Source organism: Pteropus medius, unplaced genomic scaffold (assembly GCF_902729225.1).
Source record: "Pteropus medius unplaced genomic scaffold, Ma_sr-lr_union100, whole genome shotgun sequence".
In the NCBI taxonomy this organism is placed as follows: domain Eukaryota; kingdom Metazoa; phylum Chordata; class Mammalia; order Chiroptera; family Pteropodidae; genus Pteropus; species Pteropus medius.
The window spans coordinates 10735850-10807938 of NW_024354500.1; the positions used below are offsets into that span (position 1 = coordinate 10735850).

The following is a 72089-nucleotide window of genomic DNA, read 5'->3' on the forward strand; positions in this document are numbered from 1 at the left end:
TCTGCTCCCTTTGCTCTCTTGCTTCGCAAAGTGCAAGACCATAGCTGGGCCGCTGCACGCATGTGCCACGCTTTTGAAAAAACTTCTTGCTAGGGCGATGGCTGTGCCATCATCCAAAGGCAGAGGCTCCGCCCGCCTGCCAACTCCAGCCTTCCTTCCCTCTAGAGCCCAGGAGAGGTTGGGCGCCCCCTCTTCGCAAGGGAAGGTCGGAGCGCGGTGAAGTCTGAGACCCACTGCTTCGTGGGTCGAGGGTAACTGGTCCTGCTGCGTCCTGGAGCCTGAGCCCGATTCAACACCAGCATGAGGGGGCGAGCGGTGGTGCGGCTCCTTTGCTCGGGTTCTTAAAGCCCAGCGTGGACACTGACTAAGGGGAACAGTGTTTTCGTCCTGCCCCAAGTGCCCAGTGTACACCTGGACTATTTCTAAGGGACATATTCTGTCTGACGTCGTGGATGTCTGTGTGGGCCAGCTTTCCAGCTTTTCGTCTATGCGGACACAAATCTTGGGCGTATGCGCGTTTCCGGGTCTGCGCCCCTCGCTGCCCCAAGTAAAGGCGAAAGAAGTGGCGCAGGCATAGAGGAGGCCTTGGGATTGTGATCCTGAGGCCCGTGTATTCCACTCTAAATCAGTTGAGCTGCGGGGATCCCAAATGGATAAGAACCAGTCCACAAAGCATGCCTCGTCTCTGGAAACGGCGTTAGTCCCTGGCTGACTCCGGTTTCTGCGGATGAGCAGCTCTTCCTTTCTCTGCCTCATGGCCCAAGTAGGCCCAAGGCCCGGGCGACTCCACCCCTGGGCCTCAGCGCCTCTAAAGTCTCTGAGGCCGCAAGGGCGGCTCCGAGGAGCCACAAGAAGCTCCAGTTTCTGTCGCCGAGAGCAGGGCCCTGCGTCCTCGTAGGCTGCTGATGCGGGCTTCAGACGTCCTTGCCGCGCAGTGCTCCGGGCGCAGCCTTCTGCATGGTCTGTGTCTCCCCCCATCCGCCCCATGCCATTCCGGCTCCCAGCCCAAGACGTCTAGTCGGCCTCTTTGCTCGCTCAGGCCCCTGCCCGCTCTCGGCCAGGCTTCAGAACCCCGTTTATGCTTACTTTTTAAGGCTATACTACTCGCCTGGGGCGCCGCCGAGCTTGGAGAAACTTCGGGGACCAAACAGCTCCACACAGTTTGCGAAGCCTTTAAAACAAAACAAAACAAAACAAAAATGCAAAACATCTCCTCCCTGTTGAGTCCGTTTTTCAAGCATTTAAAAGGCCTCTTCTGCAAGGGTGTACCGAAGTTGTTTATGACCCTGAGGCTGTCGTACCTCCCCTGGCGGCGAGTACGTGGCGCCTCTGGGCACTGCTTGCTCAAGTTCCCTGCTCTTCAGGTTGCCTTGAAGGGACCACGCGTTCCCGAGTTTCGGTAAAAAAAATCGCGGTGGCGAAGCTACTCTCTGAATCGTTTTATTGGAAGCTTAGAAAGAAGTCAGAGATAATAGGGCAGCCAACAGTTGTGGAGGAGTAATATGCATCATGAATTTTATTCCACAAGAGAGTTGTTCTATTTATACTAAACCCATTTTATTGTTAATCCTGACCAAAAGTCGAGTTGAAATTACAAAACAATTGTAAAGATATATGTTCAGCATTATTTGTTTCTTTTTAAATGTTATTCTTACTTAAAATTTTATTTTAAAGAAACAAGTTGGCTCTTTAAAAGCCTGAGGGGAAAAAAGTGGCAAGTTGTCCAAAGCAAGACAAATATGAAGTTAGGTTAACTCACAGAAATATTTTAAAACACTGCAATGAGAAATTTTATTGCATCTTAAAATTTATTTCACTTTGAGAAGTGTTTCGGAGTTTTAAAAACTGTCCTTATATTAAAGACATGCAGAACTAAAATCTCATGAGCTACGTTTTTAGTGAACTTAATACTTCTAAAGAAAAGGGAGGCTGCAAGAAAGGGCGTACTTTTACTGAATTGTTCATATGAGGGACTGAGCTAATTCTGTTCTCCTAAATATAAAGGATTTAAATATATCTTGAATTCCCACTCCCTCCCCAAGAAAAACCAACCGAGTAAAACAAACAGATAAATAAGCAAGCCTAACGCCGTTCCAGAAGCAGAGCGGACGCAGGAATGTTTAAATGAGAAAAGATCGGCCTAGTGGATGTGAATTCTTCCCATCCTCGAAATGTTCCGAGTTGTAGCAATATTAAGTGATAAGAGAGTGGGATGGAAATTTAAAGTTTTTTAAAAGATACTTGATATTCTACTGGTGATCTTCTCGTTTTAAAGCCAAGAGCCTCAGTGGTTCCAGGTCCTCGAGAGAAAAGCTGGAGAATGGTCTGGACTGGGCTGTAGGAGGCAAGAAGACACGACTGAGTTCAGCGCCGGGGGTTGGCACGTCCAAGCCAGACGGCGGCGCTTTTCACTCTAGGTTTTTTGCGACCTTGTAAGGAAGTGGGCGCGGGCTGCGCGGAGTCGCCGCCTCCTGATTGGCCGGCCTTTTCGGTGATTGACAGGACCCCGGACTCCACCCTCGCCGCTTTATTGACACTAATGAGCAAGTTCTTCCCACCGCTCTCCTGACTGGAAGTGCTGACAGATCAAGGCAACAAATTTCAATTACAATCCCTAATTTGTGTCCGCAGAGTGTGTTTTTACCCATGTTAGTCCTCTCTGGCGCATCAGTCGAGGCAGATCTTGGAACAGCAGGAAGAGGTGGAAGGGGTGGGAGCGAAGGAGTGCATCAGTGAGAGAGCGCGCGCGAGAGACCGAGGAAAGGAAACTTGGCGGGCGCGTAGCTGGTTCCTCGGATCTCAACACAAGCAAGAAAGAGGAAACGCCAAATTTGTTTTTGCCCGCGGCGGGGAAAAGGGCAGATCTCGGCCTGCGGGAGGCCTCAAGAGTTGTTCAAATTTTGGTGGCGGAAGGAGAGCGAGTGTGCGTGTGTGCCTGAGTGAGTGTATATGAGCGAGGGGCGGGCGGGAGCTGGGCGGCGGGGATGGCCGAGAAGCGGAGGGGCTCGCCGTGCAGCATGCTAAGCCTTAAGGCGCACGCCTTCTCGGTGGAGGCGCTGATCGGAGCCGAGAAGCAGCAACAGCTTCAAAAGAAGCGGCGGAAGCTGGGCGCGGAAGAGGCGGCGGGGGCTGTAGATGACGGAGGCTGCAGCCGCGGCGGCGAAAAGGGTCCCCCTGAGGGAGACGAAGGCGCTGCGCTCCAGCTGCCAGCTGGGGCGGCATCCGGGCCCGCCCGGAGCTGCGCAGACCTGGAGCTGAGTTGCGGCTCCCGCGGAGCTGCGGGTGAGTCGGCCCCTTCCCGCCCAACCTCCTCGCAGCGCGTCCCCTCCCAGGTCCCCCTGGCCCGCACAGCGGCGGAGAACCTAAACTTCTGCAAGTTGTGGGCGTGCACGAGCGGGATGTCCCTATGCGCTCAAAGCGACCCAGCCACTAGCGCATTGGCAGTGGGTGTCAGGGCGCAAAACTCGCCGCCTCCCGGGTCGCTTTTGCCGCGCACTCATGTCACCCTCCGACGGTTAAAACGCCGCTTCCAGCCTCACTCCTCAGGCTTCCGCCGCCCAGTTGCCTCAGTTGCTGCTATTTGCAGCGTTCGGCCGTTCAGATCTGTGCTTTCCGCATCTTCCTCCCTTGGGGTTCCAGCCGATGGGTGCTCTTTCATTTCTCTCTTAAAAGCATGGAGGAGGAGGGAGCAACGGCATTCCCCCACTCTCCTCCCCGCCCGAAACCGGAATGAATGCCCTAAACCATTTGGGCAAGCCAGGAAGAGGGCGGCGTATTTACAAACGTGGTTTCCCGAGGGGTAGCTGAACCATTCCCTTCCCTTCCCTTCTTGATTACCGCTACCAAAGCCGACAGCGACCGTGGGCTTTCTTTTCGCGCTCCTCTCGGCCCTTCGCTACTTGGCGAAGAAGCTCTGGGCAGCCAGGGAGTTTAGCGGGAGCGGAGTCTGTAAACTTTCTAGAGGATGCCTTCGGCCCAGCCCGAAGCCAGGCGCTTCCAACGCCTGCTATGGGAGGCCCTGGCGCTTGTGGCCAGGGGCCCGGCGCTAAGCGCTTTGGCTGAGTGTGCTCAGGGGCGCGGGCTGTGTCGGGCTCTGCACTGGGGATCTAGACTCGGGAACCCATCTCAGGGAACTCATTTCTGGCATCCCAGACCCCTAGGGCCGCGCGAAACTTCTTTTGGGGCCTCGACCGGGTGGACGCGGGAAGGGTGGGGTGGACGCTGCCAGCGCGCCTCTCCGGGACTCCAGACTTGAGGGTCGAGCTTCCTTTCTGCCCGCCGTGCGGACCTATTAGAAGGACCCGATGACTGGAAAGCTTCCCCTTTTCTCCTGGTCCTTTTCCTCTCCCTAGCCACCCTCCCGGAGTCCAGCAAGATTCCCCTCTTGAGCCCTTACCGGTTACCCCTCTGTACCCTTTGCTGCCCAGGAGGCTGTGAAGACGGTTTCCTGCAGGGCGCTTCCCCATTGGCGTCTCCGGGAGACTCCCCGAAGGGCTCCCCGGCGCCCGCCCTGGCCAGGCCTGGGACCCCGCTACCCTCGCCGCAGGCCCCGCGGGTGGATCTGCAGGGAGCTGAACTCTGGAAGCGCTTTCACGAGATCGGCACCGAGATGATCATCACCAAGGCGGGCAGGTAAAGGGCGAGCTGGCGCGAATAGTCCACAGAAAGAGAACGGCCTGCAGCGCAGTGGGGTCCCTGGATAGCATTTTCTTACAGACGGAACAAGGCCCCGGGTAAAGTGGTACACTTTTGAAACTGGCTTTGCCTTCCAATCCCGGAATGCAATCGGCGAGGGGCACAGACTGGCCGCCCTCTTGTTGGATGCTTGGAAGAAAATCATTGTCACCGCCAGTGCGGTAGCCTTTGTGATTGCGTGCATGGTGGTTACCGATTCGTGGTCATATTTACGTCTGTTCAGGCTTTTATTTAGGCTCTAGTTATTGTTTCTGGTACTATGAAACAGATCACTTCCCCCTTTAAAGAAAAAACGCAGCTTACTCTTTAGCAAGTTATGATTTGCTTTTTCAGATTTGAAACTTCGAGGCTGGTTCTTTATCAAAAGATTTCCTTGCAATGTGAGAAGGTGGTGTGTTGTGCTATTTTGATATTAGACTAAGATGGAAATTTATTGGAATTTCTGATAATACATGTTTAATCCTTGCAAAAATGGTTACCCTGATTTTTAAAAACCACTGTTTGTAGAGCATCAGTTAACGGTAGCTAACTTTTTTTCCTACATGAAATCCAACACATTAGCTTAAAATTAAAAAATTAACACTTTTTTTTTAGAATACTAAAGAAAATAATTGGTAAGAACTTATATCCGTTTTTTGAAAGTGTGAAATTTGCACATCCATCAGTTAGTTAGTGGATTTTTTGGCTAAATCATATTAATTTGAGGGAGGAACAAATATTTGCATTTTAAAGTTTTCAGTTCATTTAGTGCAGTGAAATCTATGAATATCTTCCCTAAAAGGAACTTAAAAAGCACACACAACTCTTTCAGGGAGTACACATGGCAAAAACCTGGATAGCATAAAAGTATCCAAACTTATTAGAAATTACAAAAACATATTTTATTAAATCCATATGCTGCCTTCTACATTTTCACAGAGCTATTATTAATGATCCAAATTCAGTCTTCAACAACACAAAGCAACAGTTGTCTTATAAAGGATGTAGTTAAAGACCTTTACTCTTTATCTTACAGGTGCACTGAAATAACACTAAAACAGCCAGCGTATTAAACTGTTCTCATGCCTAGTTAGAAATAATGGACTTTCTTTTTTTTGTGCAAGTGGTCTTTAATGGCATTATTGTTATAGAAAAGGATGGTAAATAACAGCACTAAAATTTGTGTTATAATGTTAAATTAGCAAAAATTAGATTAACTGGAAGGGTCTTAGACATAAATCATTAGATGAAAGTTTTTTTAAAAAGAAAAAGAACTGTTCTATTTGTTTTTTATAAACAATAATTTGCTGTTGTGTTCCTTGCTACTGTGCCCTTTTTAAAAGATAGGTGCATTTAGTTTAACATGTCCTTTTATATGCATCTGTGGGAAGCCAAGAGAAATGCGGATTTTCGTTTGTCTTAATTAGCAATGTTTTGAGTAAATGTGGTTAAATAAGAAAGTATTTTCAGGTTATCATGAGAGAAGGAATGATTTGGTAAATATACATTGTGTTTAGTTTCTGCTTTCAATAAAGAAGTTTTACTATACCTTTCAAATTTAGAGCAACTTTTGCACTTCACCTTTACCATGCTGCAGACAGGAAGTCCTGTCTCAATAAAGAACATATTGTTTGGTTATAGCATGGCACATTGGCTCCTTGTGGTTTTTTATAACCCTTTTAAAATTTCACATTATATTTTATCACTTTTAGAAATTCAAATTTTCTATTTCTACCATTTGGAACATTTTGTTATTTGTATTATTAAAGTAATTATACTTATTCAATTTTTGTTTGAAAAATAAAGTACTTTCTTTAGCGCTTTTATTACTTCAGTGTATAAAATTCTTTTGCTCTTAGCTACATTGACATTTCAGTAAACATAGAACACAAGTACAGGGTACAGCAAATTACCTTTAAAAGCCTCAGTTTTGATATATCCTGTGTTCTGATACTTTGAATTAAATTACCAAGGTAAATGCTATAAATTTGTCCAAGTGAAAAATACAAATTCCAGAGGTTCCTTTGCTTATTTATTTTCCATGTGTAATCACATACAAAAACAAAACCCAAACCTTCTTTCCTGCCCTCCCTTATACATAGGCGCATGTTTCCAGCAATGAGAGTGAAGATCTCAGGATTAGATCCTCACCAGCAATATTACATTGCCATGGATATTGTGCCAGTGGACAACAAAAGATACAGGTACAGCGATCAGATGGCTACGAGAGGATAAGAATGCACTAGGATTTTACAGGCTGTCAGTTTGATCTGTGACAACTATATGGTTTGTTTCCAAAAGCCTGTCGTATCCCCAGATCCATAATCTAGCACCAGTCAGATCCAGTGGCCCTGAGGATGCCTTCTCTTACAATAAATGTGGAAACTTAATTTTTGTTTTGCTTAGAGGTACAGAAATGTTTTTAAGTACTGAGAACTTTTAATAGAGGCCAGGTTAGTGTTGCTAAACTAAATGTCTTTTATTGATTCACATTTCGATTAGAATTTTGAGAGGAAATGTTAAGTAAAGTTTGTACATATGCATAATATTTAATAAAATGTTTTATTTTCTTTGTGAGTGTTTTATCTTTAAATAAATTTCCTTATTCTGGTTACATCCAAAATTGTAACTGTTTGCAGGCTTTTACCCTTTACTTTGAGAAAATTATTGAAGATTTTTTTACAATTTAAAAATAAAATCTCATAATTCATTATGATATTAAGATATCTTTAAAGTGGTAATGAATTTGTTATCTCACTGTTGTTTTTTGCTTGATAGTTAACAGCAATTTTTTTAAAAAAACTTTGTAATATTTAGATTTGGAAAGAGAATATATTTGTGTAGACATCAAGTAATGTTGGAAAAGATATACATTTTTCAGTATCAAACCAACTTGCTCTTTTTCTTCTGCAAGTAAACAAATCAACAATTTTTAATGACAAAGCTTTTTAGTTTCCGGAGGTAAAAATGCTATAACATTTAAAAAAAGAGTTTTTGAGTGGAGGGCCAGAAAATGCTGCTCTACATTTTGATCTTCTTTGTTTCTGTTTTTTTTTTTTAAATAAAAAAAGAGCATTTAGTAAGTTTTTAAATACAATCAGATTTGGTTTTTATAATTTTAAAATTTAGGGAGTTGCTTTTTTTGGAAACAGGCTTATGGTGTCAACGTATTCAGATTTAATTAGTACAGGCACATATGGAATACTAAAAAAAGACAGTTTTATTATTTATGTTTTGCGTATAGTTGTATTATTTTAATTCAATAATTTATTCGAGAGTTTTGCTAAAATTATCCACTGCATGACAGAAGCTAGAAGGCATTGAAGTTTATTCTTTAAATACACTTTCTTTAAAATCTATGTTCTAATGTGGGTTTTGTGCTGAGGAAGATAATGCAATTCTTAATGAGCTTAGAAATTATATCTTTATCTTCTAATTTGTCTCCTATGTCTTCTCTTAATCCCTTCAATATATTTTGAATGGTTTGTTTTATTTAACTGATTCCTATTATTTTCACATAAAGCAAGAACAATTTCAAGTATTAGTATTAAGAAGCCAAATTTTAAATGATCAAATTGTAAAATAAATTTGCTTTCACTTATATTGCTTTCCAAGAAATTCACTTTTAGCATTTATATTGTTTCACAAAGAAAAATGACATGTAGCATTTATTCCCTTACTGGCAGTGGATTGTTGAACTATTCGATATGCATGCTTTTTCAAGGTTTTGATAGAGCATATTAGTATTTATTTTGGTGATAACTATATTCATAGTGCAGTTTTTTCTTGCATTTCTAAGATTTACATTTGATTTTCCAACTTTTTTAGCAGTAGTAGAAAAATTTTTTTGGCTTATTCTCTATTATCAAAGAGTGGTATTTAGTCAAGTTAAAAATGATTCTGATTTATTAAAATTTAAAATTAATATTCACAAAAGCCTATGTACATAGGAACTTATTGAAATTACACTATACCAAATAAAGAAAGTTTTAAAAAATTATTTTTAATTTTGCGATTATGTATTTTTTCCTAAGAAAAGGAATTAAAGAATAGAAGTCATGTTAAGCTCAAAATAGTGAAATATGTGACCATAGTTGAAACCAAGGATCTCACTAGAGATGTTATAAAAATGTTTCATGCCATTTTAAAAAGAAATTTGCATACTACCTAGAATTCTGAGACTATTTGTAAATTGTTGCTTTATATTATATGCCATTTTAAAACACAAATGAAAGAAAATATATACAGTAATTTTATATACACCTAAATATATACAGTAATTTTATTTTCTACCTTTTTTAAGTCAGTCATTGACATACTAATTTCTAGTTTTTGAATTAGTGTATTTTAAGTTAATTAATGAATAATAATCTGAATGTAGGATTAAATACTATGATTTTATTACTTAAAACATTGTTATTTAAATGGATTATTTGTATAGAGTGAACATATTTGACACATATAAACAAACAGAATAAGATGGTTTGTCTCTTAATTAGAAGAGTAATATTAATTAGCTATACCATAATTTTCAAAGTTTGATGTATATTTTAATTAGTAGTATTTAAAAACTATTTATGGAATTGCCTTACAACGGTCAAGAAAGAGAAATATAGAAGATAAAAGTCTACATTTTACGATTTTACAAACTTTTAAAATTAAACCAAATCCTCTATTTTCAATTTATAGTGTAACTGAATTAGAAAAAATAATTCTGAATGATAATAGATAAAACTCTTTTCCTTTGAAAATAAAAGTTACCGAAACTTCTGACAATTTCCCCTTGCCTTTCTGCCCTCTATCCAATCAGCCTGTATATAAGCCTCAAATGGGAAGTGGTAAAGGACATGGGACACTTTAAGATAGACCTCTCAAATGTTTTTAGATAGTTAAAGATAAGCTTGACAATTTAATAATTTCTTCAAATCAATTGACTGTCCAGATGAAAAATGGAAAATATCAGAATATAGACAGAATGTCTAATGTGAATAAGTATGATTCATAAAAAAAAGTAAGATGCTTGCATTTATTGTGCTTATAGCATGCATATTTTTCACTAAACCCTTAACACATCGCTTACTTTGAATGGTCAGTAGGCCACTGCTGCCTCAGAGAGTTTTTAAAAAGTTGTCGAAATCTTATTTTATTTGCATTCGATGTAAGGAGCAAATCGTTGTACTTTAGATTAAAAAAAAAAGGGTGCACATTTTGTCTGATTCTACTGAGCTGGACATTCCAAGATATACTGAGCTTTGTCATTGCCTTTTAGGTATGTTTACCACAGCTCTAAATGGATGGTGGCAGGAAATGCTGACTCCCCTGTGCCACCCCGTGTGTACATTCATCCTGACTCACCTGCCTCGGGGGAGACTTGGATGAGACAGGTGATCAGCTTCGACAAGCTAAAGCTCACCAACAATGAACTGGATGACCAAGGCCATGTGAGTAGATGGCCTCCCAATTTGGCCACCGTTGGATGGCGTACCCATATCTATATTGTGCTGCACTAAAGAAAATAACTTTCTAAGATCATAATATTTCTCTCTTAGTTGAATAGCATGTGCATAAGCTTTGCAAAATTAAGGTAAGATTTGCATCAGAGACTATGTCTGTGGTAGGAGTATCCTTTGAAGCATTTCATAGATTAAAGCTAGATACTGCATTTGAATTGGAATGAAAGAACCTCAGGCAGAGTTTTTAGCCAAAACATTTGTTTGAAATTCCATGAGGTGCTAATTATACTCTGAATATGAATACTTAGGATTTGGGCTAACTGGAATAATGATTTATTGTGTCTTGCCTGCATCCACCTCTTTTCCCAGCCGAGGCTCATTTTTTCTCAATAATATTCCATCTGCCCGTTCTCAATTGTTTTGTAATGACATCCAATGTGTCAAAATATATTATAATAATAATTCCTTATAGTTTTAAAACTGCTGAAACATGATAAATAAGTGAAAGTCAGCCATTTTGATGATATAGTCATTTTTAACACCTTATTAATTTTTATACAGTATTGTTCCTAGGCCAGATTTGTTATTATTTAATAAATAAATTACTCTGGATACATGATGATTTTCATTTGAAGCTAGCATTTCAATTAGGTTTCTGTTGCTTGAGAGAGTTTTGATCAATGCAGGATTAAAATGCCTTTTGACTAGTATATCATTCATAAAAAGAATACCAACTAGTTCATTCCTCAAAGGGGTATCATAAAGATAGCATATTTATGAGCAAAACTTTTAAAACAAAAATGTAAACTGTCATAAACTATAATACTGTGATGACAGGATATGATTTGCAGGTTATTAGACAATAACTTAAGCAATTGACCTTAATGAAAACATTCAAGTACAAATTTCATTGTGGTACAAATACAGTACCTAGATTTTTAAGATGCATTTATCTCACTCTGCCAGTGCTTTTGTTTACCTGTTGCCTTTTACGATTTAAAATAGAATCAGAAAGGTAGCATAGTAGACTTCATTTCTGAATTCAACTTCATGCCTTATATTTTAGTGCATCATTTTATTTCACTTTTTTAATTCTTTATTTGCACAGTCAAGTTGTACCAATGATTTTTCACTTGACTTCAATTAAAGAACACTAGTTAGTTACTTCTGTCTCATTGAGGGAGCTGGACTGTGAAATGTTGCTAGCATGTCCACTGAGGGAACTTTTATTTTTATGGAATAGAAAATTTAAAAATAAATGCCATAAGTGTTGTTACTTGTTTTAAGAAGCTTAAATATACTCTATTTTTCTGAGTTCTATAGTTTAATATATCTTTTAGAGCAATAATTGGGTCTAAAACCTATATGTTGTCATATATAAGGTATAAACTTCTTTTAATAATTTAAATTAATATAGTCATTTTATAATTCCAATACTTTCAGATCGAATTACTGACTTTATATCTAATATATGACATTTATAGTACCAGATAGAAATCTAGTAATTTATCTACTTAAATGATTTTAACTTTGTAATTTAATCAGACTTTATTTAAAATGATATTCTCTAGAGAAACAGAACAAGTAGAATATATACACGCACAACACACACACACACACACACACACACAGCGGGGCAGGGGTGAGGGGAGTGCTTGATTATTTCAAGGAATTGGCTTATGCAATTTTGAGAGCTAGTAGATCTGAAATCTAAAGGGCAGGTTGGCAAGCTGGACACGCATGAAAGAGATGATGTTGTAGCTTGAATCTAAAGAGAGTCTGGAGGCAGAATTCCCTCTTCTTCAAGAGACCTCAGTCTTTTTCTCTTAAGGCCTTCAACTAATTGGATAAGGCCCACCCACATTATGAAGAGTCTTCTGCTTTACTCAAAGTCTACTGATTTAAATGTTAATTTTATCTAAAAAATATCTTAACAGCAACATCCAGACTGGTGTTTGACCAAATATATAGGTACCATGGCCTATCCAAGTCGATACATAAAATTAATTATCATACAGCATTTGTTTTAAACACAAAAGAATAGATTACAAATTGAAACTCAGTTGTTTAAAACTAAATAATTATTGTATTTTACTATTAGGAGAAACAAAAACATAGCAGAAAACAGGCAACATCTGGAGAAGTGTGTCATCTATCATTGAAATTTTTATTTTAAGATTGTGGCAGGATGTAATACTTTAATCAAGGGAGATAATTAATGTGCATGGGGAACAGAGAAATTTCCTGTCTGGAGGGAAACATTTAGAGAAGGATATCTGCATTTCGGAAGCAAGGAAATTGCCTTTGCAAATGATAAAAATGGATGTATCAGTTGGTATTAGAGGAGAATGTAGGAGGGAAAATGCTATTTTCTGTTATTTATTTAAAAAACATTTTTGAAGACTTTGTAAAATATAATAAAATAAAAGCCGTAGTCTTTACCTTCAGTGATCTTGTAGCCTAGATGGAGACAGAAGACACATGCACAGAGAATCACACTGACAGCTCAGAGAAATACAGATGCCACATTATTCCATGATTGGGAAGGTTTCATGAAGAAAGTGTCTGTTGTATTTATTTACTCAATTTGATGATCCCATATGAGATTAGATTAGAGTACGAATTCATGTTTTATTCTATTGTTTATGTGATTCAGGGTCAAGGAAGACAGTAGCACCATTATGGTGGTGCTTGCTAATTGAGTAGTCTCTTTGCTCATGCAGACACATCTCAAGGACTCACCCCTCTGCCCTTATATGTTGAGTACCCGCAACCCAGTTGTAAGGAAGTGATGCTAATCTCCAGCTAATCAAGCTGTAGATTCAGATGAGAAGTGGTTTTATAATTTGCTTTCTTACTTTTATTGCTCCCTCAGTTCCCAGTTTTACTTTGCTAAAGATGTACAAGTGTTCAATATAGTGACCTGAGAACTCCATGTAGACCTAGAACTTTTATTGAACACAGAGCGATTGCAGGACTCAAATTCCCACAGGGCTGTGACTGGACCTTGGACTGCATGAGATATGAGATTATGTGTCATTGTGGTTTCCCCCAAAGTGACTTTTCATCGTTCCGTATACCGGGGATTGTTTAGAGAGGAATATTGGTGAGAATCTAGAGTGGAAATGTCCCACCACTCCACAGCTAATCTTTTAATGTTGTGAAAACTTTATAATCCCTACTTGCTCCTTGGAGAAGCTCATTGTTGGATTGTACACAACCCAAGACTGGTCCGTGGGCTACCCATGTGCAGATGGTTAGTGTGCTTGAGGGGGTGGTATTTCCTTCTCATCACGTGCATGTTTCCCTGTTTATCTAGAATCTGCTGTCTGGAGGGAAATATTTAGGTCAGCATTTACCTGAAGAATTCAAAGACATTTATCAGGTGCATCTTCAACTTCGGTGGGACTTGTACAAACAGTGCAGGGGTGCTTTGGAAGGAAGCATGGCCAAGCAGCCACAGTCAGGGAAAAGGCTTTGTTTTTCTAGTTCTGAGGATTCAGTGATGTGGAAGCATGCTAGCACTAAATTCGTCCTTACCCTTTTCTCATGTCTGCTTGAGAATCTGGCGGGGAAGCAAGATATTACAGGGAATAGTTCCTGGATCTCCCTAATGGAAAGACTTGCAATGGCTTAGAGATCCAACATCTTCATGTTTGTGGGCAAGTCGCTTTTTCTCTCTGAGGCTTAGTTTTCTCATGGTATCTGTTGGGACCAGAGAATTCTGAGTGAATTAAATGAACCGATGAACTTGAAAGTACATATTTGTAAAGAGTGCTTTATATACAGCATCATGCTTGAAACAAAACCAAGGCTGCCTTGCTATGGAGCTTGTGACCTAATGTTACTGCCTTGACCCCTACCATTGAAAGTGGGTCAGTACCTGGTATCAACAAAAATGCAGGGAGCCAGGTTTTTGTTAACTGCTCTTCCTGGGTCCTTGGCTTCACTTGTTACAACACTGAAATTTAGGTCATCTAGAAAATTTCCAGAGTCAGCAGGTAGTGTCTCCCTATTGAGCTGTTTCATAAGGCACAGCTGGTGTGTCTGTCAAACTACAGGCAGTTTTAGGCCCATCAGATCAGAAATAAGTAATATCATGCTTTGACTTGAGCCTAGTGTCTTTAAAGTGGAAAAAAATGTGTATTAACCTGGAAAGCTGCACTCTGTATTTATGGATGTAGGCCCATGTAATATCTGTGTTACTAGGTAATACCAAAAAGAAAAAAAAAATCCTCCGTCTAAACAGAATAGAGAGCATGGAACATGCAGATCAGATATAATTATTTGGGTTTTGGTGATAGGCATTATTATGGTAGTCTCTTTGTTTATAAGGCCAGTGGTTCAACTTGTTCTACTTGTTTTATTAAATAAGCAAAATATTAGTGACCACTTGTCGTTGTAAATTTGATAGTTCATTAAAAAACAAATAAGGCTATGTTATAAAGAAGAACTGAGGCTTGTTTAGCATTCCTTGAAAATTTCCAGGGCTATACTAAATTCCTGTAGATAACATTGAAAATACATCATCTTCACATTACTATTGGCAATTGTCCTTTACTGTGCAAGCATAGGCATACATTGGCTATTTTTGTAACCAATCCCAATATACCTCACCTTAAGTCATTTTGGAAATTCAGTAAGGGTATAAACAAATTAGTAAAAAAAATAAAATAAATAAATAAATAAATACATAAATATATTTATGTGTGTGTGTGTGTGTGTGTATACACACACACACACACACACACACACACACACACACACACATATATACAGAGAGAGAGAGAGAGAGAGAGAGAGAGAGAAATCTGTTTGAGAGCAAAAAGACTCCATAAAACAAGAACCTCCTTTTCATTGACTAGTAAACAGAAATGCAAGTCGGTTTTTGTTTCCTTCATTCCAAGTCAGTTCATTCTAGTGTTCAGCAATTAGCTATGCACTTACTGTTTGTTTAATGTGACATAGCTTTCTCCAGTGTGTCTTCTACTCTGGAATTTGCTAACCATTAGAATCATTAAAATTAATCTTTTGTATTTTTCAGACTTTTTACCTGACTCACAGCCAGACGATACATTTTACGTTATGATCTAGTGTGCATGCACGTGCGTGCATGCGCCCACACATGAAAACAACATTTTGCAAAACAATACTTATTCTCACTATGAGCATCCTATTTTCTACTTTATTTTATAATTTATTTATGTAAAAAGTTTCTGGTAACAACTTTTTAAATTAATTTCGTGAGCCACTAATGGGTTACTGAAATTGTCCTTTTTTAGACCTGGAGAGACTTTTCTAGAGGTTGCAGATTTGTGTGTGTGTCCCCAGGTAATGAAGGCTCTTGTTCCCTCTTCTCCTTTCCTCGTATTTATGCTACCTCCTCTTCAAGCATGTCTGCTTAGATCATTAGATCTGCTATCCAGTCATTTCATCCATTGATAGAAAGGAAATTTTAGGGTAAAAATACAAAACAAAGCAAAACTAACCACTGTGCTGGTTACTACCAGAGGATAAAGACCTCTTCTTGTGGCAGCAATACATTGTCCAGATAGAGGGCTATTTGTATTTGGACTGATCAGATTCTGAATTTGGCTTGTTAAACTGCTTGCATCCTGAAAAACATGCGGCAGGCTGACCACTGTGTTTTCCCAAGACTGTCGTTTAATAGTTTTCCCTCCAAACTCTTAACACCCCAAAACCTGAATTCAAATAGTATAGTTGAGGAAAGACTGAGGCTTGTTAACTAAACTCATCAATGAATACCTGAATATAGACCCCTTAGCAGCAAATAGAAAATCCCATTGGATGAGGCTATTTCTTTATCCCACCTCCTTAACCTTGAAAGCATAAAACATATAAAGGAGAAGAAAAAGTTTACCCACAATCCCATCATCCAGAGATATTCACCTTTCAAATCTTTGTATGGGTCCTTTTTACTATTTTTATGTCGTTATGATAAGTTTATAAACAACTTGGATCTTTTCTTTATCATTTAAGATTTCATTATGTAGTTAAAAATGTTCCAAACAGTATTAGTAATGGCTGAATAATACTGTATCCCACTGTGTGGACTTTCGTTTACTTAACCAATCTACTCATGTAAGTTTAGAGTTTTTCCAGTTATAAATGGTGTGTTGCACATCTTTGTACATGAAATGCTTTTCTGGATTTGGAATGTTTCCTTCGAATACATTCTCAGAAGTAGAATCATTGGGTAGAAGGTAGTTGAGCCATATTGTCAGATTCCCCTAGCAGAGTTTGAGAGGGCCAGCTTTTCCATCCCTGGGCATCTGGGTTCTGGAAGCCTTGCTATGATGGAGTCACAGACACTGTGCTTTTCAGACAAACCAGAGACTTCATGAGCCACCCACAAGGTAGACCGTAGGATACCCTTAAAATTCCCTTCGCCCTTAAATAGACATGTTGCAGTCATTAACAGAGGAAGAATGTTCTCTGAAGAAAACCTTGGTGCACAAGTACTTATTTTTTAGGGGATGAGTGTGCTGGAATTTAAATAACCAGTTCCAATCTAACTTTCAGTTTTATTGGTTTGGGATCTGAGTTCCATTTGGCTCATTATAAATAAAATACTTATGAATTTAATTTTGTGTTTTCAGAAACAAAATTTGATGTTAAGTTCTCATGGTTGTATATAGGGTTCCACCAAAATAATGATTTTCTTTTCTCTTTTGTATTGTTACCTTCACAAATACCTTCCTAGCCCCCTCTCTCTAATTTTGATATATTTATTAAATTGGCATTTCTGCATTCTTGGAAATTTCCAACTAGGATTTATTTTGCATATTAAATATTTAGTCATGGTGTTGATATTGGGAAGGAATTCCTGGTAAATTTGGTTTTTCTTTCTTTGACATAGATCATCCTTCATTCTATGCACAAATACCAACCACGCGTTCACGTCATCCGTAAAGATTGTGGAGATGATCTTTCTCCCATCAAGCCTGTGCCATCTGGGGAGGGAGTGAAGGCATTCTCCTTTCCAGAAACCGTCTTCACGACTGTCACTGCCTATCAGAATCAGCAGGTATTGTTCTCAGAATTGTTATCTTTCTAGACCTTTCATTTCAGACATGAATAGAAAACTAGCTATCCTTTTCACTATATCTAAATGTTATTAATTGTCGTAAAGCATTTGCCATATAATGTCCAGGGTATACATATTGTAATAACAATTCTTTATCCATGATTCCCTAAATTAAGCTACTCTAGTGAGAATTTCTTTAGACAAGGATGTGTCTCATGACCCACAGTGTAGGTTTACTTTCCATTTTGAGATACTGAATCATGATGCCATAATTAAAATTAGAAAGTGTTTGTATTGCCTAGGAAATAGACATGTAGAATATGAAAAGTGAATTGTATCAGAGAGCATTGGCTTTGGTAGCTTACTGTATTTTAAAACTATAATTCATGTGCTATGAGAAATATTTCAGAAGCATTTATCCTTTTATAGCCATTTGGAGATATATACAAAAAAAGCTATTTCTTTTAATTTATGCTTTAATCGTGATAGAGGGTGATGCATATGCTTATAGTCTGAGAGATTACCAATTGTGGAATAATTCTTTTATTAAATTAGAAATAATTTGTTAAGTGAAATATTTCTTTTCTAAATAGGTAGGCATATATATTTCTTTAAGTTTTTTGTCAAGTAGGTGGAGAATCAAATTGAGGCAGTTATTTAATCCATGAGATTCTGGCCAATTTTCATAGGAAATAAGGATGTGTTGAGGTGATGTGGTCTATGTTACACTTTAAAAAAATTTCAGTGATCAGCAGAATTATATTAGGTCTCCATTTCTCTTAAAATTTATATACATCTCAGTTACAATTTTAAGGCTTTATTATCCCTCTGTTGTGGTTTCTGTTGTTTTAGATCTTAAGAGATGTGGGTCTCATTCATGTGTCCTCCTTTAGGGCAGAGAAGCTCATCCACTTTCATTTATGAGGAGACACCAGTCCCACAGCTGAAGCTGTCCTGTACTCACACTCACATTATCTCCAGCCCTCCTAAAGATAATTTCCTGTTGTTTCCTAAAAACCTGATTAAAAGGTTTTTAGGAAACAACAGGAAATTATCTTTAGGAGGGCTGGAGATAATTAAGAAGATATTCTTATAATATGTTAGGTGCAGAAAACAATTTTTTTTTTTAGAAAAAGTATGATGCATGAAGAGAAAAGAGTCATTTAGTACCTTTTAAACAACCCTGATTCATCTTCTTTCTCTGTCTCTGTCTCTCATTCTCTAAAACACACAAAAATGAGCTATGTAAATATGTATTTTCTCCCAGCCTCTGTGATATATAATAAATGAGATGCAGTAGGTTTTTGGTACACATTAGTGACTAATACCAATTAACAAATGTTGATAAATCCATCAGGAGGGTGGAAAAATTAGAAGAAGGGAAATTGGTAATGATACAATAAAATCATGTTCATTTTTTAACTTCCCAGCTACTATTTTGAAGAACTTATGGAAAATTGGTAAGCGGCCTAGCTTGGTGGTTAACAGCATGGGGTCCCAGGCCAGTTCTACCACCAAGTAACTTTATGATCATAGGAAACTTAAGTCTCAGTTTAAAAGAAAACATAAAGTTGGGATAATAACTATGTATAAGTTGCTATGAGAATTAAATGCAATAATATGCATAAAACTCTCAGTATAGCATACATGGTATATACTCAATGTATGTGATGTTAGCAATAAAAATACTGTTAATAGTAATTGTGCCATATCTCTATTTAGGCAAATAACTATTGTATAAATCTGTACTCTTTTTTAAAATGCTATTTTAAATGAATATTTAAATTATTTAACCTCATTTAAAGATTAAGTGAACAGAGAATTGAGCTATAATGAATTATAAAGAATTTCTTCAATGAAAGAGTGACAGACGTGGTAAATCAATTAGCAGACCCTGACATTATTTCATTTATAATGTAATTTTATCCACATATTAAGACCATATCGTATGGAACACATGTATTTCAGGTTTTAAATGGCTAATTGGAGGATGGCTGAGAGCACGCACAGGACAATATAGTGGGATTGCAGGAGACTTTGCAAAGATGCCTTTCTTTGCCTCAGTCTTATCCAACAGTGTTTGTCCTCAGCCAAAATGGTACAATCAGAAGCATGTTCATTTACTTTGTAGATTCCCCTAAACCAAGGGACGTAGGAAACAAAGCATGATGTGCTTCTTAGAAAATAGGCTGTAGGTCCATATGATTTCACTCAGATGTGGGATATAAAACAGAAAGCAACAAATGAATGAACAAACAAAAAAAAACCTCATAGACACAGACAATAGTATGGTGGTTGCCAGAGGGAAAGGGGAGAGGTGGGGAGGTAGATAAGGGTAAAGGGGGTCAAATATATGGTGATGGAAGGAGACGTGGCTTTGAGTGGTGAGCACACAACGCAGTCTACAGATGATGTATTATAGAATTGTACACTTAAAACTTCTATAATCTTAACCAATGTCACTCAAATAAACTTATTAAAAAAAAAGAAAGAAAATAGACTGTAAATTCCTCAGGGAAAAGTAGAGATCTGGTAAGAAATAGATGGGATTATTGTTTATTAATGTTAATTTCAAAATGATAAAACTAAAAAAAAATTCTTTTTAATAGAGAAAAGGAAAATATTTTTCTCCAAATCTTGGGGTTCCTTGGGGGCAAAAAGCTCTGGTTATAAGTCAACAAATTAGAACTGTGGTGCAAATGAAAACATTATTTATTTCTACTACATGTATAAGATTTAATCTTATTAGAGGCTTCTAATAAGAAGTATTTACCTCTGGTTAGACTCCACAGATAAAAGAAGAAAGAGTAAATCTTTCAGATGAGAGCCATAAAGATAGTTCAGAGATAAAGAAAAATATAAAGGCAGAAAATTTAAAGGAGCGTATGTTACCTAATTCTGAAGAAGAAAAGGATAGGTAGGAGCTTAACAACATTCAAGGATGTAAATAGCTGTTAAATAGAAATGGCACATTAGCTATTTCCCATCACAACTATTGAAAGAGAAACAGGATTAAACAGTGTCACTGAGTTAAAGGGAAGATACTGAGTTCAGAGAGATTGTCAAAGGGCAAGTTATCAACAGACCATTCAGAATCTCTTTAGGGATATTAAAAGCAAAAGGCACTTTATTTATTTACAGAGCTTGAGTAGCCCTGGGGAGAATATCTTTTTCACAGCAGGTGAATGCCTAGATGATTTTTGAATTTTTCTTCTAGCTTTGCTGCTAAAATAATAAAATAATCTGGGAAATGAGAGAGGAACACAATAGAATCCTCTGACACTTAATTTTGGAATTACTTGTAGTTTTTCCATCATTTCTGTTTTTAATAACCTTTCTTGGCATTTATAATAAGATTTGATGTGATTTCTTTTTCTACTCTGCAGATTACTCGCCTGAAAATAGATAGGAACCCATTTGCCAAAGGCTTCCGAGACTCTGGGCGTAACAGGTAAGTAAGTCTTAATGAAGAACATCCTGGCTGTGATAACATATTTGATTTTTTTATTGTGAGTTTTTCATTACAAAATAAACAGTTAAATTTCCTGACATGTTTTTGAAATAATCTCTGATGAGGATTTAAATTTGTTAATAATATCGAGCCTGGGTTGTAACTTATTTTTGGATGTAACCTTGTGGTCTGCTTATTCTTAAGGTGAACTCTGATGAGTGATGCTGGGGTGAATGGAAGTTCTTAGGGTGTACAGTGCATGCCACCACTGAAGGAACCTTGAGGAAGCCTGCCTTTATAGGCGCAGGGGTTTCAATATCCTACGTCAGTATCCTCTCTGCATCTGCTCTGGGTTTAGAATTTGGTGTGTCCAACTATCTATTGATTCTGTCTTCGGATATGACGGGGTCTCTTGTTCCCTCAGATTTCTAACTAGAATATGAAACTACTCCCCATTGCCAAGAGAGCTGATGTTCTTTAGTTTCCAAATTTGTCTTGGCTCTGCTGACAGCCACACACTTGTTTATTTTTTCTGTGTCGTGTTTTATGGTGTTTGTACTAAGTGGGAGAGCTACAATAATGAATTCCACTTTATTACTTTTATCAAAAAGCAGATCACCCTAGTCTGTGTGCCAAGAGTTTTTGAATTTATTGATATGATTCTATTCCAATACAGTTCGGTGCAACATTTTCTAAAATAACTGTTGATAGTAGTAGAGAGTAATAACAGACTAACGTTCTCCAGATGCCTTTTCAGGGTAAGGCTTTGACTTAAATGTTTTTGAAAGCATTTGTTTTTAAAAAGAAGTATTTGAGAATTTTTTATTACTTTACTCCAGAAATTATTTTAATACTCCTTGAAAACTTAGTATTGATAGACCGTGTCTACATGAAGTAAATATCTCCAATTATTTTATTTTAGGGACAATTTCATTTAAAATTGTAGAAAGAAAACAATCAGGTAGTAGTCCAGATTTTTAGTTTTTTCAGGTAATTAATTGGGCAAGGTAGGTGTAGATGGAAACTTTTCCTCAGAATATACTCAAGTGCTTGCAGAGACTTGATTTCATTTTCATATGCAATAGTGTTGTTTAAACACCATTCAATGTGAGGGCTAAAATGCAACTAAAAAACTTTGAGAGTAGCCTCTAACTTGGTGTAGGTAGGTTGATAAGACTTACTAATAACAGGACTTCCCTCTGAAATTCTTCACTCCCTCGAAAGATTTGCATGCATTCCTACTTTACATTGTCTGTTGCATTGAAATTGCTCCGTATTTTTAGATGTCTGTTTCAATGTGGAGAAAAAACTTTGCTTGGCTTTTGTTATGTTACATTAGCTCCTGGTTAACTTTGCTTTTCAGAAGAGTTTCAGAAAGTCGAATAATTTAGTAACTGAGATGGTCATTGGCGAGGCGACAGAAGGGAGCCTCTGGGAGGACTCCTCCTTTTCTACCTGGACAAATACTTGGAAGCTTCTTGTGGTTTCGGTTATAGCAGAATAGTATTTATCCATTTAAGAGTCTTGCATTAATTTCAATTTGTCCTTTTTTTATAAGCTGAGACTACATTTATTAAAACTCGCTGAAACTCCAGGAAGGCAGCACTTGAGGCTTGGCGAGTATACAGCCAGGAACTATGTCCAAACTCTCCCTTAGGATTGCTCTGGCAAAGACATCACTGCTATTGACACTGGGGTATCATACTGCTTGTATACTGTCAATTCATTTTTGAAGCAATAAATTTAAAAATAATTTTAAAGGCATGTTTTGGATAGATAATAATAGCAAATAAACCTACAAGTAAAAGTGAGATGATAAGATGCGTATGACAAGTTTTCAGGGAGAATTCAAGATATGTCAGCACAATGAAAAGGCATTTGTCTTTTTAAATTTGGTTAATGAAAAAAATCAATAGCCTTGGTGAAAGTAAACTACGAAGTATCATAAGGTCAAAATGCTGGGTTTGATATAAATGTTCTCCTTCCTTTTGGCTGTTTCAGAAGTATATAGCCATGGCATCCATGGCACTTACTGCTATTTCTTTTCTGACTCTAGAACTTTTAGAATTTCTAATGGATATATAGAAAATAATGAATTATATTTTAACACTTTTTAAATTTTTCTAAAACTTAAAATTTTTATTTTGCTCTAAATGTTTAAATATCTGTGTACAGGAAAAACATGTTGAGCCTATACATAGCTTTCTTGTTAGTGAAATGAATAGTTTTATTTTTCTTCTCATTGCAATTATTTCTTCTGCTTCTCATACATAAGCTTTTCAGTGCTCATTTTGGAATGCTAAATATCTGTAAATTAATAATCCCTACTTAAAAATATCTGATATTAACATTTTTTCATTAATAAATGCAAAAGACACTTATCTGGTGAAGAGAGACTGGTCAGCTTTAAAGATTTCTAATTTATGTATTGTTTTCCATTAAAAAAGGGGGTGCCTAACTCACATGAAAGACTTGGAATGTTGCATTGGTGTTAAGAGCTTAGCGGGGAGAGGTGATATTTTTGATATATTAGTTGAGAAGAAAAGTCCATGAGAAAAATGTTTAATATATTTCTTTAATACCTCTGGTTCTGTTGTGCTGTTGTTATTGCTTTTTAATACAAATTCTGTTTTTATTTTTCCCCACACATGAAATAAACAAATTAGGCAGGACGAGAAATAAACATGGACTTGTGATTTTTTTAAACTTTATAAAACAATTTGCTTTAATTAAAAATTATCCCTTCCTGGCTATTTATGGTTCTACAGCCTATTTTATAGAAATCAGTAGCTTCAGCCCTTAAAAGCTCTCCTGCAAGACATTTGCTACGTGAAAGAGAATTTATGTGCTGAGAATAGTTTCATTCTTCAGTTAGGCCTTAGGTTTGACCCTATAAAATTTTTTACTCAGGAAGGTACAAAAATTTCTTCTCTTTAAATGCTTCAGGAAAAACATAACCATTTTACTAAATAAACTTGGCCATTTGATAGCATAAATTAGGGTGGTGATAAAATGTGGAAATTGTTCAAAGGCATCTTGTATAAATTATCGCCTTGGCTACACTCCTGCAGGAGGTGCCTTTTATCTTTTTTTTTTTAACTAGACGGGAAAAGTCTCCATTACTGGAGAAAATGAAGGCTTTAAAAAAAAAAGTCCAGATTCAGCTAATAAATATTTTATAACTGTTTCCTGCAAAATATCTAAAACCCTTTCTGGAACTTGCAGTGTGAAACAGCAGCCTCAAGAAAAATATCAATAGCTCCAAATCAGATCACTTGTAGCTATGCGACCTTCAGAGCATCTCTTTAAAGCTTAATGTTCTGTGTTTAGGATGATCAGTAACTTCTCCCCAAGAATTTAGTCTCTTTATTTGTAATTGAAGCATAATAAAGTTTACACTGCTAAAGCAAGTAATGAAATAATGCTCATCTCTATAGTTAATAAATTTCTAAGTACAGTGGCTGCTCATTAATTATCTCTCAGTAAATTTCCCTTGAGACTACTCCTGACCACTTTGGTATCTTTAATATTTAAAACTACGATTACTAAAACTTATCTGTGTGGTAATAAGCAGTTTTATATAAAATTGTGTCCTGACATTCTTTAGCATTTAAAAAAGCTTGTTTCTAGAAAGTCATACAAATTTAGTATTAGTACAAGCTAAATATAGAGTAATCGGATAAATAGCACCTAGCATTCATTATTTGAATATTAAATGCAGTCTGCAGGCTACATGGGGTTTGGGGACTGACTGGGCGGCCAGACTCCCCCTCAATTAATACTTTAATGTACATAAAATATTACTGAGTAGAGTGATCTTGGATTTGGCTTGTGGTCAGCCACAGATATAATGTCTGGTTTGGGAAAAATCACTTAGCAGCAAACAACTTTAGAGCTAGGGGAGGATCCAGAGCTTTTGTATTCTAATCTTCACTTTGCGGGAAACTGAAGTCCAAGTTGGTTAAAGCATTTACTTAAGGTCACATAGTGGGTTTTAGTGAGTTGTGGTCACAATTCAGATCTCTTGACCCTCAATCTGTGTCCTTACCACTAAAAAGTCCTCCTTCTGTGGCACGCTAATTCCACCTGAAGCCAGATTCTGACCTTTACTCTCAGTGCAGCCCAGTAAGGCACATACAGGTCCACTTAGTGCCCTGCTCTCCCCTTTGGCAGCCTCAGGAGCATCTGTGTGGGGCTGGTGACGGCTCTTTGAAGTGCTCCCAGGGCAGCACCCTTCTGAACCTGTGACTTCAGAAATGAGCCAGGTCCATGTGTGGACACATGAAGATGGTTCATGTATATAAGCCTGTGCATGTGCCACACCACCCATCTGCACACACACAGCTGTCTCTTATCACTAGGATAGGGTTGTCATGCTCCTTATGGAGTCATGACAGAAGTCGACGGATTAACGGAGTCTATATTCTGAACACTAAAGAAGGATACTCAGTGTATAAAACCTTAGAACAGAACGACAGGTGGTGTGAGATGGTTTCATGCACACATCACTTACCACTGGTATCTAGAGAGCTTTCATCATGTTGTGTAGGTGGTGTGACTCAGTTGCGGGGATGTCCTCCAGTCTTAGTTCATAGTTCATGACTTAGGGATGCAGGGAATCCAGAGGTAGCACGTTGACTGTAAACTATCTTTAATGTCTGCATTAAATACAGATTATCTGTATTAATTAAAACTATATCTAACAATCACAAGAGATGTCTGAGTATTGTTTATCATTCAGGAAGCAGCCATTTCCTATAATGGAGCTAGCTATATGTTTCATGAGAAACACAATGTTATCTAGGTTAACAAATTGTTTAGGGCTGAGGTGGTCGAAGGGAAGAGTGGTGAGATCTTACGAATGGGCTAGTTGAGTGGCGGGCCTCATTTCCAGAACCTAGAAAACTTAGTTATCTGATGTAAGGAGTGGAAAACTCAGAATCACTTATGGTAGGAGATACATATATTTATGTATGTATTTAGAATAGTAGCCCTTGTTTTAAAATATGCATATTTCATGTAAATAGTCCATAACCAATTTATCTTGTCTCTTTAAGTATACATCCATTAAGTGTATTTAGGTACTTGAAAATAATTTTTGATGGTAATGCCAGCTCCATACACCTTCCACCCGGTGAGTTTGCCTTTCTGTGGTCCTCCTGCACACTGAGCTGAAAGGCCAGTGCCGCCCCTCAGATCCCCTGTTGCTGGAGGGAGAGCCTACCTTGGCCACCCTGGAGATTGTGCCCCCAAGAGAGAAATCAGTTTTCTTTGGATGAGTCCTCTTTTAAGCTGGCTGCCAAGGCACCAAATGATGGACAGAAATGCTTCTTAGAAAAGAGCTGTCTTTACAGGGCGTGCTTTTGTGACAGAGGCTTCCTCACCAGAGGGAGAAGTAATATAACAGGGAGAGAGAGTGGGTCCCAGGTCACAGCAGAGCCTTGGACTCACATCAGCTATGATGGCTAGCTCTTCATCTAAGTGTCTTAGCCTGATGGGGCAGCTTTTTTATCCTCCAAGATTGGCTTAATTTTCTGAGAATGTTAAGAGGACTTCTTGGGTGTTTTTCATCCTCTTGTGCTCCCGGTGACAGAATGATAGCCCATCTCTGAAGTATTTCTTTCTGCCAGTGCCAAGTTCCTAACCTGCCAATGTTGGGGCAGGGGGGACACTATCAACATTACAGTTGTTTTTCTGAGCCACTTATTACTGAGGAAAGCCCCAGTGCTCCTAACCAGGCTTCTTTTGTCCACCCCCTCATCCCGATCCTTAGAATGGGTCTGGAAGCGCTTGTGGAATCGTATGCATTCTGGAGACCTTCACTACGGACTCTCACCTTTGAAGATATTCCTGGAATTCCCAAACAAGGTAAATTACAGAGTCTCCAGGTCATGTAAACAGCCAGTTCCTGCCTACAAGCTCAGGCACTGAAAAGTGCGCAAGTCATTATTTACATCTACAGTGGCGACCTCATCACCAGCATCCTCTTATTACAAGATCCATCGTTTTTCTATGTGGTATGGGGATGGGCCAGAAAAAATAGCCGTTGTGGTCTTAGGTTAAGTCTTCGATGTTTTAGACTGTTTATATATTTCATGGCCATTACCTCACCTTTAAATCTCTTATTAAATTAGAGGTGGACTAGTGGGCTCTGGTGCTAGCTGCACCTTAAGAGAGACTGCCAGTGCTAGTCCCAGTTCACCTTTTCTTGCCAGCTTCTTTCTTCTCTTCCTTCAGCAAACTTGCCTCTAGTCAGGATTCTCCTGTTGGATTTATGATGAGAGGGTCAGGCCCACTTAAGCAGACTTCCCCGGGCTCACCTCTGAGTATCTGCCCGAAGCCCAGGGCTGGTGTTTCGTCAGAGGGAGCTGCACGGAAAAGGATGACGCTTCCTTCTCTGCTTGGTGTAGGTAGGACTCAGCCCACTTCCGCACTCAGACTGTTTACAGCTGATTCTGCCCAGCTCCCCAGTGAGAATTTAGTGTGCTGGGTTTTAGATAATTATCATTGGTGAGATTGGGCTTTTAGATTATTCTGGGAAGCTATATAAAACACTGTCGCTAAAGCAATGAAGGTTTTACAACCTATCCAGCCCATTGGAATTCTCCTCTCCCCCTAAGTTCTGTCAAGTTTGCAAACATCAATCTGCTAGCAAATCCAGAGAGGGGAGTCAGCCACCATCGCAGTTATTGGTTGGATGCAGGGTTAACCATCTTCCCTGTTTCACAGGACTATTGTTTACTGGAGCTCTGCTCTTCTGTTAGTATATGCTTCACCAACCTGTTTTCTGGTTGGAAATTAAATTTCTGAAGTTCTAGACTATTGCCTATTGCAATAGCCAAGCCTTGTGTAGTATAGCAACTGAAATACAAGAGCTTTCAGTGGGCGGCTGCAGGCGTGTTGAAGATAGGATATGCCTTTGACCAGTTCAGCTCTTTCCTTGGAGTTCCTTCTTTTTTCTTGCCAGTAAATATATTGATCCAGAGCAAGCTCTGCTGAAACAAAAGGCAAAAGGTGGAAGGAAATAGGCAATGGTTATACTTTTGAAACTAAATACAGAGTAAGATGAAATTTTTATTTTAGAAAGTTGCTGGGAAAGTCAGTATTTATTATATTTATTATAGTACATGAGAAAACTTTGAGAAAGCTAATTGAGAAAGAAAATGTGAACATTCTGTGTGGTTAATGTCCTAATATATCTGCAATTTAAAAAATACACGATTCCCTGGGAGAGATAATTTGCTTTGAAAATATTGAGATCTGTGTTTCAAATATTCCATCTGAATTCATTTAAGTAATAATTCTTTGAGAGCTGAAACCATCTCCTTTTCATCTTTGTAGCACCCCTTGTAACAACAAGGAGTGTCCTGCTCCTGTTTACAAAACCGAAAGGAAAAGATGGTTGTGGAGTCATTACTCTTTACATTTCACCTTCTTTTGTAGGAAATACAAGTTCCTCCACCTTACTCCAAGGTTCTGGGAATGGCGTTCCTGCCACCCACCCTCATCTTTTGTCTGGCTCCCCTTGCTCCTCTCCTGCTTTTCACCTGGGGCCCAACACCAGCCAGCTGTGTAGTCTGGCCCCGGCTGACTACTCTGCCTGCACCCGGTCGGGTCTCACCCTCAACCGATACAGCACGTCCTTGGCGGAGACCTACAACAGGCTCACCAACCAGACCAGCGAGACCTTCGCCCCGCCCAGGACTCCCTCCTATGTGGGAGTGAGTAGCACTGCCTCCGTGAACATGTCCATGGGTGGTGCTGATGGGGACACCTTCAGCTGCCCACAGACCAGCCTGTCCATGCAGATTTCGGGGATGTCCCCACAGCTCCAGTACATCATGCCTTCACCCTCCAGCAATGCCTTTGCTGCTAACCAGACCCATCAGGGTTCCTATAACACTTTCAGGTTACACAGCCCCTGTGCCTTGTATGGATATAACTTCTCCACATCCCCCAAACTGGCTGCCAGTCCTGAGAAAATTGTTTCTTCCCAAGGAAGTTTCTTGGGATCCTCACCGAGTGGGACCATGACCGATCGGCAGATGTTGCCCCCTGTGGAAGGAGTGCACCTGCTTAGCAGTGGGGGTCAGCAGAGTTTCTTTGACTCCAGGACCCTAGGAAGCTTAACTCTGTCATCATCTCAAGTGTCTGCACATATGGTTTGATGAAGCCTTTAAGTTAAACTACATTCGAATCGATCTAATGTATTTTCTTTCTTTGTTTTCTTTTTCTTTTTCTTTTTTTGAAAGCGATATGAAAAGAAACTATCGGTAGCTTGTAAAATGTACATACAATAGAAAATGAAGGCTCATTGAGTTTTTTGACTTTCTCATGGTGAGATTGTATATATGTATACTGTATGTAGCATGTGGAGTTTTGAAGCCTACAAAGCCAAATCCTCCCTCTGCTTTTTCCTCTTGTTCATCCAGTTGCACAGAGTATTGGCATAAATGTAGTGTGTTTAACCAAAGTTCTCAGACTCTTTTAAAAACCAAACAGCAAACTTGGCAATGATACCAAGCAGACTAAGACTTATAACGGTTTATCAGAAAAATGCTCTATGCAGTTTCATACTTGAGTGTTGATAACCAGCAGTAACCAGCACAAAGTCTTGTGATTTCTGTTATTCTTGAGCACAGTGTGAGAACCTAAAATGCAAAAGCCAGTTGAAGTCTTAGTATTAGTTTTGAGGTATTTATAATCATGAAGGATTAACTTTTGTGTTCCTCCTTGCTTTTCCTTATCACAGATATTAGATGACCTTGGTTTTGGAAAAACCAATAACCCATAATAATTATTTTCTTAAAGAAAATGGAGGAGAGGCTTGTGATTTTTTTTTTTTTTTTTTTTACTTTTCATTGGGCATATAAGAGGTATTTATTCATCTGCAGAGAATAAATTTCTAGTATTTTGGATTTTTTGCTCATTTTATTTAGTTCATTACATAGACCGTTAAGGAATGTTCTATAAACATTTTTAAATTCTAATTTTCACTAGGGAAGGAAAACATGATATGAGTGGAATGGCAAAAAGAAAATAAATCCACCTCAAATTCTTTGATTCCAAGAGAAATATCTCTTTCTAAATCAAGAGGAATAATATTGTTCCTTAGGATATCCCTTAGGTTTTTATAGTGTGATTTTTCATTCAGGATATTTTTTCCATCTTGCTTTGAGATTCCTAACTCATGGTTTATAAGTAAGGAAGAAGGTATTTATGCTACTTATTTATGTCTCCTAACTCCTACAAATTGAAACCTCTCCTCTCCTTAACCTTGTCCCTCTGTCTGAGTCTTTCCCAAAACAGATAAGAGTCTAGGCCTTTAGGTGTTAAATAACACTGTAAGGAATTTCAGGGGGTTATCTCCAGCAATCTGTCTTTCGGGGGTTGTAGTGCAAAGGCCAAAGCCTGTTACTATAAAGGCCCTCTCGAGGACTAAGGAGGAAGATACTAATTATGATAAAGGAGCTATAAAACTTTTAACCTCAATAGCATTTTCGACCTCGAAACTAGAAAAATGAAAACAGCATTAAGTTTTAAAAAAATCCCTAAAATAATGAATATATGGTTTAAGATTTAAAAACACATTATGAGATCAATAAGAAAGACTAAGAATGCATGATGAGGAACATTACCATATGTTTGTTGAAAAACTAAAACAATGTGTTTGTCCATTGACTCATTACATTATGTATTTGCCTAGCTAACGCAGCATGGTTGCCTTTCAGTGCTAAACGGACTTGCTTTAACTCATAATACTTTAGGTGGGGAAGGAGTGTGGTTCCCGATTTGCTTCTTTACTTTAGAACAGGAGGCTCTTAGGTTATTTGGGGGTTTACTATTTGAACAGTATTTGCACAGAAGGTGATTCCGTTTATAGATATTGGTAAGTTTCCTCATGCATTCTCACAGTTCATCAAATTTGCTTTGATTTTTAAATTTAAGATTACTATGAAGGGACATGAAATATTTCCAATAGGTAGATCTATATAAGGTATTTGCATATGGTATTAATAGCTGGACAAAGATCTGGGGAAAGTCCTCATGAGTACATTCCAGCCTTATTGCTTGGTACAATTCAAGGGCAATAAGGGAGTTTTCAGTCTTCAGGAAACATGGAAGTAAAGATCTATACCTGTACGTATTAAGAAGGAGAGCATTTTCCTTTTTGCTATTGGTACTTTGAGATGACACTACAATAAGAGTAGAATTTTTTATTAACCTTTTTTTTAAATTTAGCAATATTGTACAAATGCTGTTTCCTTTAGGTTATACTGTAAATATTAATCACCATGTCACTTCAAAGACTAGGCTTTTATCATTATATTAAATGACATACATGTATTGATAATTATAATTATATATCTGTATTTTATTAAAAAAGTGCTTAAGAAATTATATATTAAAGTGTGTTACTAAACCCTTTTATGACTTTGGAGGGTAATTATTTAAAGTGTCTATAAATGTTGTTCCAAGAATAAGTACACAGATGAATACCCCAAACATAAATTTTATAGCTTTTGATTACAAAGCATGGAGAAATGGGCCTGGTATTCATTTTTCATGTATTAAGTATAATTTCTTGGTGCCTTGACCATGTCATTGAAGGTGAAGCCCTGACAAATGTTCAACACATGAAAATTCAGCTATGAGAAGGGGAGGGCAGAATGGTATGTTTTGTTTCAGGTCCAGGGGAGAAGGGCAAGGATACAAGAATGAGCTGCTTGTACCACTGACCAGTGATGACAGATCACTTCTAGACCCCTTGACGAGAAAACATTCCAAGGGACATTGTGATGAGGTGAGGCTGCTGCTATCACAACCAGTCACATTTTGAAAATTAACACTTGCTTCCATACAAGCTCCCTCCCAGAGGTCAGCAGCTCTTCACAAGCAGGGCACCCAGTTGTTGACTCCTATTTCTGGAATGTAGGGGGTCAGGAGACTTCGGTGGCTCCCAGCATTGCTGATATAGTGAAGGATCACACTCACTCTTTACATTAATTAGTGAAATTTTGAGTGTAAAATATGAATTCCTTTTAAGACGTCACTGTCAGATTTAAACCTTTCAGCAACTCACATCTTAGTATGAATTAGATAAGGAGAAGCTTTGGAAATAGCTGAAGTTCTTATTAGGAGAAGAGAGTGATTTTTGGAATAGAGCAATTCCGGGAAGATTTGGATGGGGTTGGAGAAGAAGGTGCAAGAAGAGGAATCTCTAACCAAACCTGGTGTAAAGCTATTAAAAATAACCATTTCATGAGCTTTCAGGAATCATGGTAGAGTTGGTCAATTCTTCGCCAATGCTCTCTCTAATTAGACAGGTTTGTAAAGAATCCCTTATTTCTTAGTGTAACCATGCTGCATTTATTCATGGGGAATATATTGACACCTATCTGGAGGTTTTCTTAAGCCTTCCATTGGAAATTAAATAATTGTATTAAATTATTACCACGTTGTGTTTTAATCTCATTGATCATAATTTATAAGCGGTTCTCTGATAAGTTGAGACTGAGGTTGAATATGTGAACAGTTAAATAGACATACATGGTTGTAGCCTTCTAGGAGATCAAAGCTTGAAAACATTATCAGTGGTGGAAATGAATAGTATATATTCAAGTATGCAAACATCCAAAAGACATATAAACTTAATATTCTACATGCTGTTAGATTTTCAAATAATAAAATTTCTTTTTTAGGGAGAATTGTATGGTGAGAACATCATTTCCTTGGGAATTAAGGAAATTGATTTCAATCTATGGATTTCGCAATCATGATTTTGGACCAAAACTTAGCCACTTTAGATCTCAGGATTTTTTTTTTTTTTTTTTTAATGCCTGAAAGGAGTAGCTGGGATGAGAATCTACTATTCCTTTCAATTTCAAATTCACACGACCTAATGTAAAAATAATATTCAGTTTAAGAGTAGGAAATAGTTTTATAAAAATATATCTTTTGGAAAATATATATGTATCTTGACAAAAATATAACACCACCAATATTATTTTAAATTTATTGGACTACTTAGAATTTATCTTTTAAATGGAACTGTGCTTTATTTAGTTATAATATGTAGGACATACTTTAGTATTTTAGTATTTATAGGAAACTGAACTGAATAATGTATTTGCTACTTTATAATGAAAAAAAATGTTAATAAAATTTCCTTTTCATGATGCTCTTAATTGCATGGCATAAAATTATTTTACTTTGGAATAAGTATGGCATCTGATAAATTATCTAGATATAATTCCAAGTCCATTCAAATTACATTTAAATCCTCACCGAGAAAACACTTGAATTTGTCATTTTGAAGGGTTTTATTCGTGGTGAGACTTAGATTGCAATAATATGAAACAGTTGCTTATTATGCAATTTATTGAGTTCATGCAAAGCTGACTCAACATACACATCCTATGTCCATGTTTTAAATTCTATTAATCAAGTCAATAGAATAACTTAATAATAAGGTCAAGACATTTTTCTGAATAACAGCTTTATTGATATATAGTTCACAAACCATATAATTCACCTATTAAGTAGTGAATAGCTCAATGGTTTTTAGTATATTCAAAGTTGTACAACCACTACCATAATCAATTCTAAAATATTTAATTACTTTGCAAAAAATTCCATGCCCATTAAGTCACCCCACATTTTCCCTCTACCCATTCTTTGCTCCAAAGTCATAGGCAATCACTAATTTACTTTCTGTCTATAGATTTGCCTGTTCTGGACACCTCATGTAAATGGAATCATACAATATGCAGTTCCTTGTGAATGGCTTCTTTCACTTTGCGTAATGTTTTCAAGATTCATTTACATTGTAGCATGTATCAGTATTTAATTTTTTTATTGCTGAATAACATTCCATTGTAGATATATAAAACATTTTATTTATCCATCAGTTGATGGACATTTGAGTTGTTTCCATTTTTTGACTGTTATGAATGAATAATGCTGCTAAAAACATTGGTGTATAAGTTTTTGTGTGGACATATGTTTTCATTTCTCTTGGGCATGCCTAGGAATGAAATTACTGGGTCCTGTTGTAAAATTTATGTGGAATTCCAGACTGTTTTCCAAAGTGGTTGCACCATTCTACATCCTTACCAGCCATGTGTGAGGGTTCTCATTTTTCCATATCCTCACTAACGGCTGTTATATGATTAGTCTTTTTGATTATAGCCATCTCAGTGGGTGTGAAGTGCTGTTTCATTGTGGCTTTGATTTACATTTCCCTGATGATGTTAATTTCCTGATGATGTGGAACATCTTTTCCTTTGGCTATTTGTTTATCTCCTTTAAAGAAATATTTATTCTGATCCTTCGATCATTTTTTTTCCTTCATCCATTTTTAAGTGGGTTGTTTTTTTAACTATTGAGGTATATGAGTTCTTTATGTACTCTAGATACAAGTCTCATCAGATAAATGATTTTCAAATATCTTCTCCCATTTGGTAGGCTGTCTTTTAATTTATTGGCTATGTCCTTTGCAACACAAACTTTTTTTTTTTGTAGTTGTTTGTTTTTAAAAGCTTTTTAAAAATTAAATTTACTGGGATGACATTGGTTAATAAAATTATATAGGTTTTAAGCATACGATTCAATAATACATTATCTGTATATTGCATTATATGTTCATCACCCAAAGTTAAATCATCCGTCATCATATATTTGACTCCCTTTACTCTTATCTACCTCCTACCCCCTTTCCCTCTGGTAACCACTAAACTATTGTCTGTGTCTTTGAGTTTTGTTTGTTTGTCTTGTTTGTTGTGAAATAAGTCAGAAAAAGTTGAGAGCCATATGATTTCACTCATATGTGGAATATAAAACTAAAAGCAAATGTTTATAATTTTGAAGAGATCCAATTTACCTATTTCTTTTACTGCTTGTGCTTTTGACACAAGAGCCAAGACATTTTGATGGACTTTGTGAATTTGCCTGTTCACATTTTTCTTAGAAATAGTAGTAACAGAAGTGCATTTTTAAAGAGATTTTAGGTTGTATAAGTTTAATAGCACTTGATGAATTAGGCCTCCTTCCAACACACCTGAAATCATGTTCTTGGGTAAATAATTGTATATTTTTCAGTGTATTAAAAGGAAGATAAAAGGATCCCAAAGCATGAAATGTTTATTACTGTAGAAAAAAGTTGGCACTTTCAATATGTATTTAATCAATAAATATTTATTGAGCATCTATTATTTGCTTGACATTATTTTGGATATTTGGGGTATAGCAGTGAAAAAAATTTTTGGTGTCTTCAAATGCCTTGTAAAAGTTGAAATGCTGGTTTCCTGGAAAAAATCTTCATACTGTAATATATCACAGTTGGCAGGAAAAAAAGTGTTACCTCTTGGCTTCTCTGTGAGTTGGTGCCCTCGCCCTTATTACGATGTTACACATCCCAGATGGTCACTGCAAAATGCTTGCTCCTGTGCCAAGGTACAACAGAGATGCATTATCGCCTTAACTCTGAGTTTGTTTTGTGGTTTTCTTTGGAAACCTTAACATCATTTAAATGCAATTTTTTCAATTTGGCTCTGTTTACAGAACTGTAATAAGATATTTCTCTATTAATAGCAGGAAGGGAAAACCTTGCTTGTTTAGGGTTTTGGAAAACTCATGCACATTTTTCTTAAAAGATATTTGGTGAAATGGATTGCAGAGATTTGCAGATTCCCTTTTCTTAATTTGCCTAAATGCATTTCAAGGAAAAATTAGTTGAACCATATGTTTTTCAAACAAAATAGCAGCTCTCACTCAGCAACAATAAAGAGAGGCACTTCTCTCAAAGAATGTTACAAAGTTCCAGTAGTCCCTTGCCTCAGGGAAGCTTGGCTCAGAATGAATGAACATCAAGGCAGTCCCTTGTAGCTTCTGCTCATTTTGTTTTTCTGAATTTGATGACCTTGGTGTATGGAGAAGAGAAGAACTAGAAATTATATATGTTTAAGTGTCTTCTGTCTACTCAGTTTTACATTGAGGATATTGGAAAGACAGAAATATAAAGATTTAGAGCTAGAAGATCCTGAGAGAGATCAGGTAGGAGAGTTGTGTGTGGAGAAGCAAATGACTTGCAGAGGTAGAAATTTTGGTCCATCTACAAGCTTCAGAAAAAACGTTCAGCAAATTCAGTGACGGTCTTCACCAACTACATCAAACATTTTTAAGCATCCTTGTCTTCTTGTCTTCTTGTTTTCCTCTCAGTCTTGAATGTCTGTCAAACTTACATTCTCAGTTTTTCAAGGACTTGCTCAAATTTTTCCTCATTGAAGCCTTTCCCAATTTTCATTCCTTCCATCTTCTTGTCCCTAAGAGAAATAAACTCTTCTAAAATGTTGTCACAGCAATGTGTGCGTACTTCTCTTAAAGAATATACTTCAATATATGTTTTTCATGTGGGTCAACCAGCCCAGCTACAATGGGAGATTCACGAGGGAGGGAGCTGTAACTAGTTGTCACAGCTTATGGTAAAGATAAAAAGTAATTAATGAAGGAGTGGATACATGAATAAATTTGTGAATAAATAAATTCAAAAAAAAGAATGAATTTTTTAGATCTAGATTAGCACTTGAAGATTTTGCTTGGTTAGTTGCTACTTTGCCATTATCAGTAGAGACACAAAGGATTGTAGCTTCCTCACAAAAAGACAAGAAAGAAAATACTCTCTCTCTCTCTCTTTCTCCCCTCTCCCCCTTGAGCTGGGTCTTAGAAACAGAGATTTGTAATAGGCATCCGAATGAGATGTTTGGTTTTTTTTTCCCCAAATCTAGGTATTTTATCACAAATATCTTCAAAAGTTATTAGCACGAGAATTCAAAGGGAAATACTCCTAAGGGAAGAATGTATTACATGCAACTTGGAGATCATTCAGTCTAGAGAGGTTCTGCAGGCTAAGCTGTAGTTTCAGGAAATGACTGTTTCTGATGCAGGGAACCCCTAGAGTCTAATCTAGGAATAACAGACAAGTATTAAATAAAATAAAAAATTCAGTACCTCAATCACACTAACCTCATAATAATAATCTAGGAGGAACATGAGACTTCCTACACCCTAAGAAATCCAGGTAGCCATGGATGTTGAGTTCGGTGAGATAGGGTGATGGAGAAGCTCAGGCTTCATAAGAGATAGGTATATTGTATTCTAGGAGTTATGGCTCTAAAAGGATGGCTGTATTAGGTTATTAACATGATTACTTCTAGGTTATTAATTGTACTCTGAAAGAGAGTTGATATTGCAATCAATATTTCATCTAGAAAACAGAGAGGACCTAGAGATCTCTCCAACTCCCATGAATTAGGGGTACTCTGTTAGAAAAAAAATGTTTTCTCCCTTGGTGGAGACCCAAGACACTTTGGAAAAAACCTCTGCTATGAGAAAAACCATAGGGATGGCTGTTATCCCAGTAGCTGGTGCCATCTTTGGAGTGAGGCACTGCATATTGGGGCACATATGCTCCTACTTGCTATCTGTTCATTCCCTTTTCATCTGGAATACAGGAGAGTACTTTGGCTTGGTGTTTCTTCAGATTCTGGAGTAAGATCCACCTAAAAGGTTGGGTGTGAAATAGGCGTAGACCGAGGGAAGAGAGTATATATAAAGTAGGAGGCCCACTGAGTTCATAGAGTTTATCTTTTACCATAGCTCTGCTTTGGGGGTACCAGATATCTACTCAGTCTGATAAAATGGTATTTTGTTTCTGTATTTTTTTCTGTTTTCCATGTGTGTGTGATGCATCTGTCAGAACCCCAAGGAGAAGGATGTGAATAATACCCTGAGCTCCTAACACACACATTTGCTTATTTACAATCATTCATACATCCCTGCATTTAGCATTTGTTGAGTACTTACCATATGGCACATGTTGATGGAGATGTAGTGATGAGCAAGAAAAACTTTTTCTTTGGGGGCGGGGGGGTGCTCAGAGCCTCATCAGAGAGTCACATGTCCAAACACATAGTGACGATACTGTTGTAAATTTTAAAATAGAGGCAGTACCAAGAACTTCGGGAAATTGGAGAATGCGGCTAAGGTTCTATGGGGAGAAGAAAGGAATCAAGGAAAGCTGTGGAGATGAGCCTCTATTTGACAAAGGCCAGGGACGGCTGGTGAAAGTTGGGGATGAATATTCTAGAACAGAATTCTCCAAAAGGCCAATAAAACTTTCTGCAACAATGTAAATATTCTCTGTCACACTAATACAGTAGCCACATGTAGCTATCAAGCACTTCGAATGAAGCTAGTGTGATTGAGGTACTGAATTTTTTATTTTATTTAATATTAATTATTTCTAGTTTAAATTTAAAAACTGCTTGTACCATGTTGAAGAGTGAAGATCTAAAAAACTCTGCAAAGCAGATAATAATCTGTGACCTTAGAGAATCAAGAATTACAGACATGGGAGAGAATAGCTTCTTCAATACGTAGTTCACCCATGGTGTGGATGATGCTTCTGGAGGGTTGTTATGAGTAGGTGGTGACTCTATGGTCTTGAAAACTAGCTAATGCTGTGTGACTCTCCCAGGTAACTCATTTGTGACATTAAGTTAACTGAACGCCTATTCAATTCTTCTCTCCCCCATACAATTGGTCTTGTCACACAATCATCTAGCAATGACCCAGGCCTCAGGTCATTTCCCTTCTATCAAGAGTTTTTTGGGGGAGAGTTTATACATTGTAATTCCCTTTGACAAAGTTCATTCCAGGAAGAATAGTTATTAATTCTGAAGCAGGGAAGACTGTTTACAGTATCAGTGGCTGAGGTGACTCTGACAGCCTGTCCCCCTTCTCCTTACCCCACTCCCCACTTTCTCCATGAAGTACCTACTGTTGAACTTTAGGTTAAAAGGTTGTCTGGTGTCACTTCTTCCTCTTTCTTTGTCAAACTAGAATAAGCTTACATAATCACTTATTGGTGAATATGATCCTTTCTCTTGCCTTACCCTCATTAAATGAATTAAGAAGACAATTCTGCCCAGGGAAAGATGGAGAAAAATTAATGCAGAATTTTCCTCATATGAGGTATATATATATATCAACTAGAGTTTGTGCAGCATTTTATGGTACATGCCGCATATTCATGTGCATTATTTCATTGTCTTTACCACAATCCTGTGAGATGCTTTGGTCCTCATGAAAGTTAAGGACTTATCCACAATCATCCAGCCATTGGAGGACAAGTTGGGGCTCAGCCTAAGCTTTGATGCCTAAATGGTGTCCAATAGCATGAAAAGAAGGAAACCGGCACAATAGTAATGACTGGGGTGGAAATCCTAACTGGGAGGAGAGGGAGAGAGAAGAGAAGGGAAGGAAGAGAAAAGGAAGAAGAAGGTTTTTCTTGTCGATTTTGTGCAACTAAAACACAAAGCTCTGTCAGGGAAAGCAATTGTTTGGCAGGACCAATCACCGAAATATGACCTTCAACACAACTTCCCCTCTTGTCACTTGCTTCCGTGAACATCTTCCTTTCACGAGTGAGTAGCTGAGGGATTCAGAGCTGTGGAGAAGCAGGTGAGAAAGTCTTGGTATTGAGTTGTTAAAAGATAACCTGAGGCATATTAAATATTTTGTTTATTTCAGCAAAATCTATTTTAGTTGAGTAGTGCCAAACTGGTAGTGGTTAGGAGCACTTCATGAACAGGAAGCCTGGGGACAGGCTTTTCCAGAGAAAAAGCAGAAGCAAAGTAAAGAAATTACTGACTGGCTATAGCTTAAAGCCTAGGTGGTTGTTTGTGGTTGGTTGTCCCTAGCATTTTGATTTTGTGACCTTGAAACATTTTCAGGCATAGGTTTTAGTTTGCGTTCGTAGGCCGGCATGGCATTAGAGCCACCTCGTTTTAAAGGTCTTTTGTTTAATTGATCCAACAGAGTTTACTGTTAGAGATTAGAAAGAGGGAAAATGAAACTGTCAACTTTCTCTCTTATAATTCTCTTGGAAATATGTGTACGAAGTGTCAAAATGCTACGGGAAATTATTTCTAATAGTCAGGTCCTCACTTGAGAGAATTATTTTTTCTACGCCTCTTAAAGAAGGGAGCAAATAAGTTGAGATAGTGAAGATCAAGAGGAGAAGAATGATATAAACTCATTTCTTGGAGGAAAAGTTTACCTGATGCCAAAGTTCGCTAATTTTGTAGCTATATTGGCTTGAGGAAAATCCTACCAGCTTGAAATTTAAACCTGATCATTGTTGATGTCATTGCCTAGTATTCTTTTAACATGAATTGTGATCCCAAAGATGCTTTACATGTTTTAATTTCCAAAATACAAACAAGTGTTATTTAGTACAATTTTATAAATAAGCAAACTGAAGCAAAAGGACTGACCTACTCAGGACAAACCAGTTGCAAAGGAGCAAAATCAAGATTTGAACTCAAGTCCCTCTGATCTCAGAATTGCTTTTACAATAATTGCTGTGTTACAAAACATAATTCTAGGCAACAGAAGAAAAAAATAAAATGAACTTCATCAAAATTAAAAACCGCTCTGCATCAAAGGACAGTATTGACAGAGTGAAAAGGCAACACATAGAATGGGAGAAAATATTTGCAAATCATTTATCTGATGAGGTTGATATCCAGAATATATAATGAACTCACACAACTCAGCAGAAACAACACATATAAAACAACCCTATTAAAAGATGGACAAAGATCATGACTAGACATTTCTCCAAAAAAGATACACGAGTGGCCCATAACTACATGAAAAGATGTTCAACATCACTAGTTATTAGGGAAATGCAAATTAAAATCAGAATGATGACTTTAGTAATGTCGGATTTATGCTCCACCTTTCTCTCTCTAAGCCTATATATGTGCACAATAGCCTTTTGTTTCCACGCTGTATCCTGATGTAATCTTCTTAAATAAATCTTATTTTGCGGTTAAACTCAACCCCTGTTGTACTAACAGTGCAAAAAACTCAAAGAAAGTGATTAAAATGGAACCAGCACGACTGAATTGTCACACAGCATGCATGCAGCAATGCCTGGCCTACAGCAAGTGTAAGATGTCATCAACTCTAAGATGTATTTCTGTTTGGAAGATGTTAAAAATGTAACAAAAAAGTCACATAGCCTCAAATCTTTGCAATACGGTATATTATAAATTAATTAAAATATTTTATACGATATTTATAGAAAGTCATATCTGATTGAAAGTTAAATGGAAATTAAATTAAACGTGATAACTGATCTCAATTTACTTGTCCCCTCATGCTCTACTTCCACTTTGCTTCTCCATCTCTCCACGACTTTCTTCTCTTTCTAAGAAAGCCGAGGATTTGCAGGTACCTTTGAGGGGCTACGTGAACATAAACCTGTTGCCCAGATTTTTGACTATGCTCAGCGAGAGAGGCACCTACGGCAAATGCTGAACAGCTTTTCTTCCTGCTCAGTGAACACGGCAGAAGCGTTGATGACAGTTGCAAGAATGTGATGCACAGCAGTATTCTTTACAGCAGTTTAATCTGTGTCATCAGATCCCCAGAAACCATGATTAATAGCAGCACTTGAGTTTGTTCTCAAGTTGTATATTTGGTAGTGATGAACTTTGATCTACGGTTTCACTTTAAAGGATCGTTATGACACAAACTTTGCCTGTAATCCTTCCATCGAATTTAAGCGCCACGCAGATACCATGTAGGGGATCATTTAATGCCATTACTTTAAGCTGCGTGTTTTTTGCACCGTTTTAAACGCTTTGATAAGGAGAGGGGGGCGTGTCATGTCCAGGCATTGAATAAGTCAGCTGTCACACAGAGCGATGTCATCACCCAGAAGTGGCCAATGCAAGGTTTTGATTAGGAACATGGAATGGAAAATTAACCCTACGAGCAATTACGAGCCAGTGACTGAGTCTCAGATAAAATTGTTTTCTTTCATACAGTTAGATGGGCTAAACTAGTATTTTCTCATTCTCCTCCCTCTATCCATTTCAGTGTAGAAACTGCTCTTTCTACTCTCTTTATAATTCTTTTCTAGAGTATTGCTACCCAATAGAAATACGAAATGAGCCACATATATAGTTTTAATTTTCTAGTGGTCACATTCAAAAAAGAAACAGATGGAATTAATTTTGATAAAATATTCTATTTAAACCCAATATGTCTTAAATATTATCATTTCAACATGTAATTAATATAAAAATTATTAGTGGGAGGTTTTATGGATTTGGGGGGCCTAAATCTTTGAACTCTAGTGTCTCTTTTACACTAATAGCACATCTTGATTTGGATGCTAAATTTTTAAAATTTCGGTGTACTCCTTCCAAAACAGTAAAGCGGTATTTAATGAAAATATATTTTACATTGCTTGTTTTGAAATTTAAATTTTAATTAAGATTGGGTAAAATTAAAAATCCAGTTCTGCAGTGATATTAGCCACATATAAAAGGCTCAGTAGCAACTGGCTACCATTCCAAAGAGGAATTTCTTTCATGCTCCGTGAAAGTGGTTATCGGTTTATGATAAACGTTAGGTATACCTGACACGCTAGAGTTGTATGTATTTTGGAAAGAAGACAATTGAAATTGGATTTTGGATTTCTTGGTCACTATAATAGAAGCAAAAGGGTCAGGGTGGGGCCAAGTGGTGTGGAAACAAGTGAAATTGCTTAGAGAAATGTGGAAACATACGGGCTGGCTAGCAGAGCTGTTCCGTATGGCTGGCCCCCTATTGCTTGGACAGCAGAATGTTGTTCCCAGCCTGAGTCATCCCAGAATGGCCCATCTTTGGCTTCTATCTCTGCCACATGATTTTAGATACAATCCAGGCTTTCCAAAGAAGGGATCACGCCAAGGTTTTTAGGCTGGAGGACAAGATAGCAACTTCTGATGGAAATGTGCCTGCCTGCGTGATACGGCGAGTTAATTAGTGATGTTCAAAGTACTAAACTACCATCAGCTGTAACACTTACAGGAACTGAGACTCCACAAAGAATGTTGAGAGAATGGAAATCCAATAAAAAGTAAACTTGAGTTGGCATTGGATAAGGGGGAAAAGGGAGTTATCAAAGAGGAAACTGGACTTCTTGTTTGTTTAGCTGACCCATCATAAACTTCAAGAAAAACCTTTTGGGCTCTGACACCATTTTTCCTTCTGAAGTGAAAGTACATTGGATAAGGAGGATTATCGCTGTGATTTCTAGGGACTATGCTTTCTTTCTGATGTTACCGAATTTGTAAGAAGAAAAGAAAAATGTAGTCTTCTCAAAGTGACTCATTTATGGGCTTCCATATTCAGATTATTCTGAAGTTCTTCAAGCATATGAACATGAACTGCTTTGGAATGAATGTCACTTTTAAAGATGAACAAATGTGATGGCTCATGAAGATTATGAAGGATCTTAATCTTCATGAGCTATTAAACCGGTTAAAGATATTATTTAATTTCTCCTGCTCTGTTGGCTTATCTTGATTGTTTTTTTTTCCCAGTCACAAAGAACTGTGGCCATTGACTTTTTGGAAAACAATGCTTTTTTCCCTAAATCCTTTGAAATTTGGTCATCATATTGATTCTATTATAAGTAAGTCTCTGTTTTTCTGAGCAAATCGCATGGGGTTTCTACTTAGCTTACTTCCTTCCTATCACGCACTGAGGAGTCCGTTTTTTCAGGCACTGTTAAGCATCTGTGGCTTGCGATGAAGAAAGGCAGAGAGCTGGGAGGTTTCCCATTCTCTTCCTTCTTCCTGGTGCAGTCCATTCCTTTCCCCAAACTTTCCCCTCACATTGATCTGAGATTGTGAGTTGAGTTGACTAAGGGCTCTCACACCTGTGTTACTGTGGGCTTTGGGAAATATGGGAGGAGGGCGAAGAGAGAGATGAAGAGAGAGAAAAAGAGAGAGAGAGAAAGAGAGAGAAAGAGAGGAAGAGAGAGAGAAAGAGAGAGGGAGGAAGAGCTAGGGAGGGAGAGTACTCTAGGGATGAGGGTTCTGCTTAGAAATGGGACAAGAACGGTAATAATCACAACTGCTCTTTACTATGCACTTACTACTTTTCAGATACTCTATTAAACTCGGTACCTACTTTATATAATACAATCCATGTACTAGGACGAAGGTAATATTATTATCCCCATTTTATAGATGAGGAAATTAAGACTCAGCAAGATTAAATAATTTACCAAAGTCACACAGCTCCTGAATGCCCAAGCCAGGACTCATTCTTATTCGCCCACAGCCTACTTTATCAAGGCTTGTAAAATATTAGGAGGCGGTAAGTCAGAATCTTAAACTCCAGGTTCCTCAGCCCCAGTACCTTCCCCTACCTAGTGCTTCTCTCCAGGCTCCCTGTTTCCTTTTCTTGCTCTAATTTTCATGTACGACATGCCCCTTGGGTTCTTCTCCTGCTTGTGTTTTGAGAGTGGAAAGCTTCCAAACTTTGTAATGCATAAAAAGTTGGGAAAGGAAGCTTACATTGATTAAAAGATACACACAAAAAGCTGGAAAAACAAGGGAATCCGGAAGCACAGGACAGAGTTTGGCCAAGCAAAGGCTGAAAAGAGAAGGATGCAGAAATGAGAGTTTTCCCATTTGATAACCAGTTGAAATCATGCCTGTTTTATGTGTGGAGTGTGTATTGCATGCACACACATGTGTGTTTTAAAGGATCAGAGATTTATACAATACTTTCTATGTGCCAAGTAAAATTTTAAATGCATCATATGTATTTACCTATTTGCTCCTAATAACAGAGCTCTGTAATAGGTTATTATTATCACTATTAGTATCACCCTCATCTTATAGATGTAGACACTGAGTATCAAAGAGAGATTAAATAATGTGCCTAAGGTCACACAATCAGTAAGTAGCAAAATCAGGATTTGCACTCAAGGGTTCTGGCTCCAGAAACCAGGCTCTTCATCACCCCTGCTGTCCCACCACCTGTGCTTTGTTATGAACTTCAGGGTTTCCAAAGCACCTTGTCAATGCTTTCCAAAGCATCTCAGCGGCAAGTGGGGCTCATGGAACTGGGGGCTGCAAGGGTACGACTCACCCAGATCTTCTCTTTGTCCAGGATTCTGTCTATTGTATGTCACACACACGGTAGTTTCACAATGATACTTGTTAATAAATGAATATTTTAGAAAGGGAAAAAGGTTTGTTGAATGTTGTGATACTGGGAATAGGTACTGGGATACTGTGATACTGGGAATGGATATTCTTAATTCTCAGTTGCAGGACACAAACTCCTTACTCCCTCACAACACACACACACACACACATACACACACACACACATGACACTATTTAGTTTCCAACTTACGTGCTATCCAAAACTAACTGATAGGTGTTGAGTTTTTGCACAAATGTATCTCTTGAGAGTTTCCTGCTGAGAAAGAATAAGTGTAATTTTCATGGATTGGAGAGAGGTATTTCTTATCTCATACCCTTTTCAGGAATCACCTGCCCAGATCGCAGCAGCATAAACCCACTGAGCTAGCACAGTGGATGGAGAATGACTGTCCAAGAGCATCCCTCAGATTCCCCAGCTGAGTGGGGCCCTCCACAGTGACCGAAGACAAAATGTGTGAGCCAAAACACACGAACTCTTGAATGCAGCCTGTTTCTTTCCCCACCGCTCTGTAAAATCAAAGTCTGAGGCACCGCAGGAGCTCTTTTAAAATGTCCTGGCCGGCTTGCTGCAGCCCAGATGTTGTTCCAGTCACTGCGCTGCAAGCTCCAATAATCGCATGAGTTGCGCGCTCGGCTGCAGACCCGCTCGCCTCCACTGGCACTGCTCTGTAGATGTTACAGATGCCACAACTCATTTCTTTGAAGTCAGCGTGTTTTTTTAAAAAACACCCTTTTCGACAGATTTGGCCCAACTTCTCATTATATAAGCTGATCTGTTGGAACATCTGTCACCATTGCGGCTTCGGCCTCTATCCTCCACTGAAGTATAATAACTTGACATTAATAAATAATGAGGCAGTGGTGAGTTTAATGCACATATTATGAGGCATTAAAGCTAAAATGGTAGGCTTTCATCTTTCAGGAAGACAGAAAGCCTAGATTAAGCAAACAAGGGAAAGGCAGCTAAGGCCCAGATGAAAACTTCCAACTATTACTTGCTTAAAAAAATTATAATGTATCTCTCATAATTGGCTGTCTCTTAGTAATACAGATTGACATAAGGTTAATGCCAAGGGCTAGAGCGTCATAGCTGGAGACAAATTAACACAGTATCTTCCATTCTATACCTTCTTGGTTACCTTTCTCTAAATGCCCTCTTGTGCCCAGAGAAAGTATTTTCTTAGCAGGAAAAAACATCATAATTTAGTCTCATTTTGACTTCTACCATAAAGCATAATGCCCTAGTGGTATTATGCACCTAACTCCTTATTCTTCTGTGGTGTACCTGTTATGTGAATACCTTCTGGGCATAGGCTAGTGAATACCCCTTTGTGCAAATAGAAAAGACAGCAGAATTTAATTATGTTCTAGTGTGAAATCTAATGTTTTGGAAATTCAAATACATTTCTATTTATTAATGGCTAAAGATAACCTAAAATCAAGGCTAATGCATGTAGTTAAAAATATGGCAATTGGGATGTGGTGCCAGCCTTTGTTCTTCAGCACACACACACACACACACACACCTGCACTTTACACACTGCATACACACAAATCTGTACACTCTTACTCTGTACTTATGTGCCCAGATTCTGCCTGTCTTTTGCATTACAAAAACTCTCTAAAGCTCGGGACAGCGTCCGTCTGGTTTAGACTGTACAGCTCCAACTTTGTGTCATGCATGTGGATGCTTAATAAATATTTAATAACAAAGGAAACAGTACCACAAGTGAGGATGGCTGCTATTACTCTCACTTCAGAGATGAATTCGGAAGGATAGAGATGAACTGCTTAAAACTCACATGGCGAGTTAGTTGCAATATATAGCTCGGAAGGCTGAGTACCTGAGCCGTGCCTGGGTTTCTTCAGATTTGGGCATGGAACACTTATCTTTGGTGTTGGATTAGAATTGTGCTAAAATCGAAACAAACAAAAAAAAAGCACAGATCTCTGGGAGCTTATATTTTAAAGAGAAGATAGTGTAGAAGCCAAAAATAAGAATACCAAAAAGCTAGACCTGCCCAAATCAATAGATACTGGTGATGAAGTGGAAAAGGACTGGAACTTTCTGTGCCAAGCCCAAGAAAGGTTTCTCCTTAGTTCCTCTAAGAAACGCTTCCACATAGTTCACTGTAGTTATGGAAAAAAAACTCCATCTCTTTCTCCCAGCAACAGTTCAGCATGCAACAGTTCAGCATCATTTGCCAGAGTTCTTAGGGTATGTGACTCACTAGAGGTTGGAGGCTGGGTCACAAAGACAATCACTCCTTCTCATTCTCGCCCTTGAGTTGACTTGTCTGGAAGTGGCCATGGGTAATTTTTTTTTTTTAAACATACTTGCATTTATTTTCCATGTTAATGCAAGTTCTCATGTAGAAACTAATTTATTTTAGCCCCTTCAGACTGATGCTGTTAGGTAACTTTTGCTTGAATCAATACAAGCTACTTGCTAAAATGCTGGGTAACTTTGATATTCATTTTTATCCCTGGAATAGGTTTCTTTTAATCAGAATAGTTGAGTAGTTAATGCTCTGGTAACTTGACCCATATGGTGTATCACCTGTTTCTTAGCAATTCATAATTTGGCCTCGGAACTCAGAAAGGAGAACAAAAAGATTATAAAAGATATTTATATCTGGATGTAATAAAAATTAGATATTTCATATCCTACTTGTCTAGAGTTGTTTTGTTATAACAAAATCCTACATACCTTCATAGGCTACTAGGCAGAGTGTAGCCCTGAACCATTTATGTATTTTTCTAATTTCCGTTATCAAAATATACTGTAACCTTTTTATATTGCTGAATTTGAGCTCTTTGGGAGACACTGCAAGTTGCCTATCCAAAAACCATTCTTTTTTTCTTCCTTACTATCAGAAATTCAATTTTCTTTGGGGAATTATTTGCCTTCCTAGATTCCCTTGCAGCTTCTGGTGACTGTGTGAACACTTCAGGCCAATAGACATAAATTCATATGCTTTAAGGATTTTTTGAAAAGTTTCACTTTTCTGGTACAGGTACAACCTTTTACTTGTTCCTCTCCACTTTTCTTCTCACTTTAAAATATAGATATAAACCTAAAAGTGGAAAAGTCATTCTGTGAGCATCAAAATCAAGGCACAGTAAAGATGAGTTGAAAGTTGAAGATTTAAGCCAGATGCAGAGGGCCTTGTATGTCAGGCTATGAACTCTGGACAATTTCCAGTGGGCCAGGCAGAGCCACTGACAGGTTTAAGCGTAAAAGTGGTCAGAGTAAAGTGGATTGTGGGGTCGGTTGTAGGGAAGGAAGTTTCTCTATATACTGGAGATTGAAGGCAGGAATGTGGAGCTGGGCTTTAATCAAAAAACTCTAAATGAAGGTCCTGAACCATATTGCAGTGAACTACTAAATCAGTGACTAACACTGGTCAGGGTCTACTTGATGGGAAATTAAATGTTAATAGAATGTAGAATCTGGCTTTTAAGTAAAGAGTAACAATTTAGCTGAATAGTCATCACATATGAATGTCCTCGTTTTCCTTCTTGCTTTTCCCCGTCTCTTCTTCTCTCTCCCACCCACTCTTGCTCTCTCCCTCCTTCCTTTTCACCCTCTTTATTTATAGCTTTATTTCATTCCAGGAATGATCAACTTTGGGGAACGTAGAGCTTTCATCGCGTGTGTGTGCGTGTGTGTGTGTGTAAATGAGTGTGTGCACGTATGTGCATGCATGCGCACATTTAGCCATCGAACAAGGGTAAAAAATCAATGGAGAGGGCACATTGAAGAGCTACTCTCCTGGGCAACAGTGGCTTATTTCAAAGTGTTCATTAACTTCAATTTGCAGTCCCTAAATTCTCCTTCTTTGGCTGCGTGATATTAGGAACCTCACTGTTAGAGGGGGAACTGTTGTCGCACAGTGGCCAAAGCTTGGCAAGTCAACTGGTAGATATTGTGTTCCATTTTCTAATGCTGCTCTTTGGTCTGGAGTAAGTTTTCAATGGGAAATAGCCTGGATGTGCATAAACTAAACTGAACACTACTTCCTGCCCTCTCTCCAGATTAAAGAAAATCACCGTTTTTGTTTTGTTTTGTTGTTTTGTTTAGTTTTGTTTTGTTTTAGGCCTGCTGCATATTTGGAAGGCTTTCAGTTTCTTTGTGGTGAGCATTCAGTTGATTGCTATTTGGGGAGTGGGCTTGGAAAGTGAGAACATTGCTTTTGCCCTTTCTGTAGACAGTCAGAAACAAACAAACTGAGAAAATCTATAGGCTCTTAACAGATGGGTTTTAAAAAGTAGGTCATGTTTTGAGCCCACCAACTTTGATGACATCCCTGTAACAGAAACTGGATTCTTAAGTGTCAGGACAATACAAATGAGGTTCTAAAATGGTCTCTGGATCTGTTACAGATTCCAAGTACAGCTGGGAAAAAGTTGTGGAGGGAGGTCACTCAGGAATCTGGAAAGTAAAGGCCATGCTGGAAAGCCCTGAATTCATTGCTCTATCTTTTTATTCTTCCCTGATAAAAGAGATTGAGATTGACTTCGTCCTGAGGGAATTAAGATGATACAGAGATTTCAGGGAAAAAGTGTACTTGTGTGCGTGTGTGTGTGCGTGTGTGTGTGGCAAAATGAAGACCATTTTTCTCTTTTTAGTAAAAAACTCAAGTAAAGCATATGGAGGCTAAATAACCAGGCAAAGAGATTGTTGCTGCTTTGCTTTAAGATGGTCTGTCTCTGGCAACTGAAAGCTAGAAGGTACAGTGTGTGGCCTGTGAGAAGGGAAGAAACCCACCCATCTTCCTTCTGGCCTAGCTTGTGTGTGCCAGGGAGACATTTTTTAATAATAAAACTATGTACAGGTTAAGTTAATGAGCTTGAAGCTCAGAGGAAGAGGGTTTATAGGTCTATGAGAACTCACAAGACTAAGATAAAGTGCCCTTGTGTATTTTCCATTCTACAGCCCTGGAGAGGGGAAATAAAATGCTTTCTTAGATCCAAATATCTGTGGTTTCCCAGGCTTCACGCCTCATTGCTGTGTGAGAACAACAACTGGAAACCAGGAGGAACATTTATACATCAACACGGTTTTGCCTCCAACAGAATGAAGGACGAAGTGGCCTCCCCAGATTACCTCTTGTCGATTGTTTGGCTGACCCAAATGCTAGCCCATTAGAAGTCTGTTTTCTAAGCTCAACTCTCCCAAAACATTGTTGACTTAGGAATACTTTTCCATTACCTTTTGTCTCATCTAAAGAGTACTTGTCTTTCCTCCCACCCTCATGATCCATCAATGGCTGAGATCCATAAAGATTTTTTCTTTATAGCTTTTTCATCTTGACTGTAACTTTTGACCAACACAGAAATTCAGTATTCCAGGTTGTGTCCCAGGCACTGTTCACACTTATTGCCTATTATGGTGATTTTTGTGCTACTATCTTCCAAAATTTAGTAATATAGGTCCACACTTATTGAAAGTAAGTGATTTTGTGTCATCAATCCTAGCCTTTCTTTTCCAGTCAACCAGAGCATTTCATGTTCACACTAGATGGAGAAAGAAGAGGGCAAAGCTAATAACAATAGAAATAATAATGATTATATTTGGTTAAAAATGTATCTATATCTATATCTATATTTATATTTACATCTATATAGCTGTGTAGATACAGATATATATGTATATATATCTGTATATATGTGGTATGTATATGTGTGTGTGTGTATATATATGTATCATATCTTCATAGTATTTGAATATATTGAAATTATTCTTAATAAGCCCTACCCTGCCTCTTTCCTCTTTCTTCTCACATAAAACTATCGTGAGACAGAGTTTTATCTGGTGGCTGGAAGCTAATATCCAACTGAATGGAAATAGAGTGGTTCATCTCTGAAAATCCTAAAGTATATCTGCAATTATGTTAATGGCTCCTGCACTATGGACAACAATAAAAACTGTTAACAGGAGGAGGTTAGCAAGAAAATCTCATGCCTAGCACGGGGGACAGCTTCTGGGCAAAGGCAAACTGTCCACCCACACTACATATCCTGTGACTTTCTACGAAGAGAAAGAACTTAGAACAAGGGTGTGACGATTGGATGTCCAGCTCATTATCCACTGGGGAAACTGCATGCTATTCATCATGCAGTCATTCAGGGCCCATTCTGAAAAAGCTCTGTGGAAATAAGAATGAGAGGAAAGAACTGATTTCATCCCAGCCTTCAACAGGGCATATGTGCTTTGTTTTTAACTTTGTATGGATTTTTCCAGCTTTCCTATTCTTATTATAAGTAGAGAATAGAAGATGCTGTATAAAGAAGGGAAATCAAGGAAAGTCGATAGTGCACATAACAAATTCTCCTGGGCTTTGACTTCCTTGTCTTTAAAATGACCTGAATTATTACCTTTTTCATCTGACATTCTTAGATAGTTCTTTTGGTTCTATAGATACAGAAAAAAAAATAATAACATGGTTCCTGTTATCCTATTCTTATGAAAGAAACTTCGTGCTAACTTTGCAAGTGCACATCCAGGTTCTTACACTTCCTGGCTTTGAGACGTTGGGAAGGTCCCATAATCCCTCTGAATTTCAGTTTCTTTGTCTGTAAAAAGAGGGCAATAGTAGTACTTACTTCACAGAGATGTTGTGAAGTTAAATTATCTCATAAATGCAAAGCAGTTAGTATAGTGCCTAGTACATAATTAACACTATGTGAACAAAACATCACTAATTTAAGTATACACATTGGCCAATGCGATTTCTATAAAAGAGAAGTTTGGGTGCTATTAGACACAAAAAAATGACTATCAAGTTATACAGGTTATTTGGTAGAGTTAGTTGTGGGAAAAGCTGCCAGTATACCGTATATATAGTATATAGTATGGAAACTTTATATCCAAGGCTATTCATTCGCATATCAGTTTTTCTTGGAGCTTTTAAAATGTGGAGTGTACTTGAAATATTACCTAGGATAACTTAGATTTTAAACTTAAGAAATTCTCAGACATAGAGGTGGAGATATAAACCATTTTTCTTGCATGTTCCATGGTAATATTTTCTTGGGGTCCAGCAGGTATATTGTGTGTGTGGGGGCAAACCCCTCCATAGATCAATCTGATAAGCATTCCTTCATCACCTCCCACCCCTTTCCTCTGACTCCAGATGAGAATCTGCAGGAAGTGTGACAAACCCATTAGATCTCACAAAATCTGTCTCACTATTTTACTCATCACTCTGCTCCCTGCTATAGAACATCAAAATGGAACCTGAGCTTTCAAAATAAAAAAAGCAATTAAGTAAAAAAATGTTTGGCTGCTGCTTCCAGAATGGATTTGTATCTAAATGTTCTGTCATCTTTGCTAACGTTAGTACACAACCTGAGATTGCTTCAGTTTTGACTTCAAAATTTATTGGACCACCTTACTTATTTTTAAAAATAAGATCAATGACAATGAAATTAAATTTCTTCTGCTCGACTATTTGGACATTTCAGTGCAGAAATGGTTATACATCTTTTAAAGAAATATGCTCAGAATGGTCATTAGCAATGTTTATTAAGATGTTAACATCAAATATAGAAACTCTGTGGAATCGTGAATCCAAATTCATCACTATTGGATGTGATAGATGATATTTGGAGAGTCTTATTTATTAGGTTTATCTTTTAATGGCTTTTAATAGAATGCATGGATTAAATTGTTTCATGCAGTAAATCAATAGAATCAACATGAATGAAGATTGATATTCAATTCAGTAAATATTGATGTACATTCTGGGAAAAATAATAGCCTCCCCTATTTCCTCAACCTCCAAAAATCATTTATTAAGAAATTTGACCGGCAACATATGAACTAAGGAGGATTTGGAAAAGCAACTGAAATGTGATAAATTCTAAGCCTTAGAATTAATTTTAATCTTTTTTAGAGTTTGACTAGTCACCCTTAGGTTCATCTTACCAAGGTCCAATAGTTGGTGGGGTTTAGATATTTTTGTAATAAATAATTAGGTGGATTGTCATCCCTGGGACGGCAAATCTGGGTGAAGCAGAAATCAACTTTCTCTCTATTGAGAGCTCCCTTATGTAAAACTGGACCACGCAGATGCTCATGGTCTTAAATTTCACATAATCATTTCATAACGTTCTAAAGCCTTTAATACACAAGCAATTATTTAACATTGACACAAGTACCCAGCTTTATAAATCACCAACAGTTGTGTACAAAACGTATACTGTTTGCTAATAGAGTTAGCATACTCAATTCAGACAGAAAGAGATCATTCTGGGTATTATTCATGCATTCCTTTAATCACATTAAGTGACTAATAAATACTAAGCATTCTACTATGTGCTGGAAAAAATAGAGGTAAATTGTTACTGCTTCTAAGGAATTTATAATTTAGTAGTCTGGGAAACTAATACAGAAATAAAATCTTGGAGATGCCATAATAAAAATACATGTGAAATCTAGTAAGGTCTTAAAGGAGTAGGTGATAATTTGGTCAAAAACTTTTTGGTTGAAAATGAATTACGTGCATACTTAGTAAAACAATGAATTGGTCAGAAATTAATATTCTCAATTACTGCTTTTTAATATATTGGTAATTTTGTCACACATGAGAGCAATTTTTCAAATTTGTCATTAGTCCTAGGTATAGTTGCTCATATTTGAGCATTTCCTCTTTTAAAACAAATTAAAAAAATTTTAAAGGAAATTATTTAGAAGCAAAGAGGGAGTCAGTCCTAAATCCTCTTGGAGTATGTAGGTGCACAAATAGAATATGGTCATCAAAACCTTCCTAGAAATGATGTTTAACTTGACTGTTGAAAAATAGCTTTCCAGGTAGACAAGAGTCAGAGATGGAGTGGGAGAAAGAGACAATTTTAGGTAGAGGGAGATACTCTTTGTCCCAATTTAGCGCATTTCCCCTTATATTCTAATTTGTTTGCTTTCCCTGAAACACATGGCACGAGCATCCCTGGTCTTGGTTTAGGTGCTGAGAATGGGTGACTGAGATCAAGATTGCAGAGGTGGACACTGGTGACAGAGCAATAGGGGAGTTGGAACATCAGGATATTAGAGCAGTAGAGAGTATACTAGATCCTGCAGGTAGCTTGGAGGGATGAATTCCTATACCTTTGAGATTGTGTGACTATTGCAACACTGTGTGAGGATACTAAGCATCGGAATAGAAGTGAGGAGAAGTTGAATCTGGGTCTCTGACTCTGCGGTAAAACTCTTTTGAAAGGTTGAAGTAGTTTCAGGTCATAGGTATCCATTGATGATTATTTGAGGCAAAACCAAACTTTCTCTGGGGAAAGATAGGGTTGTAGGAGTTCCACAGAATTATATCAGGCCATGAGTTCACATGCAAAGATTACCAAAAGCAGTGGAAGTAAGGCCACTGTGAATGAGAGTAGGTAGAAAGAACAAACAACAGATTTGGATCTCTATGGACTGCTAAGTTTGAAATGTTAAAAAAAAAAAAAAAAAAAAAAAGAATGACGTAATTACAAAGATGAGCATACAGTAAAAACCTCCCGAAAAGTAAAAATTGAAAAAAAATAACTTCTAGAAATAATAAATATACATGTTGTAATTTTGAAAAAAAAATCTCAATGGATTGGTAAAACAACAGATTAGACACAACTGAAAAAAGAATTTGTGTACTGAAATTTTGTGAAAAATCTGTGTAGAATGCAGCAGAAATATAGTGATATAAAATGTGTTAACAGAATTCAGAAATGCAGAAGACAGAAATGGAAGGTCTTATACATGTTTAATAGGAGTTTAAAATGAGAGACTAGAGAAGTGGAGGAGAAGCAATATATAACAAGTAATAGGTGTAAATTTTTCAAAACTAATAAAAATTATGACTATGCATTTCCTAGGACCACGACATAGCCCAAAAAGGATAAATAAAAATAAATCTTAAACATATCTTAGTAAAACTTTAGAACACCAAGATATAGAAAGTAGCTAAAGAGTAAAAACAGATCACTTATATAAGAACAACAATTAGAGTGACATCAGTCTTCTCAACAGCAACAATGGAAACCAGAGGACTGTGGAATGTTGTTTTTACAATACTGATAGGTGACAACTATTAATGTATAATTCTGCCTCTTTCTCCCACTCCTACCCCCAAAGTCTATCTTTCAAAAATGAGGGCAAAATGTTTATCTGTCTTTTGCAAACAACAAGAAAAAAAATGCAAGAAAATTTACTGCTCTGAAGGAACTCATAAAGGACATATTTCGAGAAAAAGAATGATCTCAGAAAGATGTCCTGAGATACAAGAAAGAATGGCAGGAATTGAAATATAAAAAGTAGGTAAATCTAAACATTATATAAAATAAACTATGTAATTTATGGTGTTGCAAAAAAGACAGGACTAAAATATTGGATAAAAATAGTTTATAAGTTCAGTAGAAGACTAGTTATTCTAAAGTTTTATATTGCTCAGAAGGAGATCAAGATTCTTAATTTTAGATTTTGTTGTTAATTATGCCTAGTAAAATTTCAAGGAGAACTGCTAAAAGAAAAAAATACTCAGTGGTGAGCTGGTAAATGTGTAACATTTTTTTCTCTGAATACAAAGTCCCAATTTGTGGCATTTGCCAGCTTCTGTGATGTATATATTACCTCCCAGCATAGTCAATTTTAATCTATCAATATGAAATCATTGAATTTGCAGTTGGGAAGAGATGGGCACAGTTGCCTCTTAGGAGCTGCTACAGCCACTGAAAAGAATATATAAATCTCAAAGCCAGAGAGAGAGAAAAGTAAAATGTGTGTTTGGGGCCGGGGTTGGGGTGGGAGGTGCTGGTGGGGGGAACTCATGTTAAAACAAAAAAAGTGGAACAAATAGAAACCTAAAAGCAAGATTTATAGGAGCTCATTTAAATATATCAATGAAGATAATAAATGTAAATGAGCTGAAAAACCGAGCTATATGCTATTTGTAAAAGACAGACACAGAGCAAAAGGAATCAGAAAAGATACCTAGAACACGCAAGTGAGCTAAAAAGAAAACTAAGAGAGTGTTGTATTCTGAAAGCCAAGTTAATAAAGTGTTTTAAGAAGGAAAGGATGACAAAGTTAACAGAGGCAAACAGTTCTCATCAAATATCCATGCTTATAACAAGCCTCTCTATGTTAGGTTGGCAATATGTGACTAGATTCTGGCCAGTGGGGTGGATATCACAGTTATTCCTGTCTTTCATTCATTAGGAGGGATGAAAGGGCCAAACTACTGAGATAGAAGATTCCCCCAGGCTAGCAAAATCACATAGGACACCAACAAATATTGACTGAATGTCTACTGTGTCATAGGCAAAGTGATAGGTACAAAAAAAGAAACATTGAATAAACTAGCCAAGTTTAATGCTTTTGTAGGTTTATACTCGTCCTTCAAATGTATTTAAGTCAAAAGACCATGTAACTTGCTTCTACAGCTACTTCCGTGGTGTAGTGTGAATCTCCCAAGAAGCATTCCTGGTGGTTTCTATAGCAATGACTATAGCAATACATGTGGGACCCTCTCATTTCTTCCTCCTATGCATCAGGCAAACACAACTCCAAAGTATTCAGGATGTTTTTCTGGAAATTGATTAAACCGATGTTGAAGGCCACTGTTTGTATTGTTTTGTTTTACTATAGTCAGTCACATTGTACTTCAACGATGGCTATGTGGATAGGCCCTGTATTAGGTGAGATAAAGACACAAATGCACATGCACATCAATATACAAACACACACAGTCACAGAGTGATTGCAGAGCTAGAACCAGAGTCAAGTCTCCTGATCCGGAGGGTTATGTTTTTCTCTCAGGATGATATCCGCCTCTCTTTGAATTCCTTGGGATAGGAATAAGTGTAGGAAGAACACATACACTTATAGCTCTGACCTGCCTTCTCAATTCTGCCTGCCTCTGGTAAAGGTTGCAGAGAATGAGGTCCTTTGGAGCTAGCTGGGCTCTTCCATTGAATGATAAGTGGCTCGTCATCAGATCTCTTGCTCCAAGAATGCAGAGACTGGAAGACAGGCTACATTTTTCCTAAGCTACAGAACTTGGTCTCAAGGAAACCAAACTGCAGCACAGATTGTGAGGTGAGTTGGCCCTAGCCCCTTCATTTATCTTCCTTTAATCAAAAAGACGGAACGTTTTCATTGGAAAGAAGAGATTGTTATCCTTGGCTTTCTTGTGTCTCCAGCAGTATTTTTTTTAGGAATGTGTTAATAGCTGCAAAAGTTTTAACACGTCTTCAAGTGCCTCTCATGTTAGGAGATTCTTCTCAGTTGTGGGAAAGTAGTTGTCAGTTTGCCTGGTATTTAAGCAAAATCAAAATGTTTCTGACAGGTAGATTATGCTCTTACTTCAAATGTCCTGTCTTTACTGAATGTGCAGCTGGAAGCTTCAGAGGGAGAAAACTTTTTCTTGCCAATTCTGATTCTTTCAGTTCTCATTCACTCTCCAGGCAGCTGGGCCCCCAAAATGGTTCACTTCAGGGTGAGGGTAAGAAAAGATTTGGGGGTATCTGATTTCAAGATTGTGTGTTGTTTGGCACTTTTGTAATGAGCAAATCTGCCCTGCTGATCAAACTTCTTTACTTTTAGGTTTTGTTTGAAGAAACAAGAACATTTAAGTAACAAATAAGAAGTATATTATGTTGAAGGCAGTTCCAGAAGATATTGAGAGCCAAGTGTACAAAAAAAGAGGATAGTCCTAAAAATAGCTGTTAAAGTTTTTGTTACCCCTCCAAAATATATTTATTTAATGGAATTAAAAGATAGGGTGAGGTGGATCCAAAATTCATCCAAGGTTACAAATTCCTGCATATTTTATTAAAAGAGAGATTTTTCTCTTTGCACAAAACAGAATAATAATTGGCTCTCTGTGTTCCTACAGCACTTCCCTACTCCTATTGCTTCAGAAATGAAGGCTTTAGGGAAAATGCATAAATGCTTCCAAATGGAGTTTTAAAAATTTTTTGTGGGTCAGTTAGGCAGCTTTTCTGGTCTCGGTAGCTGAACTAATCTCAGCTGAATTCTCTTCTGCCTCTGCAGTCAGCTGGCAGGCTGACTGGTGACTAGATGATCTAGTATGGCCTCATACACATGTGTGACAGTTGGCTGTTTGTTGGTTGAGATGAAAGTCATGACTGAATTATATTTTCCTAACCATCCAGTAGGCTAGCTCAGGCTTCCTCTTATGGAGGCTGCAGGGTTCCAAGAGCAGGGAGAAAGGCAGGTGCCAACTGGCAAGTGCTTTTTTAAGTTTCTACTTGCATCACAATTGCTATTCTCGCATTGACCAAAGCCCCGAGTCAGTGTGGGAGGGGACTACCTAGGAGTGGATACAAAGAGGTGTGAATGAATCGGGGGACATTACTAAAACAGTCTGCCATACCTGGTGAAAGATAATAACGTGGTAACATCAAATTAATGTGTACTTTTAGTCCCGACTGCTTTAATAGACTTTCTCAAATGGGGCTAAGAGGAGAAATTGTTGAATTACAGGATATGAAAAAAATTCTTAGATAACCTAGTTTAGTTTCGACTTAATAGGTATCGAATACCTGTTGTGTACAAGCCACTGGGCTTGACGGTAGAAATATAAAGACAACTAAGAAATAGTCTTTCTCCTCAAGGAACTGACATTGTGGTAGGGCAGCGAGTCATGTCCAAGTCAGACCCAATAAGTCTTGTCATTGAGATAAGAAACCAGTTTATTGAAGACTCTCAAATCGTTGGAGATAAAAACATAAACTTGTTTCTTTTAATAGCGCATCACTAAACTGTACTCTTTCCAATCTATCTGTCCTGCTGTGTATCTACTTCCTGGAAGACAAATTGGCCCGACTGTCTCCTTTGGCATCCTTCTGAAATGATAAGAACGGTCTTGTATGATAATTAATACTCAGCCCTGTTCATTTTAGAACAATCATTTCCTGTCCGAGTTAAAGCTCTTCTCCCATGTCCCCAGTGCAGGCTCAAGCTCGGGTTCCAGCAATGTGAAGTGGAGGTGAGTGCAGTCTGGTTCCTCCACTTGTACCTCCCCTCTTCTGGGCTCTGACTCCTCTGGTGTGAGCTGTGGAAGAGGGATAGGAGAAAACCTTTTATCATTTCACAGGGCAAGACTGCAGTTCTCTCCTCGTTTGGTGGTAAACTGCTGTTCTACTTGAAGGTCTCTGAGTTTGATGCAGAAAGGAGCGGAGCTGATGTGCTGCCCTTTATCTCATGCAACTTTATATGTGTGTCAGCTGGTCCCTTCTGAGTTTGGGCTACAGCTTTCAGCCAACAGCAAGGTGGTGGAATCCCACTACATGCCTTCATTATATGCCTTTATTTGTCCCCCGAACACTCTCCTCATCCTTTGGCAATCCCAGAAAGACCATTTCAAATTTTGTTTTTCCATAAACGCCGACTGCTGGGTCTTTAAGCCCACACAGGACCTATTGCCTTTAACGCAGAATGTTAAGAAAGCGCCCTGTGTGCCCCTCCACTGAGCAACCCTTTACCCGAATGACCGTCTTTCCTTTCTCTCCCTTTCCTTCCGTCCCAGTGGTACGGGGTCAGCATCATATGTTTAATGAGGAAGCAAAATACTACTCTGATTGTTCTATAAGCATCATTAAACTTTAAAAATGACTCTTTGAGGCTCCATCCTCCCCTCCCTTGGGGAGAGGGACTGTTCTCTCTTCATGAATATTGAAATCCTTTCGAAGACCCTCCCCTGTGTTCCCAGACCTCCCTTAGATTTACCGAGTGGTGGCGGTACTGGTTTGTGTTTGATCAGTTCTGGGGTCTCTCATTATGAGAGGTGTGTGGTATCTGCCTTCAATCCCAATGATTCCCTAGGATTTTTGGTACTGAGACCTATTTTTCCTGAGATGTGGACTCTAGTTACAATAGGGACAATATGACAACAGGAAAAATTTCATCTTATAACAAACCTGAGCCTAGTGCTATTGGAGTACAGGTGAGTCAGACTTAGTCCTTGGAGGCTGAGGAAGACTTCACAGAAGAGATGATATTTCTGTAGTGCTTGTTCAAAGCCTGAGGATAGCTTATTCATGTATAGACTATATCTCGGCAATAGTAAATCAATACTCTGAAGAGAGTAAATCACAGAATACTGGAATGTGGGTGTTCCAGTAGGGCATCCAAGGCAGTTAATTTTGGTACTTTATTATTTGTTCACATGTGTGCTCTTCCTTTCCTTTTGTCCAAACTGCTGTTCTCTCAATTATCGTCTGTCTTGAGCTCTTCTTCTCCCCACCGCCCCTTCCTCTCCACCTTATTTCTTCTTTAACTTCATTACATTCTACCTCCTTTCTCTTGATTTTTCTCCTTCTCATCTGTTGGCTGGAACCCATCATTTTTACCCAGAGAACTAGCTCAGCTCCAAGGAGGTGGTTTGCAGGGGTAAAGTGTTTGCTGAGTACTGAGGAAACTAGAGCACATGTGTCCCAAAGATTTGTCTCCTAAAGTGGGATCACTTTGCCCTGAAAGAACAATTTGGCAAAACCATCCTTTCCCTTTACGTCTCGTTGAGGGGGTTTTTCTCTATTCTGTTCCCTATTTTGGTGTCAACATGCTTTCCTCTAACAACTCCCCTCTATTCTTCTTCTATAAAGTTGAGCTTGAAATAGGATAGAGTGAGTGAAATCTTTCCCCTGAGCAAGGCTTCTGCCACTGATCGAAGGTCTGAATTTTTATACACCTTTTGGAAGCCAAGCAAAATATTGCCTAAAGAGTGTGCTTCCGAGGGCATTTCTGGAGGGATCCAAGGACAGTGTTCACGAGCTCAGCAAGAATAAAATTTAGGATTTTGGCTGTTAGACAGTAAGCTCTTTGAACACAATTTTCATTTTCATTGTATTCCAAGAACTGACCAAGTGTCTGGTACCTGGAATATGCTCAACAAGTGTTTGAATAAAAAAAAATTGAAAAATCTGAAAAATTGATATAGATCTACATTTTATTAATGTCTATGTCTATGTTCTTAGTGGGTGGGTTTGCCTGGGGCTGTTCAATTGGACAGTTTGCAAAGTGGATTTTCGGTGTTTCCATTTCACCATCTTAGTCAAGGGCAGATGACGCATGGATATGCACTTCAATGCCTCCTATTTCAAGATCAGAGTTGGATCCAAAGAGAGAAAAGCATCTCTGAATCAAGTGTTCGCATCCTAATCAAGAGATGCAGTTCTGTGTATGAGCTGTTTGCTCATTCTGTATCCCTGAGTGATACGGAAACAAAAGAAAACATATATATTAAAGTCTTCATGCATCCACTAGTTCCCTTGAAAACTAGAATCTATTATAGGAACTTCTGTGGCCTTGGGCAGGTCAGGAAATAGTTTTAATTTGCTCAGGCCCTAAATTATAGACTATGCATTTGCAACTGTTTTGAACTAGTCAGCAAAGTCATAGATTTCAACAAGTTTTAAAAGAGGCATTTCAGTTCACAGGTTAGAGTGTTTTAGATTATGTTGTTGCAAAATAAAACAACTTTAGGTTTTTCCTTCCCTGAGGAATGGTAAAATTGAGCAATATCCAAGAAAAACGAATAATGTTCATTCTGTATTAAATTGCTCATCAGGACATATAATTTTTTCTTTTACTCTTACTTTTTATTTATTTATTTATTTTCGCAACTATCACTTGCAACAAGTACTCAAATTGGACCAACACAAATGGGAGGAGACAAGTGATCTTTCTGAGATCCATATTGGGCAAAATTCATCTCATAGGAACTAGAATCCTGTTCTAAGACATATGGTTTTAATTAAAGTGTTGAGAGATGTGCAACTAGAGCAAACAATTAGATCATAGCACTCTGAATTGAATAATTGAGTGTTATATGCTAGGTACCTCACAGTTGCATTTAAACTTTTTGCCACAACAGTGTATAATGTATTTTTAAACCTTTTAAAACTTTGCTGCCAGTGAAATTCATCTTTATATTCTAACATCTCACCTTTTTTAGTATCTAACAAGTATTTGTTGAACACGTGAATAGACACCTGGGTTTCCTTTAGCTACGTGTTAGAGAGGTTTGCTCCTCTGAAAACTATTCCTGCAATTCCAGGCATTTCCACCAGGTTAACAAATGAGCCCCTGCAATTTGGTTAATTCTAGGTAAGGTAACTGAGCCCGGCTATTATTTTTTGGAAAAATTAGACTACTCATTAATATGTTCTTACAAATTAGATATGTTGGTAAGGGATGAAATAAACACAGGGGAGTCTACAGCAAGATTTTTAAAAAACATAATATTTAGGCATAATATGTTAACTCTTACTCAGCTTGTACAATTACCACTAAATTTATTCTGGTTTCCTCTTTTCCTCTCAAGATAATTTACAAAATAAGTACGAACTCGGGCTTATCTATAAGCAGGTTAAGCTTAGATTACTCACAAGTTGTTTTTAGCTTTAAAATTAAAACTTCTCCAGCAATTTTTCCTTTCTGTTATGACATCTATTGCTTCTCAATTTTTTTATGTAAGGACATTTTTCTGCTCAGCCTCTGCTTTCAGATTTTGCTACTTTCTCTCTACTTATTCGCTTCTAAGGGAACATCAGAGTTTCTGTTTTCAATAGTACTCTAAACTTTCAAAAACACCATTAAAAATGACAGCTTTTGTTGGTTAAGCCTGGGAACTGTGTCTTCTAAATATATTTTAAAGGGAAAAATCTCTGAATAAACATTTTTCTTTTCCATACATAATTCCCAAAGTGATTTTATTAAAGAGTATTAATAGATCTTCTAGCATTATCTACTCGGTTGTAGATTATCCAAATCAGTTTTGGCTGGAATAAATGAGATAGCTTTCTTTCTAATTCCTTATAAAAGTCATTAGACCATACTATTATTTTGTGTTATATGTCAAGTAAAAAAAGTCTTCCAGTGGTCCTAGGTTGAACAAGTCACAACATTTCTGAGCCTTAATTTTTAAATTTTTATTTAAGCTAAGTGCTCCCAATGTTTCAGGTAGTCCGTTAGGTTCTGGGGGTACAGTAATACACAAGACAAAATTCAGCCTCCCATAAACTTACGATTTAGGGGCAAATGAGTAATAGAAAAAAATATATATAATAACATTAACCTCACAGTGAAGTTTTCAGGATTAAAATGAGATAGTTGGTTTGAAACTGCTTTGTAAGCCTTGTAACATTAATTAAATACCAGATGTTATATTCAGTTGCATGATACTTTTAAGAATCCAGTGAGAGGGAGTATAGGTATATTTAGTATGTGCTTATTCTAAAGATGAAACAGCCTTAGAGTAATGATGTGACCTACCCCAGGTCAGATCACAAACTCTATAAATTAATCAAACAGTATACATTTTATCAAATTGCTTGATATTTTTAAAAATCCAGTGAGTGAGGAGTTTGTGTGTATTATAAAACTGAACTTTTGAGAGATGATATGGTCACACTGCTTGAAGTGGTACAACTGCATTTGAGCTGAGGTTTTTCAACTCTTAGGTTCATGCTTTCTCACATTCTCTAAACATTTAAAACTCTCTAGCCCATTCTATTCATTTTTGCTGGCTCATTAAAACATGCATATATTTCATTCTTACATCTGTCAACTGAGGAACATGAACGTTGTTCTCACTGACTTGTCACCACAAACAACAGTATGATGTTTATACTCTCAAAAATGTCTTCTTGTGTATCTGTGAGAGTTTCTTAAGAGCACATTCAGGAATAAAATCATTGTCACTGGGAGTTTGCAAAGATAATTTCACTGAGAACTAAGTGGCTACTCTAGTTTATATTTCACCACAGCATATGAGCTTTCTCAGTACCCTAAACTCTTGCCAAACTAGGTATTGTCAGGCTTTCTAATTTTTGCAAATCTGCTGGGTGTAAAATGGTAAAATTTGTTGTTTTTATATGCATTTCTCTGATTAAGTATGAGGTTCTTGTATTTGTCAACCAGCCAGATTAGACGTTTTCTGCCATTTAAAAATAATTTCTTGCTATTCTTATTAACTAATAGATGTTTCTTGCATATCCCAAATCAATCCTAGTTAGTTTTAAAAGATACAAGTTTCTTCTCTCAGTCTGTTAACGATTTCTTATCTTTGTGTTAATTACGAGTTATTTATTGAGTTTAATTTTGTATGAATTTGTTCTTATGCCAATAGTATATTGTATTTATTATTATTACTTTAGAAGGTATCTTAATATCTGGTAGGATGAATCTCTTCTTTACCTCAAAAACTTTCCATGAATTTTAGAATCCCTTTGTTGAGTTCTCTTGCGAAAAAAACAAAAAACAAAAAACCAAAAAAAACCCCTACAAAATAAAAAGCAACGACTTTTTATTTTGCAGCGTTATTGAGATATAACTGGCATATCATAACTGCACATACTTTAGGTACACCTTTTGACAATTTTTTTACATTTGTATAAAGAGTGGTATATAACTATCACCCCAAATCAAAGCAATAAATGTATCCATCATTCCCAAAGTTTCCTTGTGCCCTCTTACTATCACTCTCTCCCATTGCTCCCTGTGATCCCATCGACTTCCGGGCGATTACTGGTATGTTTTTATCTCTATTGGTTACTTCGTGTTTTCTAGAATTTTTTAAAACAGGAAAGAAGTCCAGTATACACTCTTTTTTTTGATGAGTTTTATCACTCAGCATAATTACTTTGAGATTTCTCCATGCTGTTGTGTGTATCAGTAGTTCATTCCTTTTTATTGCTGGATAGTATTCAATTGTGTAAGATATACCACCAGTGAAGAACAACCAAGTTGTTTTAAGTTTTTGGCTTTTGCAAATAAAATCTCTGTATGGACATATGCTTTCATTTCTCTTGGGTAGACAATTAGAAGTGGAATGTTTCGGTCATATGGTAGATGTATGTGTAACTTTCTTAAAACTGCCAAACTGATGGAAAAGGGGTGGTGCCATTTTACATTCTCACCAACAGTGTATGAGAGTAACTTTGAATCTGGAAAAAGGTTTTAAATTAAAATCATATAGAATTAACTGATCTGACTGCTAAATGAGGTCATCCACGAACATGGTATATCTTTTCTTTATTTCCAGATTTCTTTTATATGCTTCAATAGAGTTAAAAAAATTTTTACTATAAATAAAACATTTTAAATTTCCTAGATATTTTAGAAATTTTGTTGCATATATATGTTCCAGTTGCTTGTTGCCACTATAAAGGTATATTTTTGCAAGTTGATCTTACATATAACTGGCAACATTATTGAATTCTAATGTTAATTTAATGCCTGTTGGGTTTTTGTTTGTTTGTTTGTTTGTTTGCCTACAACACCTGGTATTCTTAGATGGTCTCCTAATGCCTGTTGGTTTTATTCAGAGTCCTATGTAGAGTTAATATCTATATGTCTGCAAATTGCTAATATTCTTTTTTCTTGTCTTATTGTATTTGTGAGGACTTTTGTTTCTATGTTTATAGAAAATAATAATAGGCATCATATATTATTCTCGATTTTAATGACAATATTTCTAAAATTTCTATTATTTCTATATTTCTATTATTTATGTTGTTTGATCTATTTTTTTAGGTAGATTGCCTTTGCCATGTTAAGAATATTCCATTCTATTTCTATTTTTGAGAGTTTTAAAAAAACTGTAAATATATGCTGAGATTTACTAAATATTTTTCTGTATCTATTAAAATAATCATGCGATTTCTTCTTTCTTTCCCCAGTAATATATCAAATATCTTGATAGATTTTCTCATGTTAAATCCTCAATTATTAGAATTATTTTTATATACTGTTGGATTTAGTTATCTAATATTTTATTTAGAATTCTTACACCTAAATTCACAAGTAAAATTGGCTTACATTTTCTCTTCTTGATTGGGAATGAAGATTTAGTTTAAGAATACATTCTCTACTAGTTTTATAAGGTAAATCAAGCAGATTTTTTTTTTCACAATAACATGAATAAAATAAGCATTTTTGTTTCTTAAAAGTTCAATGGAACTCACCTTTTAAACTAATTGGGATTGGCTCTATTGGTGATGGGAAAGGATTTTTTTTAGTCATTTTATGTCTGTAGAGATTATTTGTCTATTTAATTTTTAAATTTTCTTCTTGTGCCAATTATGACATTTTATTTATTTTTTTCGAAATTTATCCATTTCTGTCTGGGCTTTCATGTTTATCAGCATATGGTAATTTATATAACATTTTTTTGTGATTTTAAAAATCTCTATTTATGGCAGAGGACCTGAACAGATACTTCTCCCTAGAGGACATACAAATGACCAACAAATATATGAAAAGATGCTCAATTTCACCAGCTATTAGGGAAATGCAAATCAAAACCACAATGAAATGCCATCTCACATTTGTTAGAATAGCTATAATCAACAGGACAAGCAATAACGAATGCTGGAGTGGATGCAGAGAAAAAGGAATCCTCATACAAGCTGGTGGTACAACCACTATGGAAAACAGTATGGAGGTTCCTCAAAAAACTAAGAATTGATCTACCATATGATCCAGCAATCCCTCTACTGGATATTTACCTCATATTTGAAAATATATTTGCACACTGATGTTCATAGCAGCATTATTTACAGTGGCCAGGACATGGAATCAGCCAAAGTGTCCTATAATAGATGATTGGCTAAAGAAGCTGTGGCACATATATACAATGGAATATTACTCAGCCATAAGAAGAGATGGAATACTGCCTTTTGTGACAACATGGATGGACCTCGAGATAATCATGCTAAGAAAAATAAGCCAAACAGAAAAAGTTGAAAACCACATAATATTACTTATATATGGGCTATAAACCTAAAAGTAACAAACGAACAGGACAAACAAACAGAGATTCATGGACAAAGACAATAGACTAGTGGTTACCAGAGGACAGCGGGGAGGGAGGAGGGGAGAGATATACAGGGTAAAAGGGGTCAATCAAATATGTGGTGACAGAAAGAAATAATTATGGGAGGTGAACACACAAAATATATATATGCCTTACTGTTAAAATGCACAGCTGAAACTTATCAGATTTTGTTAACCAATGTCACCATAAAAAATTTTTTTAAGTTTATTTATAAACTTTTTATTATGCATATGTTTATTTACAGCTCTTTATTGCAATTGGTCAGTCTTGAAGTTAATCATATTGATCTTTGTTAGAACCAGTTTTAGTAATCTTTTGTTGTTAATTTCATTGATTATTACTATTTCTATTTATTTATTTATGGTGACATTGGTTAATGAAATCCGATATTTCGGGTGTACAATTCAATAGTAAAGCACATGTGTATATTGCATTGTGTGTTCACCTCCCATAGTTGGATATCTTTCTGTCACCACATATTTCATCTCTTTTACTCCACCTCTCCCTTCCCTCCACTCCCTACCCTCTGGTAACCACTAGTCTATTGTCCACATCCATGAATCTCTGTTTGTTTGTCCTGTTCATTTATTGCTTTTAGGATTACAGCCCATATACAAGTGATATCATGTGGTTTTCAACTTTTTCTGTTTAGTTTATTTCACTTATCATGATTATCTCAAGGACCGTCCATGTTGTCACAAATGGCAGTATTTCATCTCTTCTTATGGCTAATATTCCATTGTATGTATGTACTATTTCCTTTTTATCTTCTTCCCTACTTTTTTTTTTTTGGTGTGTGTGTGTGTGTGTGTGTGGAGGTGGGGAGGATGGCTTTTTGGAGGCTGGTTTACTACATTGTTCTTTTTTTAGTGTCTGTATTGAGCTTGAACTGATCATTTTACTCTTATTTTGTGATAAAAGCATTTGAATGTTTAAATTTCCTGTTTCTCAAAAGTTTTGATATGTAGTGCTTTCTTGTCTTTTGCTTCTCCATATTTTATATTTTTTTAAATGTCTTTTATAATCTAAAATTTATGTTGTGGTATTTTTCTAAGTTTCTGGAATATTTTAGTGATCCTTTGTTATTCATTTCTAATTTTGTGCCATTAGTGTCAAAGAATATAGTCTGCATGAACTGTATGAACTCAATTCTTCATAATTTATTCAGGCACAATGTATTTCCTAGTACAATTTTGTGAATGTTTTATTCTCAAAAATAATGTTTTTCTGTTTATTGTTAAATTTATTGATAATATTACATGTATCTTATATTTTATTTGTTTGCTTGATCTATCACATTTTGATAGGAATGTGTTAAACATCCAAATCTCTAGATCATTAATGAATTATTTTCATAGTTCTGTCTCTTAAGTACATACATACATATATGCGTGTGTATATACATACATATATACACTATCTTTTATATTTTGTAGGTATATTTTATATCACTGATTTCTTTTTTTCCCTAATACATAATATCTTCCTTTTTACCTTATAATGTTTGTCTTAAACTCTATTTTTTATATTAAAATAACACAGCTCTTTTTGGCTGTATTGACCATTAATATTTATTATAATTGCTGTGAAATTAGGAAATTTCTCTACTTAGTTTTTATATATCAAGCTTTTTTCCTGTTTTCGTTTAAATTTTTCTATAATCTAGTGCATTATTTGATGAGTTTTGAAAACTGTATATGCTCATGTAACAACACCAATTAAAATATAGAACATTACTTTCACCCCAGAAAGTTCTTTTATACTCTTTTTCAATCATCCATTTCCCACCATATCTCCACTCCACTGCCCTCAGCAAACTTTTATCTGATTTATATCACTATAGATTAAATTTACTCATCTTAGAATTTCATATAAATGGAATAATCTATTTCATTCTCTTGTGCTGGCTTCTTTCTGCTCAATATAACATTTTTGAAATCCATTCTATGGGCATTGTATTGTCCATTCTTTTAATGTATTCCATAGAGGAAAACTGTTGCCCTATGAGGGTACATTTAAACTTTTTGAAACAGCCAGGATTCAATCAGCCAAATATACTAAATAAAGTGGATGACGAGCTAGTCAAATGCATATTTGGCAGACAGTACATTTTTGGATCAAGTACTTTCACAATGTAGAAAAGAACATGTATTTTAGAATAGACACAGTGGGTTCTGGTTCTAGCTCACTTGCATGGTCTGCGTGACCCAAGTCAAGTCGCTCAATCTTATTCAAATCTGCGTTTACAATACATACTGGCAAGAATATTGTTAGGTTAAATGAAATAAAATTTGGAAAGAACTTCACACATAGTTGGTGTTAGAATGGTATTATGTTTAGTTAATATAATTATTTTAAAATAATATCCTAATACTTATATGTTTGTTAAATTTTTAAAGAATACAACTTATTACTTTTAAGATGCATGGTCACTAAAATTAGATTGTAAACATATTTCAAAACAAAATACTGTAAGAAATTGGCGATTTTGAATTAGAATATTAATTTCCTATGCATAAATAAGTATTTCTAAAATGCTGAAACTCAATTTGTTTTAAAAAGTAATTAGATACTTCGTTGTCTGTGCTATTAATTTGCTTAGCAAAACCTCTCCCCATATATTTGCAGTGATAATTCTCAGCCTAGTCTTTGTCCAGATGATTAGTGGCCTAGTAAATCATCAAGCTTTTACCACTTTGCCAAACTGAATTATCCACATGGGACCAGTTTTTCATTTATTGTAGAAACCAAAGGTTCTTCCTTGGCAAAGGATTTATTAAAAAAACATATAAGAAACTTGTAGAAACCAAAGGTTCTTCCTTGGCAAAGAATTTATTAAAAAACATATAAGAAACTTGTTGGAGATCATTTCTACTGATGTCAGAAATCTTGGTTGTTTTTTCTCCATTTCAGTATACTTCCCTGAGACTCTGACTCCTGTCAGTTGACTAGTTGCTTTGGTATAACTAAAATAATGATAGTGATAATAGCAATGGCTGACATTTGTTGAGCTCCTCCTATGTACCAGGCATTATTCGAAGAGTACTTTACATACATCATTTTACTTTATTACTGGAAAACCCTAAGCAACAGGTACTACTAGTGTCCTATTTTCCAGAGGAAACAACTGAGACATAGGAAGATGTAGTAATTTACTCCAGGTCAGATAATTTGTACCAGAGCCTAGATTTATAATAATAATAACATATTTATTGAGCGTTTACTAAATGCCAGGCACTAAGCGCATTCATATTTTAACTTATTTTTATCAACAGCACAATGACACAGGTACTATCATTCAACAAATGATGAGATTGTTGCAGATGGATTAAATAACTTGCCCACATTGTACAGCTAATAAGTGAAAGAGGTGGGATCAGGCAGGTTCCAGGATCGGTGCTATACTGATACTTAATTTTGTCTGTCAACCAGACAAGATTATTTAGCAAGCATTCAGTGCGTGCCCAGTACTCTGTGCATAGCTTTGTTTTCTTTATTCAATGAACTTACTGATTTAGGGAAGTAAAATGAAGGCAAATGAAACCCTTAGTGGAAAGGGAGAGTGCTGAATTCTTAGTTACAGAAACTAGAAGAAAGGGTTTGTAGAAGAGGTGGATGTGGACTGGATAATTCTGTGACATCTCAATGAACTAGGTGTGGCTGGGGCTGGACCTCTAAGTATTATGAGTGATGAGGAGGAAGGAAGAGAGAGAAAGAACATTCTGGAATGTGGAATAACCCATGAACTCTCCATAAACAATCTGTTTCTAATTTTAGGGTTAAAACTAATTTATCTTGGCATTTTTCCTCATTAGGAGAAAAAAATCAGCCTTTCAATATCTTGCTCTATAGTCCTTTCTAGTAAGATTAAATTAACTCTGTAGAGTTTTTCAAAAAATCTTCCAATTCTTCAATCTATCAGAGTTAAAATATTTCATGTCCTATGACATTAACTAGAAAAGCTAATTTCCTTTGCCTTTAATTTTGGCAATACTTTCCTTTACATAAATAATGACAGGAAGAATAAAAATTCCTTGTGACACTGCAAATATAAATTCGATTAAAATGACATCTCTTTATGCACATCATACATTTATATGTTTTGGATCAAAGACTTTTTTTTTTGGCAGAATAAAAGAGAATTAGCAGGTTGGTTTAATAGAGAGTCGCCTGTTTTTAAAAGCTTATAATAGAAGATGGTTTTTCCTTTAATAACACCTAACTGGAAGATAGATTAATTTAATAATAGATTTACTCAGCATGTCCAAAACTGAATTAATGATCACACTCCTCAGACCTGTTCCTTCTCTTGTAGTCGTCATCTCAGGTAGTTGCATCTCTAGTTGCCAGCTCCTGAAGCTGAACCTGCCCCTCTTCCTCACTCTCCAGACCCATTAACCACTAGGGCCTGTTGTTTCTCTCAGATTATCTTAAGTATCTCTATAGAAGTGTGGTGGGTCAAATAAAACAGGCCAGAGAGGGGTTGGCCAGGTGAGAGGGCACGGCTATCTAACGAAGAGAGCACGTGTTTCTAACTGCCAGGCAAAGTGTCGTGATTGGGGAATGTGGCTCAGTACTGCAGATCTTGGATTTCCAAAGAGAGGATGGAAATTTGGATTTTATGTGATGTCTCTGGATGTTGGCAACAAATTCAGGCAAAACAAATTTACATTGCATAGTTCAAACAAAACATTTATGAAAAGGTCAGATTCGTAAGCTGTCTATGACATTTTTTCTAATAGTATCATTGTTCTCCTTTCTTACTGTTCCCGTTCCAACTTAGGTCTGCACCATCTTTTGTCTAAAATATTATAGTGCCTTCCTAACTGTTCTCTTCTCCTTGACTTCTATCTTGTTCTCACTAAACTATTCTTTACCCTGGCTCCTGAGTGAAAATTTTAAAACACAAAGTTGATCATATTACTTTATTGTTAAAAAGATAAAACAAAACACCTTTAAAGATTGCTGTTGCCCTCAAGTTAATTCTGGATTCTCTGGCCTTCCAACCTTCCTGTGCTCTGTCCTTGTGGTTTCCTCAAACATGGCTTTGGTTCTTACATACTAGATCACTCAAGATTCTCATAAGAACATGTACGTTGTTTTTTTGTATAGCATATGTTGGTCCATCGGCAGAAAATATCTCTCTCAAGTCCTGCTTTTTCTGCTTAACTCAAATATAATTTTCCTTGTGAAGCTCAGTTCAGGGTATAGTGTGTGCTCAAAGAATGATTGTTGAATGAATGACCAGCAAATAATATCACCAAGCCTGCTCCATGTCAGCCATTACCGCTATAGTCAAAATTAGTCTCTTCATGTTTGTTCATGCTGTTAGTTTAGCACCTGTCACTCTGATTATGTGCACGTCCATTTCCTATCTTAAATCGTGACCTTTCATAGCACAATGCTTATGATAATTACCAAAAATACTGGGGAATATCAAGGTCTGGTTTATGCTCTAATAGTTCACTTGGTCTTTATGAGAAAGATGCCCTGTAGGGGGCAAGAGTGGAGGCAGCAAAACTG

At 37.1% G+C, this 72089-nt stretch overlaps 1 protein-coding gene across 1 annotated transcript; it reads left to right on the forward strand.

The window, feature by feature from the left end:
• The first annotated feature begins 2518 nt into the window (after positions 1-2518).
• Positions 2519-31057, forward strand: TBX18 (T-box transcription factor 18). The gene is made up of 8 exons (XM_039853034.1): positions 2519-3282; positions 4428-4632; positions 6777-6878; positions 9944-10115; positions 17008-17175; positions 20562-20626; positions 26400-26494; positions 28070-31057. The coding sequence occupies exons 1-8, from the start codon at positions 2985-2987 to the stop codon at positions 28792-28794; spliced, it is 1830 nt and encodes a 609-aa protein (XP_039708968.1). The 5' UTR covers positions 2519-2984; the 3' UTR covers positions 28795-31057.
• Positions 31058-72089: the final 41032 nt, after the last annotated feature.

Coding starts and splice junctions, on each gene's coding strand:
- TBX18 (XM_039853034.1), top strand. CDS start 2,985: ATGGCCGAGAAGCGGAGGGGCTCGCCGTGCAGCATGCTAAGCCTTAAG. Junction 10,116..17,007: donor AACTGGATGACCAAGGCCAT/GTGAGTAGATGG, acceptor TCTTTGACATAG/ATCATCCTTCATTCTATGCA. Junction 17,176..20,561: donor CTGCCTATCAGAATCAGCAG/GTATTGTTCTCA, acceptor TCTACTCTGCAG/ATTACTCGCCTGAAAATAGA.